This window comes from Neoarius graeffei, chromosome 1 (genome assembly GCF_027579695.1).
Source record: "Neoarius graeffei isolate fNeoGra1 chromosome 1, fNeoGra1.pri, whole genome shotgun sequence".
In the NCBI taxonomy this organism is placed as follows: Eukaryota; Metazoa; Chordata; class Actinopteri; order Siluriformes; family Ariidae; genus Neoarius; species Neoarius graeffei.
Window position 1 is genome coordinate 52608578 of NC_083569.1, and position 60948 is coordinate 52669525.

Consider the following 60948-nt stretch of genomic DNA (forward strand, 5'->3'; position numbering starts at 1 on the left):
CTGATCTGGAACAGTACATGAGGGTTCACATGCCTCGGAGCAACAGGAAATTACATTACTTTTGTGGATCCTGACCCACATGCTGTCTCCATCTCTGTGTAAACCAGAATTGTTCTGTCATATTGTAATGTACACTTTGTTTTCTTCTATTATGCATGTCGTCTGTGTATTTTCTATTTGGCTGAATTTAAAAAAATAAAATAAAATCTGCAGTAATTTTCCTGAATGTATCCATAATGATAAAATGCAGTGAATACTGTACATTATGATTAAAACACAAACACCCCCACAAAAATCAACCATTCACACACACACACACACACACACACACACACACACATGCACACATACACACGTGTTCACAAATAACATATCCAGTTTGTGGGTTTTTTTCTCAACAATTAGATCAATGACATGTCCAATTTTGTGTAACTTCCTAGGCAGAGATATGACCGTACCAATCCGATGTACAGTATGTGGTAATATGGCGGCCAGATCACTTCACTCTCACTGGCCAATGAGCTATCCAGATATTTTATGCAGAGATCAGTGATTTGCTCCGACTAAGTTTATTTAACAGGTCAACAACAATTTGTGTTCATATAGACCCCAATACTTGCCCTGACATAATTTAATCATATGTTTTAATGCTACATGTAGCCTACACAGAACCAGCCAGCCTCTCCTACCATAGCTAGCCTTTGGCATATTAGTAACATATAGGAATAAAATGGGTTGGTTGGTTATTTATTTATTTCTGCCACGCAATACACGGCACGGTGGTGTAGTGGTTAGCACTGTTGCCTCACAGCAAGAACATCCTGGGTTTGAGCCCAGTGGCTGACGGGGGCCTTTCTGTGTGGAGTTTGCATTTTCTCCCCGTGTCTGCGTGGGTTTCCTCCTGGTGCTCTGGTTTCCTCCACAGTCCAAAGACATGCAGGTTAGGTTAACATGGGGTGGCCTTAGGCTGAGGTTGGGCTGAAGTGCCCCTGAGCAAGGCACCTAACTCCCAACTGCTCCCTGGGCGCTGTAGCATAGCAGCCCACTGCTCTGGGTATGTGTGTGTACTCATTGCTCACTTGTGTATGCATGTGTATGTTCACTGCTTCAGATGGGTTAAATGCAGAGGAGAAATTTCACTGTGTGCTTAAGTCTGTGCTTGAATGTACATCGGGCAAATAAAGGCTTCTTCTTCTTCAATATTAATTTCCAAAACATAAATTTGTGTTGTCCAGACATCACACAAGCTATTGCAGTCACCTGAAACTGGATACACTGGAGAAAATGGTGTGTGTGAGCACGTGAGAGAGAGAGAGACTTGGAAGACATATGATCATAGTCTTGTGAGATGGGATGTCATCTGGGATTTCAAATGTTGTACTATAATAATGTAGCTTAGAATCTGTGTCTTTGTGGTCCTAAAGAAGAAATATGTGAGTGAGAAATTATATTTTATTAAACTGATTAATTTTACTAGTGATATTTATGTCAAGTGACACATGCCTCGGTTTCCTGAGACATTATGAGTGTTGAGGGTGGCACGGTGGTGTAGTGGTAAGCACTGTCGCCTCAAGGTTCTGGGTTTGATCCCAGCAGTTGACAGAGGCCTCCCCGTGTCTGTGTGGGTTTCTTCCGCATGCTCTGGTTTCCCCCACAGTCCAAAGACATGCAGGTTAGGTTAACTGGTGGCTCTAAATGGACCGTATGTCATGATCCGCCCCGGACTTCCACTCTGGAGATTTATTATCTCCCAGCTCAGCGCAATCTGGATCCTGGACGGGACTTCCACCTTGCCGGCATTCACTTCCTGGTCTGCTCTGCTGTGTATAAATAGGCCATTCTCAGAAGGGGACTTTGCCAGAATGTCTTGTCTGTTTCTCATGTCATCTCTGTGCCATTTTGCTTCCTGGATTTTTGCTCTCTGTTTTTGTCTATTCTTTGCCACAGTTTTTGCACTCTCGTCTTGCCATTTTTTCATGTTTTTGTGCTACGTTTTTTGCTTACAGTTTTTTTGTCTGCACTATTTTTGTTCACTTATTCTCTTGGACTTAATTTTTTTTAATACTTTATTTATAGTTTACAAGTTTTTACAAAGATAATAACAGGACATACAGGAGAGAAAAAAACAGTAACAAGACCAAAACAAAAAGCAGACAAAAAAAGGGCTGCCAGACAACTCAAAAGATAGCTATTCTATTCAGACAGAGTTGTCGCAATATCAGCATCTCCAGAGCAAGGTAAAATTACATGAATAAGTGAATCCAATCCGACACCATACTACATATTTATATAGCAGTGACGTGCGGTCAGGGGCGGCAGGTGAGGCAGGGCCTCACCGGTCATCATCCAGCCATCATGAGATGTAATGAATGTAAATAATGATAACAATAAAGATTTGTCCAATCATCTGTGCCATATATGCCATTTCTGTATGATTCAAATAATTTCAATCATTTTTGCGATCAAAATCGCCGTATTTGCCAATTTCCTATTCAATTGCAGCGAATATGCAGCGACGTGAGGCAGCACAAAGCCATGCCTCACGTCAGATTGCGCAATCCCTTGTTAACTGGGTTGAGCGCATGCCTTTTGCTTACTCTGTGTATGTTACCAACGTAATGCTGTATTAAAATGTTTTTTATACATTGTAGACGTGTATAATATGTCCTCACTTTCCTTATAATATGTAATGTTTTCTACGTATGTGTATCACTTATTTAGTGTTAACAATTTGACATAAAGCCGCACTGAAAAGACATGAGGTGAGGCAGGCAGTAGCTCTGCCGCAGCGCAGAGGGCGTACGTGAGCTCAGTTATTCTTGTTTGGTGGTTGTTTGTTTGGTGGTGGTCACGTAAAGTTTAATTTGGACTGTTGTTGGCTTGTTCCGATTGACTGCAACAAATTAATGGAGGATGTAATAGCTCAACTGAAAGGTTTCTCAAAGTTGGACTTTCAAGGAAAACGGGACGTGATAAAGAATGGATGGCTGATGCCGGAGCTAAAGGAATTACTTCAAAGGACTGGGCAGAAGATAACCCGATCGTTTCAAAGTGAGTGGTACAACCGAAAAGATTGGCTGTGTGGCTGTGCTACAAGAAACCGCCTTTTCTGTTATCCCTGTCTCTTGTTCTCAACCAGTGACAATGTCTGGACTAACATGGGATTTTGTGACTTAAAAAACCTACCAAGAAGCCTCCTAAAACATGAATGCTCAGCTACTCACATTCAAAGCCAAATTGCTTTAAAAACTTTTGGGACTTCTCGAATAGATGTGGCTTTGAATGAACTGCACTGGCTAAACATTAGCATGCACAACGCTAAGGTGAAGGAAAACCGAGAGATCTTAAAATATCTCATTCATGCAACCTGCTTCTTAGTCAAACAGTAAAGGTAAGACCAGTGTTCGAATCCTGTGTGTTGTGTGTGTGTGTGTGTGTGTGTGTGTGTATGTGTGTGTGAGAGAGAGAGCATCCGCCGTGATGCTGTGCCTTGCGATGGATGTATGTGGCACCGGCCGTGGTGCTATGTGGCCTGTTCTGTCTGTAGCACCGTGGTTTGTGTGTTTGTTCTGTGTATGGTACCCGCTGTGTGGCCTGTGTGGTCCGCCGTGGTGTTTTTTGGAGGTAGGCTACTGAACCGCCATTCATTTTTCATTCTTCCTTGGCCAAATATGTACCTTCAAATGTACCTTATGTAAAGAATGCTGCTGTGAGATATGAAACTAATCAGTATTTGACAAATATTTTGGTGCATATTTGAAAATCTGATTTTGAAAAAGTCAGTGCCTCACTAGCCAAAAACCTCACCGCACGTCACTGTATATAGCCAGACAAGTCAAAGTTCCTGTGGTTATTGGGTGATATGACACTGTACCAAAAAAGGTCTCTATGTTCTCTCAAATCTGCTTCATGTATTGGGTTGGTACAGATGGAGTTTTTCCATCTGTATAATGGACAACATTTCCTTCAGCCAGTGTGTAAAACTAGGTGGAGAAGTGGACTTCCAGGTCAGAAGAATAAGTTTCTTAGCCACCACCATTCCTATCTGCCAAGCCATCTGCACATTGCGTGGTAGCTCAATAGACACTGCAGAGCATCCAAAGATGGCCAAGTCGTGGTTAGGCTGAATGTCTTTAGAATAGGCTAGCGAAAGCCACTCAAAGATTGCAGTCCAGAAACTATGCAGAATTGGGCAGGACCAGAATAGATGAGCTAGTGAACCCTCAGCTGAACAACACTTGTCACATACAGGAGACACCGATGGAAAGATACGGTTTAATTTTGTTTTAGAGTAGTGTAGTCTATGCATCACCTTATATTGAATTAACCTGTAAAGTGAGTTAATAGAACAAGAGTGGACCCGGGACATTGCCTCCTCCCAGAACTCTGGTGATATCTCTGAGTTCAGTTCACGGGCCCAGGCATCCCTAATGTGATCTGAGGAAATAGTAGTAGTAAAGCAGTTCACAAATTTTGATACCAGCTGCTTCGAATCTGGCAGGAGTAGTAGATATTCAAGGAAAGGATGAGTGGTAGGAGTGAATTCAAACTGTGGGTAACTTTCCTTAGTGTAATGTCTGACTTGAAGATATCGAAAGAAATGTGAATTTGGAAGGTTGAACTTAGTCCTTAATTGAATAAAAGATGCAAATTTGCCGTCAATGTACAGATCCAAAAATGTTTTGATACCCCTCTCTCTCCAGACCATAAACACCCCATCTAGCTGTCCAGGCTTGAATGAATGATTCTGACATATAGGAGCATAAAGGGAAACATTGGGAATCTGGCAGGCCACCTTTATCTGACTCAATATTCACAAGGAATGCTTTTAGAGTAAAATTTTGTTTGATTGACTTGTCTACCAGGGCAGAGCCAGAAAACAGAAGGGCAGGAAGTGAAGAATTTTTGACTGCAGAGACTTCTAGTTGTAACCATGAAAGGCTCCTATCAATCAGTTTGCCTCCACTTTTCCAATAGGTAAGAGCCCTGGAGTTAGCCACCCAATAGTAGTGTTTAAAAATAGGCAGACCAAGGCCACCCTTCTTAAGAGGTTTGTGTAGGTGGGCCTTGGATATCCTGTGTGATTTGTATCCCCACACAAAGGGCAATATAATAGAATCAAGCTTCTTAAAAAAGGATGCCTTTAAATACACAAACAGGTTTTGAAAGAGATAAAGAAACTTAGGTAGGCTCACCATTTTAATAGCATTAACCCTTCCAATCATGGATAAGGGCAGTGTCCTCCAGGACTCGATACTCACACTGAGTTTCTCTAATGCTTCTATGAAGTTAAATCTGAAAAGATGCTTTGGGTTACTTGTCAGTTTCAGACCCAGATAAGAGAAACAGTCCTTCACTAATCTGAAAGGCAACTTACTCAGGTAGTCCTCAGTAAATTGATCCACTAAGGGCAGAAATTCTCTCTTTTGCCAATTTATGGCATAACAAGAAATCTTCACAAAGGAATTTATATAATCCAGTAGGATGGGGATAGAGACTGCTGGGTCAGCTAAACAAATAAGGAGATCGTCCGTGTAAAGGGTCACTCGGGTCTCAATGTCACCCAACTTGATGCCTTTAATGTCCGGATGACCCCTAATGCCAAGTGCCAACGGCTCCAATGGGATGTCAAACAGCAAGGGAGACAGTGGATCCCCCTGGCGAATGCCACATTGCAAGGAAAACGGGCTGGATTTATTCCCATTTGTGAGAATGAAGGATTTTGGATCTGTGTATAATAATTTAACCCATTCTATGAATGTGTCTCCAAATCCAAACCTCCTTAATGTCGCAATTAAGTAGGGCCACTCTATCATATCAAATGCTTTATGAGCATCTAAAGATATGGCAGCTCTGTCATCCTTGCCATAAGTGGCATATAAAATATTGAGAATTTTGCAGACATTACAGAAGGAGTACCTGCCTGGGATAAAACCAGTTTGGTCCAGGTGAATGATACTAGCTATATGCTTGCCCAAGCGGTTTGCTAATACTTTTGTGATTATTTTCAACTAGTTTAGGAGAGCAATGGGCCTGTAACTGCCAGGGTCTGTTTCATCTTTATCTTTTTTTAATAAAACACAAATATTTGCTTCACTAAGAGAGGATGGGAGCCTCTTGTTTTTAAATGTATCTTGAATCATTCGGAGCAGAATAGGAGCAAGGAGATCCTAGAAGGCTTTGTAAAACTTGGGCCCAAACCTGTCTGGTCTGGCTACTTTGATGGCCTCCCGTAACTCCAACTGTGTAAAATCCAAGTCTAACTTTTCCCTGAAAACTTCATCCAGCTGTGGGAGCTAAAGTGAATCAAAAAAACTGGTCAAAGTCTTCCTGTGTGGCTGTTGATTTAGAAGTGTAAATTTCAGAGTAGAATTCACTAAATAATTTGTTGATATCCTTTAAGTCAGTCAGCATCCGACCAGATTTAGATTTAATTTTATAGATGGCTCGTTTTGCTTGTTCTCTCTTTAACTGCCTAGCCAATAACTTCTGTGGTTTGTCACCAAGCTCAAAATGTCTCTGTTTAAGTTTTAGAAGTGTGTTGCCAACCTGTTCCCCTAGAATGGAGTTGTATTCATATTTTAACTTAAGGATGTTATTATAATCCGTTTGAAGCAAAGAGGTTTTATAAACCTGTTCTGCAGCTAGCAGTTCCTTCTCAATCATGTCCAACCTGCCTCGCTTAGTCCTTTTCAATGTTGCTTCATAAGAAATAATTTGACCCTTAATATATACTTTGAGTGTCTCCCACAGTACTGAATCATTCACCTCCCCATTGTAAGGGGAGGTGCATTTCGTAGTTCCCCATCTCAAGGAACTGCGAAATGTGCAATGTGATGTATTCCTTAAATGCCTGATCTGTGAGCAAAAAAGGGTTAAATCGCCAACTATAGACCCTTTTCAGTCACGTGACCTTCGTAAACGCGACCACCATTTTGGACATGTAGCGGACTTCGGCTCGAATTGGTTTGAATGCGAGGAAGGCGACAAACGGAGAACATACAAGAAAAAGGAGCGAGATGCAGAAAACACCTTCGCTATCCAGCGACGTAGGGCATTTACAGGGCGAGCAGAGGGAGAAATAACAACAGTAACGACACATTAGCAACGCCGTACAGAAATAACAGTTTATGGCACAGACCCTTTCGGTTCTTGCTCATCTAGCTGCTACAATGACTGCTTAGACTGCAACAATAATACCTAACACACATTTAAGTATCCGTCGTAAAGACGTGAAACTCATCGAGTGACGAGTGTGTTCATTGATAAGCTAACACAATCTAAAAGTAGACATACCATCACACTGCCCTGGCGCTGTGTACAGTTTCCCTTCTATGGTTTGTGCACTCACTATTTGCCATTACTTTCTCCAACCGTTGTTACAGATTACAGGGAACGGCCTGGATTTAAGAGACAAATACATGTTCCTCTTATTTTGAACACTTATTTGTAGGCAGTGCTTAATTTGTAAAGTGGGAGGTCCCGGAGCGCAGAGGATGAGCGGCTCCGGTGCGGAAAAAAAGAGGGGGGCGCGGCGCTGCGCTTCTGGGCATGTTTTGTAATAACACTGCAAATTAAGTTAATCTGCAGATATTTTGTGGATGTCGTTTCATGAGAGAAATCACCAACAAGACAGATATCAAAATCAGACATTAACACTAAATAAACTTGCATTTTTTTATTTAATTATTTGTTGTTGTTTTTTTGTTACATAGTCAAAAGAGGTGTCGGATCACCGGATCCAGTGTAAATAGCTGCCGGAGCCAACGCCTGAGGTTCCGGAGCGCGCTCCGGCTTGCTCCCCCTCAAATTAAGTGCTGTTTGTAGGACACTGCCTCTGATCTGTCCTACAGTCTACCAACAGCAAAGGAACACAACGCTAGCTAATGTCGTTAGCTAATAGCTACTACAGAAGAACAAAGAGGTTACAATGGGTTATTTTAGCCTATTTGCTTACACACTCGCCGCCACAGAATGTTAACAGCAATGTAATGCCTTTTCTGGCTAATTTTATTCGTCTTACCTCCAACAAAGTGGTCACTACACAAGCGTTGGTGTGCCGCTATCCATCTTCTCCGTCGGTCAGCATCTACCGGGATCCGATAAAATGATAACCCTTGCCTTGTTTGTTGATGGTTACTACATCCAGGTGCACAACAATATAGTGGCATGATGGAAGTCTTGCTGAAAATAAACACTTTCTTTGCTGCCGTTCCTCAATGCTGGCTGTGGTAAACTACTGGTAGTACATGTCCAAAATGGCGGCCGCGTTTGTCGTGACATCACGTGAAAAGGGTCTATAGGCCTGCCTAGGAAGAAACAGTTTAAGGGTGACCAGACTGTGGTCTGATATTATTATGCTATGGTATTTAGTGTGGTCAATATTTGAGACTAATCTAGAATCCACTAAGAAGTGATCAATTCATGTGTATGATCTGTGTACATGAGGGTAGAAAGAATAATCGCGATCAGATGGGTGTTGTAATCTCCAAATATCCACCACCTTCTTAGACTTCATCAAATTGTTAAGAGTTTGTACAGCAAGGATTTTGGGTGGGGGAGCGGAGGAGAACCTATCCAGATATGGATCGACATAACAGTTGAAGTCACCCCCAATCAGTATATGACTTGAATCATCATCCGGGATCAGATCAAACACTTTGCGAGAAAAAGCTGGGTCGTCTGTGTTTGGTCTGTAAATATTTACCAGTATAATGGGAAATAAATTGATATGACCAGATAGAATTATAAACCTGCCATTTGGATCAGTTATGGAAGAGTGAAAATGGAAGGGAACAGATTTACAGAAAAGAATGGCAACGCCTCTAGCCTTGAATGTAAAAGGAGACTGGTGGACCTGTGAAATCCAGTTAGCTCTGAGTTTTCTATGCTGAGTGGCTTTAACATGCATTTCCTGCAAGAATATTATGTCAGATTTCAGTGACTTCAAGCATGCAAAAACTTTACCTCGCTTTATTGAGTGGCCTAAACTACGGACGTTCCAAGAAACCAAGGATATAGAATCAAGCGTGTTATTCATTTGTGATACCGTGAGGGAGCAACAAGATTAAACAATAAGCAATAAAAAGTAACATCATTGTAATAAAACATGAAGTCAACATTAAGTTTGGCAGCCAGCAACAAACAAACAAATCAAGTAAACAGTTAACAAATACGTGAACAGAACCCCCAACCAGTGCTTCCCCAAACGAAGCAAAGTTACCCTCATCCACACCAGGGACCACTGGGTGAAGAAAAAAAAAACAACAACACTGGAGAAAAACACCTCCAACTCATAGCCTCTCAGTGGCACGCACATTACAGAACAGATTAAGCATACAAAGAAAAAACGCCACAATTAAAGTTCACTCAGTATACCTTTAGACTCTGCACTATCAAAATATAGCCCTTCAAAGTTTTCGGTAAACAAAGTTCTTAGCTTCTGCCGGGTTGCTGAATACCTTCACTTGATCCTGGTAATGAACATGGAGCCTGGCCGGGAAACGCAGTGAGTGGTGAATCGCCTTCTCCCTGAGCAGCTGAAGCACCTCGCGGAAGCTCCGCCGTTGCTCCATCACCTCCGCAGTGTAGTCGGGAAAGATCAAAATACGCCGACCTCCATAATACATCGACCGCTGTCTCCCGAGCCGCAGAATCTTTTCTTTATCCTGTGCGAGGCGTACCCGTGCAATTATTGTATGGGGTCTGGAGCCATGGGGTCATGGATGCGCTGTTCATGGTCCGCAGTCTGGTTTTCATTGACGGACAGCCTCTCCATGAGTGCTGTCTGGGCGGACAAAAGATTCTGGAAACTCAGCTCAAACTTGTCGAATCTCTCGTTAAAGAATTGCAGCAGCTTGTTTGACATTTTCTGCCAAATAAGTGGAAGCTCGTCTTCCTCCTCGGCTGACGACTTGCCCAAAGGTTTCATACTAGCTTGATCCAGAGTAGTACCAGTTTCTGTTAGCGAGCGAGTAGCCGCTTTTCCGCCTCGTGAAGTTTTAGTCTACATATTCATGTTGCACTTTCGGCAAACTCGAGGATGAACACAAGGCGAAGCCTTTAAGACAAAAAAATGAGAGTCTGGCATGCAAAAATGCACTTTTAATTAGTATAATTCGGTGTGCCACAAGGAGCTCAGAAAAACACATCTATTCTGTCCGCATATCACCATCTTGGACTTTTAATTAAATCTTTTTTTATTCATTGGATTTTCTGGTTTGTGTTTCTGCTTTTGGATCCATACTCACCACATCTCGTCACCCATAACAGTATGTTCTGGCCAACATGGATCCAGCAGAACTGAACCATCTGAGAACGGCTATGCAGCAGCAAGGAGCCCTCCTCGGGATCCACCAACAGAAACTCAGGCAGATCACCCAGAACCTGGCCACCCTGTCCGACTCACTCAACCTCCTAGCCACACAACTTCAGCACTCCCAAGCTGTGCCTACCCCTGCCCAGCCATCTCTTTCTTCACCTCCTGCCACTGCCGCTCTCCACGAACCAAGACTCCCTTTGCCTCAGCCCTACAGTGGAGAACCAGGTACCTGCAGATCTTTTTTGTCACAGTGCTTGCTGATCTTGGAGCTTCAACCTCTGGCTTTCCCCACAGAACACTCCCGGGTAGCCTATACCATCATGCTCCTCACCGGCAAGGCCAGGTAATGGCGGACGGCAGTCTGGGATGCCGATGAGCCCTGTTGTTCCAGCTTCAAGGAATTTTCTGAGGAAATGAGGCGAACATTCGACTGCTCTCTGTCCGGCCAGGAGGCGGCAAGAGAGCTCATGGAGCTGCGGCAGGGGTACCGATCTGCCTTGGATTATGCCATCGAGTTCCAGTGGTTGGCAGCGTCATGCAGTTGGAACGAGAGTGCCCTGGTCGATGCATTCCAACAAGGCTTATCTGATGCCATTAAGGATGAACTCGTTGCGCGGGAACTGCCGTCAGACCTCTCCAGCCTGATGGACCTTGCCAATCGTATTGAGGCATGGGTTCAACAATGGAGGGGAGAGAGGAGCCACTTCAACTTCATCCCCTCTCCACCACCCACCTCGTCCGTCGAACCCATGCAGGTAGATCAGGTACGGGTGTCAGTGGAGGAACGACTGTGCCGACAGAGCACAGGGGCTTGCTTCTACTGCGGTCAGCAGGGACACATCTGCCAAGCCTGCCCGCTAAAAGGATGAGCCCACCAGTGAATCAAGGGGCCCTGGTGAGCCTCCGGGGTATCTGGGCCTCAAGCCTGTCTTCCGTAAGACCCGAGCAGTGTCCCTTCCCCCTTATAGACCTTATGACTGCGGTATCGACCTCCTGCCAGGGACGGCGCCACCCAAGGGACGTCTCTACTCTCTTTCCCCTGCCGAGAGACAGGCCATGGAGAAATACATCACTGAGTCTCTGGCAGCTGGGATTATCCGCCATTCCTCCTCCCCGGCAGGGGTGGGATTCTTCTTCGTGGAGAAGAAAGACAAGTCGCTCCACCCCTGCATTGATTATTGAGGTCTCAACGCCATCACAGTCAAGAACCGCTACCCACTACCGCTTATGACTACAGCCTTCGAACTACTCCAGGGAGGCAAGGTGTTCACTAAACTGGACTTGCGCAATGCCTATCACCTAGTTAGGATCAGGGAAGGGGACGAGTGGAAGACAGCCTTCAACACCACCACAGGCCACTATGAGTACCTCGTAGTCCCTTTCGGCCTGACTAACGCGCCCACAGTATTCCAGGCACTGGTTAATGATGTCTTGAGGGACTTTCTTAACACCTTTGTCTTTGTTTACCTGGACAATATCTTGATTTTCTCTCGCTCCCTGGAGGAACATCGGGGTCATGTCTGGCAGGTTCCTCAATGCCTGCTGGAGAATAAGCTGTTCATTAAGGCAGAGAAGAGCGAGTTCCACCAAAGCTCTGTCTTGTTCCTGGGGTTCATCATTTCACCAGCCAAGATCCAGATGGACCCCCTCAAGCTGGAGGCAGTCACTGACTGGCCCACCCCATCTTTGAGACGAGAGCTCCAGCGCTTCCTGGGGTTCGCCAACTTTTACAGGCGTTTCATCCACAATTTCAGCATGGTGGCCAGACCTCTCTCAGCCCTGACCTCGACCAAGACCAAGTTCAAGTGGGGGAAGGAAGCAGAGAAAGCCTTTTCCAGTCTCAAGCACAGGTTTACCACAGCACCCATTCTCACCATACCCGATCCTACCAAGCAGTTTATCGTCGCGGGTCGACGCCTCCGAGTCAGGGGTCGGAGCCATCCTATCCCAGAGGGCCAATGACAACAAGGAACACCCATGCTCCTTCTTCTCCTGCCGGCTATCCCCAGCCGAACGAAACTACGACTTCAGCGACCGTGAACTACTGGCTGTGAAACTAGCCTTGGAGGAGTGGAGGCATTGGCTCGAGGGGTCTGACCTCCCGTTCCTAGTCTGGAACGACCATATAAACCTGGAGCATCTCAAGTCTGCCAAACGTCTCAACTCCCATCAAGCCCATTGGTCTCTCTTCTTCTCCCGATTCAACTTCACGCTCTCCTACCACCCAGGCTCCAAGAACAGCAAACCCGACGCCCTGTCCAGGATGGTCTCCTCCCACCAAGAGGAGTCCAAGGCACCCGAGACTATCCTTCCTCCACGCTGCCTGGTGGGAGCCACTATTCTAGAGGTTGAGATGCTCGTGCAGAAGGCCCTGGAGCAGGACCCCGGTGAAGGTAACTCCAACAATATTCCTCATAACCATCTGTTTGTCCTCTGTCATGTGCGAACTCAGTTGCTGCAGTGGGGTCACGGTTCCAAGTTGGCCTGTTATCCGGGAGCCGCCCGAACCCTGGCTCTCATCCAGCAGCGCTTTTGGTGGCCATCCATCAAGGAGGATGTCCAGGAGTTCGTGGCAGCCTGCAACATATGCTCCCGGAACAAGACACCCAATCGACCCCCTGCCGGCCTACTAAGACCCCTTCCTACTCCGCATTGACCTTGGTCTCACATCGCCCTGGACTTCATCACAGGACTCCCCAATTTAGGTGGCAATACATGCATCCTCACTGTCATTGACCATTTTTCTAAGACCGTCCATTTCATTCCTCTGCCCAAGCTCCCCTCAGCCAAAGAGACCGTAGAACTACTCATCCACCACATTTTCCACCTACATGGTCTGCCTACCAATATAGTTTCTGACCGGGGTTTTCAGTTCACTGCACAGTTCTGGAGAGCCTTCTGCAAACTCATCGGGGCCACCTGTAGTCTCTCCTCAGGCTTCCACCCACAGACCAACGGCCAGGCAGAACGGGCCAACCAGGCTTTGGAGGTTGCACTCAGGTGCATGGTGTCCAGGGATGCCAGTTCTTGGAGCAAGTACCTTCCTTGGATCGATTATGCACATACGGTAACACTCTCCCTTCCTCTGCCACGGGTCTCTCTCCATTCCAGTGCTCACTAGGGTACCAACCACCACTGTTCCCCAGCCAGGAGGAGGAGGTCGCCGTACCATCAGCCCAGGCCTTTATACACCGCTGCAGGAGGACGTGGGCATTGGCCCAGAGAAGACTCGTTTGCTCCGCACTCGCATCCAAGAAGCAGGCCGACAAACATTGCTCCAAGGCACCCACCTACTGAGTGGGCCAACGAGTTATGCTCTCCATGTATCACCTGCCACTTAGGGCTGTCTCTCGCAAGCTGGCACCCAGGTTCCTTGGACCCTTCCTCATCAAGAAGGTAATCAACCCATGTTCTGTTAGACTGGCATTACCACTCACCATGCGACGTGTTCACCCTACCTTTCATGCATCACAGCTTAAACCTCTGGTTTCCAGTCCTTTGCTCCCACCCTCCAAACCCCCTCCTCCTCTCAGGCTCATCGATGGCGGCGAGGCCTACACGGTCGAGAAACTGCTGAAGGTCTCCAGTACCTGGTGGACTGGGAGGGTTACGGTCCCGAGGAGAGAAGTTGGGTCCCCACCAGGTTCATACTGGATCCAACACTGATCACGGAGTTCCACCGGCAACACCCTGATGCTCTTCCTAAAGAGGTTGTTTTGTTTCCCCAATATGAGTCTGTGCATTCCTCACTGCACTGAATGGCATACACTACGTTGTCCTGTTTGTGTCTGGGTATTCTGTCCTTAGGGTGGACCAGTTTCTGCTTCAGGGTGTTACTGGGTCTGAAATGTACCGGAATGTTATGTTTGTAGAAGATCCTCCTGAGTTTCTCAGATAGACCAGAAATATAGGGAATGACAATGTTCTTGTGTTTGTTCCTGTTATCTTCCTTGTCCATTATGTTCCTTTTTCTGCTCTTGAAGAAAGCCCAGTTGGGATACCTGCAGTTCTGAAGTGCTTTCTTGATGTTATTTTGCTCCTTCTCTTTTCCCTCTGCCGTTGTAGGAATGTTCTGAGCCCTGTGTTAAAGGTCCTAATGACCCCCAATTTGTGTTCCAGTGGGTGGTGTGAGTCGAAGAGTAATTACTGGTCTGTGTGTGGGGGTTTCCGGTAGACATCGATGCTAAGGCTTCTGTCTTGTCTAATGTGTACATCGCAATCCAAGAAGGCTAGATTATTCCTACTGATGTCCTCCTGAGTGACCGATTCACAGAGTACCAACAAACCATTGATCACCCCAACGACTCTCTAGGCTGTTCACACCCAGCCCCCAGTGACCCACACCAACAGGATGACTCAACAACACCTTAGGATTGCTTTTCATCCATGAGAGGATAAATACCTGATACTCCCTATTAGTCAGACAGAACTGAAGAAGTCTTTCGGATGAGAGGTGAAACGTCTTCAAGAATCTTCAAGCAAGTCCAGTTGCTCTCTTTTACCACCCACAACATTGAATTCGCTTTTTGGGTTGTTCTTCTAGAAAATAAAGTTGATATTCTATGTTCCACCCCTTGCCTATGACCTTTAAGTAAAAATTTGACTGGACAACTTTCACTTGTATCGGAGTAACATTTGACCAGTGGGATCTGTACTTTGACTTAAGTAATGAAGTTGGGCACTTTTTCCACCTCTGCTTGTTTGACTAGACCAGGGGTGTCAAACCTGATCCATAAAGGGCCTTGTGGCTGCAGGTTTTCATTCCAACCATGCAGCAGCACACCTGACTTGGCTCATTCAATCAACTGAACTGTCTTCACACAGTCAAATACTTGCAGCCACACCCACCCTTGATTAAAGGGTGGGTGTGTCAGTTGATTGAATAAGCCAAATCAGGGTGCTGCTGCATGGCTGGAATGAAAACCTGCAGCCACACGGCCCTTTATGGATCAGGTTTGACACCCCTGGACTAGACGAATGGATTAATAAGTTAATGTCGAGCCCTGAAGCAGGGGCGTAGCTGGGGGGGGGGATCCTGGGGTGCCCGTGACACCCCCCTTTGTCGGACCATACATTTTTTCAATAGCCGCATAAGAATAGAAAAGCGCCCACTGTAATTTTTCTAACGTTTTTTTTTTTAAACTAGATTGTCACCTCAGCCTCCTTAGGGTTTCTATAACCTTGACTTCCTGTGGTTTGGGCACGAAAACCCAGTTTGTCAGAGTGTGTGCGGGAGAGGTGGCTGTAAGTGCAGATATAATAATATGTTAAATATGATATATTAGATATGTTAAATAATTAGATATGTTAAATAAAATTAAAATTAGATATGTTAAATAATACACAGTGCGATATGAGCATAAAGTGCGTGAAACGCAAACAACAGGCAAACAGTCTGAAACAGCAGGCAAAGTCGTAATCGAGGAAACAGGCAGGAGGTCAATCGAGGCTTGGACAGAATATCAGAGGCAAAACTATACAAGATCAAGGGACAAGAAACAGGAGTCGAAAAACCAGGAGATCAACAGGAACAGGGCCAGGAAACAAGGCTCTGTAAGGCACACTAGATGCGGCGTAATACTTTGCATCGTCCTTGCATGGGCGCAGTCCTTAAATAGCCTAAACATAGTTCATTGATTAAAGACAGGTGTTCTTTGTTAACGGCGCGCGTGCCAGAGCTCGTTAGGCGCGTGCGCAGCCCGAGGTGCGCCTTCAGGTGCACGAGCCAAGGTGTGCAGGACTGAAACAGTTCTGCGCAAGCACAACACGATCGCACTAGAAAGCACGGTCAAGCTGCCAGTGTAGCTGCAGTCTTTTTAGTTGCGAATTACGAGTATTTCCTTTTGTGTTAATAATTCGCCATGTCAAAACAAGCGAAACTTTCCTCCTTCTTTCGACATGAAGAGAGGTACGCAATTTACTGTATAATTTTTTTCCATCAAAGTTAAATTTTGTGGCTTTGAAGCTAAGTTTTAGTGTGCCGTTTCTGGAACACAACATCAAGAAAACGTGGAAGAAACAGCAATAATGGAAGAGCCGGTTTCTAAGCTACCTAAAACTAGCAATGGTAATTATTTTTTTGTTACATAATGTACTCAGGCGGGTGGCACGGTGGTGTAGTGGTTAGCGCTGTCGCCTCACAGCAAGAAGGTCGGGGTTCGAGCCCCGTGGCCGGCGAGGGCCTTTCTGTGTGGAGTTTGCATGTTCTTCCCGTGGGTGTGCTCCGGTTTCCCCCACAGTCCAAAGACATGCAGGTTAGGTTAACTGGTGACTCTAATTTGACTGTAGGTGTGAGTGTGAATGGTTGTCTGCAGGGTGCGATTTATGAAGGTAGGATAGTGCCATATATGGCACTATCCTACCTTCATAGGCGATTTGTCAAAAAACCAGAAGGGGGGATGTTTTTTTTTTTTTTTTTAATCATGAAACGTCACAAAATTAAGGTAACAATAGGCTAACAGCTCAATAACATCCGATGATATCAAATGAATAACACTAAATGAAAATGAACACTAAACCAGAGATAGTAAATTCATCTTCCTATCTCTCTGACTAAATACACAAACACTAACACACAACAAAGTTCGCATTGCTTGTCGCGTTGCTGTGATGTTTCTCTCCCTCCAGATTAAATGGACAGTGACTCAAAAATCACTGAAATACATGAATACTAAATGAACAGTTTGCTCTGATGGTGCAGTTCATGTGGCCTTTTCTGCTTTCCCGTCGGTGCGCTATCCGCTGCGTTTCGCCCTTCTTTAATCCACATTTCTGCGAATTTCTCAGCAGGGAAGGAACGCACGTCTGGCCCATTGACAGCGAGGAAAAGAAGGCTGTTCAGTGTGGATACACATTCATTCTGTTGCGCTCATCAGTAAGGATGTGATTCATGGCGCTAAATCCACATTCACACTCTGATTATCTACAATGTATCTATTTGCTGGGGATGTTCGTAGGGTTGCCAACTTTCTCATATCCAAATGAGGGACACTACGTTCACACTGCAGGCTGAAGTGACTCAAATCCGATCTTTTCGCCCATATGTGACCTGTATCCGATCTTTTATTGACAATATGAACGACACAGATCCGATTTTTTCAAATCCGACCCAGGCCGTTTGGATATGTGGTCCTAATTCCGATTCCTATCCGCTCTTTTCATATGCGACTTCAGTTTGAACCGCCAGGTCGCATTCATCCGACTTACATGTCATCAACAAGCCACAAACGTCACTATTCTGCGCTGAAGTAGGCGGCGGGTCTCTCAAAAAAAGTTACAACAACATGGTGCATAATCACGGGCGCAGATAGAGGGTGGGACTTGTCCCACCCAGATTTAAATTCACCTCGTTCGGTCCCCCCCACTTATAGGGAGGAAAAAACATCTATGCTGTCTTTCTTTGCATAAGGCAAACCTCACGGAAAAATCAAAAGACTAATTACCATTCGGTTTATTGAGGTGTACAGCAGTGTATACATAGTTGCAACAACTCACATAAAACAAAGACTGATATTCGGTTGGTTGAGCTGCGCAGACTGCACAGGTTGCGAGCTCGAGCTTGGTTGCTATAGTAACCCACAACAAGTTTGACAGGCATATCGGGGTTGGGGTTGGTTTGCTGGCAGCTTTGTCCCCCCCAGTTTTTTGTCCCCCCCAGTTCCAAAAACGTATCTGCGCCCCTGCGCATGACATCAATGCGAGGGACGCTTCGGGCTGTGAAGGTTCTGAATCTTCCCAATGGAAGGACGCAGAGGTTAGGGAGCTGATTTCCATTTGGGGGGATGCAGCTATTCAAGCTAGATTGGATGGGTCATACCGCAACCGGGCGGTTTTACTTCCGTAAACACTGGCCATGCTCACTGCGTGTGACGTCGTCGTATCCTACAATGCACATGCGGAACACTTTTAGGTCGCTTTTCGTTCATACTGAGGATCACATACAAGTCGCATATATTTGTTAATGTGAACGACCTCACAAAAAAATCGGATTTCACAAAAAAATCGGAATTGAGCATTAAGCCTTGCAGTGTGAACGTAGCGTTAGTTCCGGGTGCGGACAAGTACCGGTACAGGCCCTGTACACGCACCCCAGCGCCCCAAAATAGTTACAGTACCGAATCGCCTTTAGGTGAGTGTTTCAAATGTAGGCCACTATAAATTCATTTCTAAAATAGAGCTTTTAAAAATTAATAGACCAATTAATGGATATTTTTAAGTAACTTAATGCAAAATAACAAACAATTCTAATATTATTGTCTCATTTTTCTCTTTTAAACTTTGGCCAAATAATTCATCAGGCCATATTTATGAAGGCAATGTCATAAACTGAAAAATGATTTGCTGTAGCTGTAAAACCCTGATATTTGCTTAATTATCCATTTGAAAACCCTAAGAACCTTCTGCAATGCTTCATAGCAGAAGAAGAAGAGAGAAAGACATCACAAAGGCAGGAGTGAGGCAGAAAAGCTCCCCTACTATAGGCTGAGGTCTATCCTGTTTCGGAAGGGTGTTTTTTAAGCTATCTGCTATCCTTATCGAACAGTTAGGCTGTATCCACTGGCTGCACCATCTGCTCTAGTTTAATTTGATGCCTATTTTGTCAGTATAGCTTAAAAATTCAGGATATGGCAACAGTGAATGGTTTTAAATCGCAGATGACCGCGACTCGCGGTAATTGCGCTTCTCACGGCAATTACGCGATTTACACCACAGCATTGGAGTGAGGGGCAGGATCTGTCCCTGACAGGACAAATTAAAATTACCCAAAAAATGGGATGTCCCGCCCAATACGGGACGGTTGGCAACCCTAGACGTTCGTGAACATCAAAGCTGCCACTTCGGGTCATTTTGAAAGTGAGTGCAATGTAGACCATAGAAAACTGTGTCACAACATGCCTGTCATGTCAACTTTTTTTTTTGGTTTGTTTGTTTGTTTTATTGACGGGGTTGTCCCCGAGGATTTTTTTTTCAGCAGAGATAAAAACCAGAGGGGGGGATGATCCCCACCATCCCCCCCAGCAAATCTCACCCAGGTTGTCTGTGTCTATATTACCCCTTTTTCCACCAAATCAGTTCCAGGGCTGGTTCGGGGCCAGTGCTGGTGCTGGTTCACAACTTGTTCAACTTGCGAGCCAGCTGAGAACCAGTTTGCTTTTCCATAGCTCGGGGTGCTAAGGGGAGCCACGTCATTACGTCGCTGTATACATCAGTTACATCGCTGTATACGTCAGTTATGTTGCTGCGTTTGCATAAACTTTGGCGCGAACATCGAAGCAACTACAACACAGAGAAGAAGAAGAAGCAGCAACAACAACAAAAATAATGGATGACTTTGAGTTTGTACAGCTGCTGCTTCTCGTTGCTTAAAAATGGCGACCTTTCGCGGTCTTGTTATTGTTGTTGGTCTTAACAACTCCACCCCCCCCACTGACGTAAGCGGTTCTTTCCTCTGGCCCAGCAAAGAGTTGGTGCTAGCCTGGAACCATTTTTTTGGCCCCAGAGCCAGTTCTTTGTCAGTGGAAACAGAAAACCCGGTTCCGAACCAGCCCTGGAACTGCTTTGGTGGAAAAGGGGCATGTATCAGCCCTGTGATGACCTGGTGACTTATCCAGGGTGTACCCCGCCTTTCGCCCGTAGTCAGCTGGGATAGGCTCCACCTTGCCTGCGACCCTGTAGAACAGGATAAAGTGGCTAGAGATAATGAGATGAGATGAGATAATGAGATGAGATGAGATGAGATGAGATGAGATGAGATGTACTCAGGCTACCAGTCAGTGTGTGACCCCGCCCCCCTTTTGAAAAATCCTAGCTCCACCCCTGTGAAGGAACAACTCTTGAAGTGAACTGAACCTCTTCACCTAGATGTACTGTCTGTCACCATGATTGACATTTCCTTGACCCGCCTCCCTGACGACACACGCAAGGACGTGAATGATGATTGGCTGGAGTCAAACTTGCATACATGTCAACCTATACGGAATGTCCGTATTTTATACGGATTTGATTCAATAAACGTAGTATACGGGCGTACAAATAAAGTTATATGGATTCTTTAAAAAAACTTCAATATTTATTTAGGGCTATAATCAATTCTCACGATGATAAAAGAGCGCATAACATTTACAAACGTACTGTACACCACAGACAGCCAGTAAAGAGTCTTATGAAATCGCGCGTTATCTTGTGGTAGCGAGACTTCGTTCCACTTTTGATCATGCGCACACCGCATTGCGAGAATCCCGCCAACCGTGAAGTCATAGACATATAAACATAGGCCCTGTCCACACGGCAACGGATTCAGGTGAATCTGATAAAATTGTTTATCGTTTCGGCCTGGCGTCCACACGGCACCGGCGTTTTGGGTGCCCCAAAACGAAATCTTTTGAGAACGGGTTCCAGAGTGGAAAGATCTGGCAACGGCGCCGTTGTGAAGTCGTCTGGATGAGTAGAACGGATTTGTTTATGATGATGTCACAACCACATGTGCTTCACGCCGGGTAGAAGTGTAACGAACTCGATGCGAGTTGTCAACAAATCCTATAACTTGGTTCATGAAACGCGCTTACAAAATATTTTCACTGTGAATATTTATTGTGTAATGGTGCAAAAAGAGAGAGAGAGAGAATAGCCCTTAGGGCAGAGTCAATCCCGCCAGCAAAAATAGGGAAAAAAAAAAGGAGCGATCTCACCTCTTCAGATGTTGGTTTAAGTCCTACAATACATTCCTCAAAAAGGGCGTAGAAGAGCAAATTAATCCATCAATGTATAGCATTCAATTTATTCCGGACCATTAAAGACGCCACCTTCCGCATAGAATCATACGTCATCTTCGCCACCATATTGGATGGGTCAAAGCGGAGAATAAAGATGCTTCATTCATGTGCTGCGTTTAACTGTACCAACAGGTTTACCGTCCAAACGAGATCACATGAGATTACCTTTCACAGGTGAGACTGGAAAAATACTTTTCATTGTATTTGGTCATTATAACGTAATTTTACGAACAGATTTTCCTGACTTTGTGGCTAATATGAAGTCTCGCGCATAATAGCCGCTCGGTGAAACCTGTCTCCAAACAACGAAGTATTTCCTTCGTAACTACGCTGATAACACTTTGTGTTTTTGCCAAACATTGGAGCTTTGTATTCATTCTGAAGGTTTATTGTTATTAATATTGAATAAAAAGTAACTGGGATATATCATTGTTAATTATCATTCAAATTTTAGGTAAATTATTTTAATTTGCATCTTATACGGATTTTATAAGGGAAATACGGATTTTGGACGTTGGTTATACAGGTAGGGTGACCACCTGTCCCGCATAGCGCGTGCGCGTACAGCATTTGAAGCCGAATTTATGCGTCCCGCAAATTCAGAACGTGTCCCGCATAATCGATGCTTGCTGAGGGGGCTGTCGCTCTCCCCGGGCCACCCAGGCAGCCAAACGAATATTACGAGTACTTGACATTTCAGCACACCACCGTCGCCACTATAGACTGTAGAACAAAACCACACACCCCTCACAACTGACTGGTTGTTGTCAACTTTTTGTTGTTGCCATGACACCGCACTCACATGCACAGACAGTGACGAGGGACGCAGGTGCAACGCATGCATTGCTTTCATATTAAAAAATGGAGAAAGGTACCGGGGAGATGGCAGGTGAGGCACCGCCACCTCCAGTTAAAAAGAGAAGGTGTATGTACAGGAAAGAGTGGGGAAATGAATATTTGTGGCTGAAAGGGGTTGAGGGGGATACCGAGAGGGCTTTTTGTGACCTTTGCAAAACATCTTTCTCAATCAGACATGGCGGGGAATACGATGTGAAACGACACAGGCTCGCGGAGACTCACAAGAAACGTGTGCAACAGAAAGAAACGTCTAAATCTATGGATGCTTTCCTCCGACCCAAAAACGACTCTCTAGCTGACAAAGTGACTGCGGCAGAGGTGACGAGTGTGTATCACACTGTCCAACACGCAATATCATATCAGGCAGGAGATTGTGGCACAAAGCTGTGGTTGTGAGTTAAGAGACTTTTTTTCTACTGTTTCTGTGGTGCTGAGCCACTACAATTCCTGTTAATCCACTGAAAACTAAATGGAGACTTGTCACTATTCCTGCTGTACTGATGCACTGCAAAGCCTCAGACTCAATATTATATTATGATTGATTTAAAGTGAATAAATTGTAATGGAAAATAAATAAAATTGAGTAGCTTCAGTAAATCATAAGTGGAAGTGTGTCTGTCAAGTCATTGAATGGTCAAAATATTATGAATGTTTATTTAAAAAAAACCACACACATTTGGTGGCCTGTTCATGACCATACATCACCAATAACAGCAGAATAGGGTATTATTGATATACCATGTAAGGTAGTATGTGCTAGAAATGGGTAAACCACTATCTGTGAGTCTTCCAGCGGCTGGCGCGGTGCAGTGGGGGTGGCGTCCCACATTGTCCCTCAAAAACATACCCCTTGTCCCCCCTTGGGCTTATGAGCAGGTGGTCACCCTATATACAGGTTTGATTGACCAAAGGTTGACATGAATGAACTTGTCGTGTTGCCAGTCTCCCAGCCGAGACCGTGTTTATGGCAAGAATTGCTGGCACGGATTGTCTCGTCTGACATGATGACTATTGTAAAAGACACAAAGATCGTATAGTCTGAACGCGCCATAAGATGAAAGAATGAATACTGAGCCTTTTTACTGAGAGGAATAAAAGTGGGTAATAACTCCGCCCGTCGCTAGGTGGCAGTAGGTGAAGTGTGTCTGTGTTAACGCTGCCAGTCGGTCGGCCAGGGAAAATGGCGGCGACTATGCTGAGGTCGCTTAAACAACTCGGACGTCCTTCAGCAGCGATTTTAAACAAAAATGTCTTGACTCCTGCATGCGCCTTGCTTCAGAGGAGGTAAATGATTTTGTGGAGACGATAAAATGAAGTCAAACGCTGATTTTTAAACGTTGTTTGGGCTGAGAAATCAGCGGTTTTCTTAACCCTTTGATGCAAAACATGGGTCAAAAGTGACCCGGCTGAGTTTTTATCTTCTATATCTTTGCAGTAAATTAATTCCATCATTCAGTATTCAAGGTATTCCTCAATTAACTCGTTTTTGATAATCATACATCCTTATTTTATTTTTTCCTTTCGTACTTTTTGAATAAAACCCCTTTTTGTATCACTACCCTTCTAATGCACAACATGGGTCAAAAACGACCTGCATTCATTTTCCAGGTTATTTCATGTATGGCTGAGTGTTTCTATGATATACTTTTGAAATACATTCATTTTGTCATTTACTTTTCCAAATATGCAGTAAATATCTTGTTTCTGTTTAGCACAATTCATCATTTTAATTTTTCCTTTAAGTTATGAACAAGCACAGCTTTTTGAAAGGGAGGTTCAGGGTTTTATTAGGTGGTGCACAGGCAACTTTTTATTGGTCAATGTTAAAAAGACAAAGGAAATGGTGATAGATTTTAGCAAAAAAGGAATACCTATCTCCCCATCCAAGATTAATGGCGAACAGATAGAGCGGGTCTCATCTTACAAGTATTTGGGAATAGAGATAGACGACAGATTGTGTTTTAACCAGTGTGCACAGACCAAATGTAAGAAGCTACAACAGAGGATGTTCTTTCTTAGGAAACTCAAAGATTTTAGATTAGACTGCGGTATTCTCCAATTGTTTTATAAATCACTTTTACAGAGTATTTTATCATTTGGGCTAATCTGCGTCTATGGAAATATGCACGTACAGGACCACAAAAAATTGCAGCATATCATTAAATCAGCCAGCCGGGTTATTGGTGTGGACCAGACATCTGCAGTCGAGCTGTACAATGAGCTTATTTTAAGAAAGATGGATCAAATTTTAACTGACCCAACACATCCTCTGTTCCCAAAGTTTTTAAGAAGCACCAGGTCTAATAACAGATTTCTGCAGAGGCCAATCAGGACAGCGAGGTACCACAAATCATTTGTACCCACAGCAATAAGACTATACAATAACAAACCAAAAACAACTGTTGCACTTTAGTTCACTCATCTGTACAAATTTCCTTTTATGCATTTTATTTATTTTATGTAGCGCACAGTTTTTATCCTTTGTTTTTGTTTTATTGTATTTATCTTACATCACACCTTTTATCACAGATTTATTTTAATGTGGTATGTCTGTCTGTCTGTCTATATGTCTTTGGTATGTTTTGAGATGTGCAATATGGACCACTTGAGTTTCCCCCTGCACTGTAAAAAAAAAAAGAATAGTTGAGAATACTTGAAATTTCAAGGCAACCGTCTGCATTAAGAATTTTATGTTTTGCCAATGATGTGCCCATGATAATCCAAGCTATAACACTGTTATCTTTATTAAGAATTCTTAAGTCAATTTTCAATTCCTCATTCTGCCAACATGGATTTCTCTTTTTGCTGAACAGTGGCATTCACAGTAGTACAAAAAGGCAATTGAGGTTATCACAATTTATCATTAAACTATACATGCCTTTTCTCATTGTTCTACACAATTACAAAACTTCAATAATGTGCAATAAACTTCACACTTTTTTTTTTTTTTTTTTAGATTTTTTTTTGGGGGGGGGCTTTTTTCACCTTTATTGGATAGGACAGTGTAGAGACAGGAAACGAGCGGGAGAGAGAGAGACGGGGAGGGATCGGGAAATGGCCTCGGGTCGGACTCAAACCCATGTCCCTGGGTTTATGGTATGGCGCCTTATCCACCTGAGCCACGATGCCCCCGACTTCACACTTTTTAAAAAACTTTTTCAATAAGCACTTTTGAACAAAATCAAGTATTTGTATAATTACAGCGCATGCCCCCTGAGTTCAATCTATTTTCCGTCTTTTTAAGCATGAATAGGCTACATGGGGTTTCATTTCTTTAATCAAAACATGGCCCTTCAGTACGTGAACTTGGTTTCACAGGCCAAGCTACAGTGCAATAATAAGTGCACTTGTAATTGGGGCGTCTTGTCATTCTAATCTAGCTGCTCTGAAACACAAGCTACATCCATGTCAAAACATTCATGTTTAAGGGGGGGACATGGCCCTTCTAACTGTTAAGATGCAGATTGACCCTGCACAGCCTAAATACACACTGGCTGGTTCAGAACATGGGCCTGCACAACTTCAACCGGAGAGAGAACCACATTGCCCAGCCCTTGCATTTGGGAGAGGAAACCTCGTGTCTTGGTCATTAAGAGCATGCGCTGAATAAACACTTGTGGCAATTATGTATTTCAATTCAGATTATTCACTATTGTGTATTTACACATCATTGAGGTGCACCCTATCAGTTTGATGTGGATTTTTCTGTTCGTTAATAATTATTCATATTTTCTTGTCCATTCAATTGTGAATATGGAATTACTTGAACAAAGCGTAATTCTATTTTTTACAGTGTGGGGGATAATGAAGTTTACCTTGACCTTTTGTAATTCTACATCAAGTTTACACACATGGGTCAGAACCGACCCGCATGCATTTACTCCAGCGTTTGGTGGGAACTGTGAATTGTGCTTGTGTCAGACATTTCACAGCTCAGCACAGCGCCCTTTGCCCATCTCATACATGGAAGTAATGTTTTTCAATTGTTCTAACATTACCTTAGAAAAAAATCGATTGTTTAGGTTCCCTTGAGAGTGAGTAGATTACTTGTCAGAAAGTTACAAGTAATTTACTATTGGCTGCTGAGCTGTTGACACATTCTACTTTAGTTAGCTAATTTTATTGTAGTTGGCTTCGCTAACTACATAGTTAATAAATAAATAACTGGCCCCGTTCACTGCTAAAGTAATTACTTGAAACACATTATTATTATAGTATTAAGACATTTAATTTTAAATCACACTTGGATGACCCATGTGTAGTAATATAAAAAGTGTTTTTGTTCATAAAGTAGGAAAGAAAAAATTAAATTAATGATTTGTGGTAATTAAAAACAAGATATTTAAAGAATACTTGGCATATTCAATCATAAAATAAATTGATTTCAAAAGATAGAGCAAAGAAAAACTCAGTCAGCATGAAATAACCTGGAAAATGAATGCGGGTAATTTTTGACCCATTAGAAGGGGTGTGCATATGTTTTGCATCAAAGGGTTCAAACTGCCTTGATGTGCTTTAGGGTTTAAAGCTTTTATTGAGTGTGTGTTGGTTTAACTACGTGTGTCATGAGATTATGTGGCTGACTAAATATTGTGCCTTTCTGTACTCAGGACTTTTAAATGTCCTCATACACAGTTATGAGGTACAGTATTTGTCTGACTGTTCTCACAGCCCTCATTATTCACCATGTTAATCAAAGGGAACATTTTGTAAATATTAATAGTGGGTGATCATGCCCTAAAATACTAGCTGGCTTGTAATATTTGTAATTTAAAGAAAAAAAGATGAGGCCTTTTTATTTTTTTCTCACACTTGTCTAATTGCTAGTTAGAGTTTTTAGATTAGATAAAACTTTATTGATCCCTTTGGGAGGGTTCCCTCAGGGAAATTAAGATTCCAGCAGCATCATTACAGGAGAAATAGAAAATAGAGAAAAAACTTCTAGAATAATTAAATTAAGTATTTACATATACAAATAAGGGTGGCATGGTGGTGTAGTGGTTAGCGCTGTCACCTCACAGCAAGAAGGTCCTGGGTTCGAGCCCCGTGGCCAACGAGGGCCTTTCTGTGTGGAGTTTGCATGTTCTCCCCGTGTCCGCGTGGGTTTCCTCCGGGTGCTCCGGTTTCCCCCACAGTCCAAAGACATGCAGGTTAGGTTAACTGGTGACTCTAAATTGAGCGTAGGTGTGAATGTGAGTGTGAATGGTTGTCTGTGTCTATGTGTCAGCCCTGTGATGACCTGGCGACTTGTCCAGGGTGTACCCCGCCTTTCGCCCGTAGTCAGCTGGGATAGGCTCCAGCTTGCCTGCGACCCTGTAGAACAGGATAAAGCGGCTACAGATAATGAGATGAATAAGATATGGGGAAGAGAGGAAGGGGGGGGGCAGCAGGAGAGATATTGCACATTGTCCGGTATTGCTTATTGTTAGGCTACTGCTCCTTCCCATCCTCTGTCCTCCTGTTACCACGACAGAAGGTGGAGAAGTTCACGGGCACGTTGGGCACCTATGAAGTGGTCTCTCCTCTGCTCTGCACATTTACTGAGGACTCGTACAAGACCTCTGATTTGTTGAGGAGCGTTGGCTATAAGCCTGTATTGAAAGAGGGTGCAGCACCAACAATTTAAAGGAAATGAAAACTACAAGAAAAGGAAAGTAAGTTCAGTTGCACCAGTTCTCCCGGAGTGTGAGCCGAGGGTTGTTGCTAAAACCCGGGACAGGACGGGATGTGACACGTTATTGCTCGGGCAGTGCCCACATCTGGTGATGTCCCTTGTTTTAGTAATTGCCTGAGTCGAGCAGTAATGGCGGAGTACTCAGTATGGAGAATAAGTGGACCAGCTGTCTGATTTCTCCGCTGGATATGCTTGCCTCAGCAGCAGTATCTTACCCTTGCATGGAAGAAGTGAATAAATGGAGAACTGAACAAACAACTGAAAGTCAGATTGTTTCAAAACAATTGGCCACAAGATCGGCCTTCAAGAAGCGAGAAAACAAACGGGTAAGATGCGACTCTCATTTGGATTAAAAACAAACAAACAAAACAAAATACCCCCACATTGTTTACTTGCATTTAGATTAGTACATGTAACTTGTATTGTGTATTTAAGTTACCAGTATAAGATTATTTAATTTGCTTCAGAATGTGATCCTCAGTTCATCTAATTATTTAATTAGCCTTTTACATTTTATCAGCGAAAATGTGTACATGTACAGTGCTCAGCGTAAATGAGTACACCCCCTTTGAAAAGTAACATTTTAAACAATATCTCAATGAACACAATTTCCAAAATGTTGAAAAGGCAAAGTTTAATATAACATCTGTAACTTATAACGTGAAAGTAAGGTTAATAATATAAACTTAGATTACACATTTTTCAGTTTTACTCAAATTAGGGTGGTGCAAAAATGAGTACACCCTACAACAAAAACTACTACATCTAGTACTTTGTATGGCCTCCATGATTTTTAATGACAGCACCAAGTCTTCTAGGCATGGAATGAACAAGTTGACGACATTTTGCAACATCAATCTTTTTCCATTCTTCAACAATGACCTCTTTTAGTGACTGGATGCTGGATGGAGAGTGATGCTCAACTTGTCTCTTCAGAATTCCCCAAAGACTAGATAGAACTCGACGCCAACGGTGTCAATGGGGATGCCTCCGCCCAGTAGACTACATGCCTTATTAAGTTGTGATTTGGGGATGGACATTTGACCTCACAGTAATCTTGACCTGGTGAAATTACTTGTCTCAGCCTTGGAGACATTGTGTTCACAAGGTTTTCGGACAGACATTTGACCTCACAGTGACCTTGACCTTAGACCTTTTGATCTCAAAATCTAATCAGTTTATCTTTGTCTCCAAATGCACAAATGGTGAAAGTTTGGTGAAATTCTTTTCATCTGCCTTGGAGATATTGTGTTCACAAAGTTTGCGGACAGACATTTGACCTCACAGTGAACTTGACCTTAGACCTTTTGATCTCAAAATCTAATCAGTTCATGTTTGTCCCAAAGCTCACAAATGGTGAAAGTTTGGTGAAATTCCTTTCATTAGCCTTTGAGATATCACGTTCACAAGGTTTCGGGATGGACGCATGGACAGACGGACAACCCGAAAACATAATGCCTCCTGCACCTTACGGTGGCGGAGGCATAAAAATAATTTCTTTCCACCACAAAGGTGAAGGCTACAAGAAGATCAGCAAAGCTTTACTTATCAGTCAGAATACTGTAGCAAAAGTGGTACAAAAATCTAAGAAAGATGCAACTGCAACCATCTCACAGAGGCGTCCAGGTCGTCTATGGAAGTTAACACCTCGACAGGAGCATCTTCTGATGAGGAGGGTTGAAGAAAATCGGCATGCAAGTTCACTGCAGTTATCTAAAGAAATAGAAAGCCAAACTGGGGTGACTATTTCCCGTGACACAATACGGCGTACACTGCAGAGGAATGGCATGCGTGGATGCCATCCACGAAAGAAGCCTCTCCTAAAGCCCAGGCACACACAAAAAAGCCCGCCTAGAGTTTACCAGGGCCCATGCTGACAAAGATAAAGACTACTGGGACTCTATACTCTGAAGTGATGAGACCAAGATAAATGTTTTTGGAACTGATGGCTTCAAAACTGTATGGCGTTGCAAAGGTGAGGAATACAAAGAAAAATGCATGGTGCCTACAGTGAAACATGGTGGTGGCAGTGTCCTTATGTGGGGCTGCATGAGTGCTGCTGGTGTCGGGGAGCGGCATTTCATTGATAGCATCATGAATTCACAGATGTATTGCTCTGTACTGAACGAGAAGATGCTACCGTCACTCCGTGCCCTTGGTCGTCGTGCACTTTTCCAACATGACAATGATCCTAAACACACATCTAAGGCCACTGTTAGATTTCTGAAGAAGAACAGAGTGAAAGTGATTCAGTGGCCAAGTATGTCTCCTGATCTGAACCCAATCGAACACCTATGGGGAATTCTGAAGAGACAAGTTGAGCATCACTCTCCATCCTAGTCACTAAAAGAGGTCATTGTTGAAGAATGGAACTAGATAGAACTTGACGACGTTGATGGGGATGCCTTCGCCTGGTAGACTAGACGCCGTATAAAGTTGTGATTTGGGGATGGACATTTGACCTCACAGTAATCTTGACCTGGTGAAATTACTTGTAGTAGCCTTAGAGATATTGTGTTCACAAGGTTTTCAGACAGACATCTGACCTCACAATGACCTTGGCCTTAGACCTTTTGATCTCAAAATCTAATCAGTTCATGTTTGTCCCAAAGTGCACAAATGGTGAAAGTTTGGTGAAATTCCTTTCATTAGCCTTTGAGATCGCGTTCACAAGGTTTCGGGATGGACAGACGGACATCTCTTGGCTGGCCTGTATTCCCTCAGAAGAGCTGGTGGAGATGGCTGGGGAGAGGGAAGTCTGGGCTGCTCTGCTTAGGCCGCTACCCCTGCGACCCGGATAAGCGGTAGAAAATGGATGGATGACTGGAGTGATGCAGATTAGTGGCTTAGCATTGGCTACATGTTGGAATATACCTTCTTTTTCCCTGAAGAGATAAGAGCCTTTTATTATCCCACAAGGGGAAATTTACATTGTTACACAGCAAAATGTATATAAAGAGAAAAAGATAAGGCAGTGAAGGAGTAGTGCAAAGGTACTAAGTATACAAAAATGTATGTAAATAATATAAAAGAAAGAAACTACAAATTTAGAGAAAAAAATTAACAAATTGACAGGTTTGCAGATATATAGTTAACAAGTGTATTACAAAGGTGGTATTGCACAGGTATTATTACCAGTATTACCCAGATAGTATTGCACAAGTAAGTCGGTATATTGCACAAGAGCCATTTTAACCATGTGTAGCTAGCAGTTCGCTGTAAAGTACTGATGCTGATAGTCAGTGCACACAGTATACGTTCAGAGGGGTTACTATGGATGTAGAAGTGATCTGGACAGTATTGCTCATTATTGTGAGGAGTGTCTGGTGCTGTGCTGGTTGTACAGCCTTACAGCAGTAGGGAGGAAGGAGCTGCTGTATCTCTCCTTAACGCACCGCAGATGGAGGAGCTGGTCACTGAAGGAGCTGCCCAGTGCTGCTACTGTCTCCTGCAGTGGATGGGAGGTGTTCGCCATTAAGGATGACAACTTGGCTAACATCCTCCTCTCCCCCACTACATCCACTGAGGACAGAGCCTGCTTTCCTAATCAGTTTGTTCAGTTTTTTCCTCTCTGCTGTTGTGATACTGCTTCCCCAACAGACAACTCCATAGAGTATGGCTGATGCCACCACAGAGTCATAAAGAGTTCAGAAGTGGACCCTGTACTCCAAAGGCCCTGAGCCTCCTCAGCAGGTGGAGTCTGCTCTGGCCTTTCTTGTACAGGGTGTGTGTGTGATCAGTCCAGTCCATTGTTCAGATGAACACCCAGGTACTTGTAATGATCTCAATGTCCTTTCCCTGAATGTTCACTGGGGTAGGTGAAGAGAACCTCGTCCTGCGGAAATCCACCACCAGTTCCTTGGTTTTACTTGTATTGATCTGGAGGGAGTTCCGTTGGCACCAGTCCACAAAGTTCCTTGTCAGTTCACTGTACTTGCCATCTAGGATCTAGCCCACAATAGCAGAGTCATCAGAGAACTTCTGCAGATGACAGGTAGTTGTATTGTATCTAAAGTCCGTAGTGTAAAGTGTGAACAGAAATGGGGCCAGGACTGTCCCCTGTGGAGCTCCTGTGCTGCAAAGAATGGTGTCTGAGACACAGTTCTTTAGTCTCACATACTGTGGTCTGTTTGTGAGATGGTCCACCCCTGCGCTCTCCATCTTACTCCTCAGAAGAGTCGGCTGGATGGTGTTGCAGGCACTGGATAGATCAAAGAACATGATTCTAACAGTGCTTCCTGCCTTTTCAAAATGAGGGAGAGATCTATGAAGCAGGTAGATGACTACATCTTCCACCCCAATGCCTGGCTGGTAGGTAAACTGCAGGGGATCCATAGCTGGCCCCACCAGTGTGCGGAGATGTGCCAGAACAGGTCTTTCCAGACCCTTCATGAGGTGAGAGGTCAGCGCCACTGGTCTATATCCGTTTAACTCAGTGGGGTGTGCAGTTTTTGGTATCGGAACTACACACGACATCTTCCAAAGGACCAGCACTCTTTCCTGTTCCAGGGTCAAGTTGAAACTGTCCCGCACTATTCCACACAGCTGGTCAGCACAATGCCTCAGGAGCCCAGGGTTGATGCCATCAGGACTTGCAGCCTTTCTCGCCTTCATCTTACTCCGTACCCTCTTGACTTGTCCTCTGTCGAAGGACAAAGAAGAGCACAGCTGAGTGCTCGGTGTTACGCATGGAGGTGTGAAGCACTGAGCTGGAGGTATGATGGTTGAGGGATGCTGAGAGGGTGAGAAGGAGGTCTGTGGGCTGGGTAACGATGACCAGGAAGAGACCGTAGCAGTAACAGTGAGCTGATCTGGGGGGAGGGCCGGTGCCTGATCAAATCTGTTAAATAAATTGTTCAGGTTGTTTGCCCATTGCAACTCCCCTCCAAGCTGCCTATTGGACTCCTTAAGCCCTGAGATGGTTTTAAGGCCCTTCCAGACTCCACTCACGTTGCTCTGCTGCAGCTGGTCCTCCATCCTTCTCCTGTAGCGGTCTTTGCCTTTCCTGAACTTTCTTCTCAGCTCCTTCTGTACCCTCCTCAATTCCTCTGTTTCCTGATCTGAATACTCTCTTCTTTGCATTCAGGAGAGCCTTCAGCTCAGGAGTGACCCAGGGTTTGTTGTTTGAGAAGCACCGTACTGTTTTAGTGGGCACAGTGTTCTCCACACACAAGTTTATGTAGTCCGTGATGCAAGTCGTGAGGCTGTCTACGTCCTCATGGGGCTCACAAAGAACGTCCCAGTCTGTAGTGCCAAAGCAGTCCTTTAAAGCCTCCATAAGCCTCATCAGTCCAACTTTTCACCTGTTGTGTATTGACTGGATGTCTGTGAACAATAGGTCTGTAGACTGGCAGGAGATGCACCAAGTTGTGATCAGATTTGCCTGGGGGGGAGGGGTGATGTACAATATTCTTCCCTGGTGTTGGCATAAAACAGATCCAGTGTCTTATTGTCTCTTGTGCTGCATGTTATGTACTGTTTGAAGTTGGGGAGAGTGGAGGACAGGGAAGCATGGTTGAAATCCCCAGAGATCAGGATGAGAGCCTGTGGATGCTGTGTCTGCAGTCCGCTTGTGACTGAGTGGATGACGTCACATGCTGCGTTCGCATCAGCAGAGGGAGGAAATGTACGCAGTTATCACGATAACATGCGAGAATTCCCTTGGTAAATAATACGGCCTCATGCTAACGGCTAACTGTTCAATATCCTTACTGCAGATTTTATCTTTAATAGTGATGCGTCCCGGGTTACACCATCTATTGTTGATAAACACAGCCAGTCCCCCTCCTTTCCTCTTACTGCTCTCCTTTGTCCTGTCTGCACGCCGAATTTGGAAACCATCAAGCGTGATGTTAGCATCCGAAGTTAGCTCGGTTAGCCATGTCTCTGTAAACAGCATCAGACTACACTGCCGGTATTCCTGCTGGTGCCGAGTCAGCGCCGCTAACTAATCCATTTTATTGGGAAGAGATCTTACATTCCCCATGATAATGGATGGAAGGATGGGTTTGTAGCGTCTCTTTCTGGCATGACGTTCAGCACTGTCACGTTTTCCCCTTCTCCTCCTCCTTAATTCCGATGGTATGTCCAGAATCTCCTCGGGGATCACAGTGGTGTTACTGAGTGCCAGCAGCTGTTTCCTGGTGTAAACAATAGCCCCATGGCTGTGTGCCGGCTCCCCCGATGTGAGCGCAAACAAAAGTCCACAAACAAGCAGGAAAAACACAAGTGTTCCGAACATAGTTCGTGTAGTAAAATAAAGTCGTTAAAAGAAACTAAGTAAACTGTGAAAAACTTAAAGAACTTTTTTAAAAAAAGGTAAAAAAGTAAGAATGAAAAGTAAGAGAGGAGCTGCTGTAATTAGCTGCCATTCTCGAGGGGCGCCAGAAGAGTCCTGACAAAGAACCGTTTTTAAAAATAAATAAATAAGCCCAACTATAAAAGCAAGAAAGACTCTCTCTCTCTCACACACACACACACACACACCAGCTTTTGGGAACAGAATGTTGCGAAAGCCAAAGCATTTACTCTCAAAGGACTCTGACCTGAACTGTGGGCTGGATGGTATTCCAGCCCTCCATGTCTCAGCAACCCTAAGGACATCTAGTTATAGAGCTATTTGCACTCTGTCATTTATACAGTGATGTTTATTGTTAAAACAATATCTGAAGTGTTATTTGTAAAATAACAAAATATCTTACTCTAGACTTTCAGTGTTGTAAGATTTAATTTTACCTAATAGTGGATGGTACAATAATTACAAACGCTAACCGAATCAGCACATTCCAGTTGTGACTATAATCATTCTTGTAATAATAAAAGCTATTGATAAGTACATTCAGTGAATGGAAAGACATGCTTTTGTGTTTTCAAATAGTAAACCACACCATCTACAGTACGGTAAATGTATCATTTACATAGTGAATTATCCTATAGATAAATATATCTTACCCCATTTATCATTTGACTTTGGCCCGTCATGCATGTGAAGATGAGGAGGAAAGGTTGTTTAATTTCCTCCTAAATGCAATGGCAAACTGAATGATAAGACAGTACTGGAGTACAGACTCATTTTAGAATTCATCTTTGCAATATTGCTAGTCATTGTTCTAGGCAAAACTGTTTGTGTCCTAAACTCTATATAAATAGACGTATTATGTACTAGTACCGTATGTAAGTCTTACATGTATAATATCGATTTATGTTTCATTTTTTCAGGGCTTGTCTTGTTCTTCTGTTGCAGAAATAAATGTTAAAAAAAAAAAAACCATACTTTTGTTTAAATAACTCAGTTATACCCCTAGAAAACATCTGTGTTGCCTTGAACTGTGGACTTGAAAACTTGCCAAAATACCATGGAATTTTAGGGGAAAAGGAAATTCAAAGGGGGGCAAAAAATGAGGCCTGTCAGATCCTTACACTTGCCCATTTTTCCTGCTTCCAACGCATCAACTTTTGAGAACTGACTGTTCACTTGCTGCCGAAATACTGTATATCGCACCCCTTGACAAAGTCAAAGACAAACTTTGTCATTCAGACCATACAACAAGCAGTGCACAGCTGAAAGAAATTACATTTCCCCACACTCCAGTGTGCTATAAACATGTTACAGTAAGTGCACACATGACAACAATAGGTAAACATACTAGACAGCAAGACATGGATATTGTACTATATACACAGACGTAGATACCGCGAGTTGGCCTAGTGGTTAGCATGTCCGCCTCTCGATCGGGAGATCGCGAGTTCTACTCACGGTCGGGTCATACTAAAGACCATCATAAAAATGGTACCTACTATCGTCTAGCAAGGCACGCTGCAATACAGATGCGAGTGGGGAGTCAAACTCTCGCGGTTACCAGAGGACCAGCCCCCCACTGTAACCCTAGCTATGTAATAGGCAAGAGGCCAAGGGCTACAGAAACGGAGATTGGCGCCGCCCTATGCGCCATATGGTGTGGGAAGGACTTTGATTTGACACAGACGTAGACCAATAGACAGTGACAGTAGGGCATTGCACAAAACGAACATTGCACAAAAATAGATAAGAACCATAACACTGGTGGGTGGTGATAAAGTGCACAGTGATGGCATTGAATTATTGCACAGGATGACCGCATATTATACCGGATAGCAGCATTTCAGCAATCTGTATGTGGGTTAAGGGGGTCATCAGCTGTAACAGTCTGTGTATGTTAATGCATGCCAGGTGACCTGTGTATGACCGGTGCTGCTATAAAGATATAATCACAGTTGTTCACCTCACCTGTCGGTGTTTTTTATACGTATTATGGCTGACTGATTGTATGATCACTACTACAATGGTTCTATTTGTACAGACTCGTTGTACGTTTTCAGCAGGTGTGCACTGATCCACTGCTGTGTATTTTTGCTAATACAGCCTTTAAAAGCTATATTGGTGTTGGACTTGGGGATGACCTTTCCTGATCTGATCCAGTGAAGTTGACTGCCATGACAGATTGAATTGAACGGAAATATTGCGCACCTCGTCTTGCTGCACAATGCCATTACACCTCTGATATTTTGCATGACTTGGCAAAATAAACTTTCCCAAAGGTGGCATGGTTATTAAAAGAAGTTGGTATTATGTGTATCATACAAGTGGGCCATCAAAAGCATCAGTGCGTGTTTATATTCCGTTTTTTACGTCTGGGTTATTAAAACCTTTCCAAAGACACAAACGGATGTTTTTGTTTTGTTTTTTTTCCCTTGTAGGCAGAAGCAGTGGCAGCCTGATGTGGAGTGGGCTGAGCAGTATGCGGGTGCAGTGATGTACCCTAGCGCCATCACCAAGAATTGGATTCCACCACCATGGAACGGTTCATATACTTTTCCTTTCTTTCTCTTTTACGCTTCATTTATAATGATGAATACATCTGAATGCGATATTTGTTCACAAATAATGGTGCTTTTAATTTGATTGTGAACATTTAAAATATGCATCCTTTTAATGTTCTTGCTGTGTTAAATATCTTTTAGTAACCAAGCATATGAGAACTTATTTATTTTTATTTTTTAAAGTGCATGTACTCTTGGGGAACTAAAATAGTTAATATGAGCATCCTAAAATGTTTACCCAGTAGTTGAAAAACTAAGGTTTATTTCAGGTAAAGAAAGCCTCCATGTGTCTTCACAGACAAAGACCCTCCAGCAGAGAAGGAGGTGTCAAACCTCACTATAAACTTCGGACCTCAGCACCCTGCAGCCCACGGCGTGCTGCGTCTGGTGATGGAATTGAGTGGCGAGTCTGTGAAGAAGTGTGACCCTCATGTAGGTCTGCTGCACCGTGGCACCGAGAAGCTCATCGAGTACAAGACCTACCTGCAGGTATGACTGGTCACATGCATACATGAAAATCCCTCACCTTTCGGTGAAATTCGCCGTTTTGAAACCAAAATGGGTGACCTACGTGACTCGTGTAGATCTGATGAGAAAAAAAAATTGGGGGGTGTTTGATATTGACCCAAAGGGCAAGGAGGTCGCTTCGCACCCATAGACAGTTTGTGCCGGCTTGCGCTTCCTCCTCCTGCTTTGATGTTGACGCCATAGCGACGAGTACATCTCGCTGCGAAGGGCAAGCAGCATCATTTCGCGCCTCTTCTGCTGGCCAGAGTGTGCACACATCAGTCAGAGTGCAGACCAGACCACCAGAAGCTGGAAGCTGGATTGAGTCATCGGACTGAATTTCCTATTTTTTTCAAACTTTCCTGATTGCTATCAAAACAAACAAAACTTCTGGCTTGATTACATCAGCATTCGAAAGAGGGCGCGCGCGTCTTTTGACAACCCCTGTGTCCGAAATTGCTCGCTACTCACTATATAGGGCACTGTATAGTGGAGACGCCATTTTATAGTACTGTCCGTGCTGAAAGAAATCAAATTAAAAGTCTCAAATTTGATTTAATAAAAGACAGCAGCAAAGAAGAAAGTATTCAGCCTTGATTTAAAAAGAACTGAAAGCTGCAAGTACTTCCATATCTTGGCAGGCTGAGTGGTATGCTGGGGCACCTCTTGCCAGCAGACCAGGATATCCAGAGGGAACTTGTGCGGTTCAGTGTTGACCTGACCATCCCCAGCTTCAAGGAGGGAGAGAGCATCGTGGAGTGGTGGGGTCATGTCTTCGACAAACCAGACAAGTACCCCTCCCTGGGTGCACTGGTTAAGTGTTGCCTCTCCATCTTTCATGGACCTAGAGTCGAGTCCTCATTTAGTCTGATGAATGATATAATTGATCAAAGGAGTGGCAACATGAATGTGGAAACATTTAATGCAATACAGACGGTCAAGTACACGCTGATGTCCAGGGGGAAGACAGCTATGCAGCTCTTTAGAAGGGAGGACGTGAAGTTTGGGGAAGCGGACAGAACATTGTGCAAGAACATTAACTCTGCAGCAGCCACATACAAACACCAGCAGAGGGTGAACAAGGAGGAAAAGCAGCAGCAGCAGCAGAGCAAGTATGGCTCTCAAGCAACTTGCAGTGCTCAGCAGGCCAAGAAACAGACTGCTGAAGGGGAGAAGCGGGCAAGGCTGAAACATGTGGCAACTCGGCGAAACCGGGCCATGGAGACACTGGTGGTCCAGGCAAATAAAAGGAAAAAATTATCACTATTCCTTGGGTGTTCTCCACTTTCTTCGTTCTATTATTCGCATTTTTTTCCAGGGCATAATTTCACTATAACTACATGTATTTGAATTTGTTTTTGTACTGTATGTCCTTGTGCAAATGTCAATACAGTATACAGTGGTGCTTGAAAGTTTGTGAACTCTTTATAATTTTCTATATTTCTGCATAAATATGACCTAAAACATCAGATTTTCACACAAGTCCTAAAAGTAGATAAAGAGAACCCAGTTAAACAAATGAGGCAAAAATATTATACTTGGTCATTTATTTATTTGAGGAAAATGATCCAATATTACATATCTGTGAGTGGCAAAAGTATGTGAACCTCTAGGATTAGCAATTAATTTGAAGATGAAATTTGAGTCAGGTGTTTTTAATCAGTGGGTTGACAATCAGGTGTGAGTGGGCACCCTGTTTTATTTAAAGAACAGGGATCTATCAAAGTCTGATCTTCACAGCACATGTTTATCACAAGTGTATCATGGCACGAACAAAGGAGATTTCTGAGGACCTCAGAAAAAGCGTTGTTGATGCTCATCAGACTGGAAAAGGTTACAAAACCATCTCTAAAGAGTTTGGACTCCACCAATCCACAGTCAGACAGATTGTGTACAAATAGAGGAAATTTAAGGCCATTGTTACCCTCCCCAGGAGTGATCGACCAACAAAGATCACTCCAAGAGCAAGGCATGTAATAGTCGTCGAGGTCACAAAGGACCCCAGGGTAACTTCTAAGCAACTGAAGGCCTCTCTCACATTGGCTAATGTTAATGTTCATGAGTTCACCATCAGGAGAACACTGAACAACAATAGTGTGCATGGCAGGATTGCAAGGAGAAAGCTACTGCTCTCCCAAAAGAACATTGCTGCTCATCTGCAGTTTGCTAAAGATCATGTGGACAAGCCAGAAGGCTATTGGAAAAATGTTCTGTGGACGGATGAGACCAAAATAGAACTTTTTGATTTCAATGAGAAGCGTTGTGTTTGGAGAAAGGAAAACACTGCATTCCAGCATAAGAACCTTATCCCATCTGTGAAACATGGTTTGGGCCTGTTTTGCTGTATCTGGGCCAGGACAGTTTGCCATCATTGATGGAACAATGAATTCTGAATTATACCAGTGAATTCTAAAGGAAAATGTCAGGACATCTGTCCATGAACTGAATCTCAAGAGAAGGTGGGTCATGCAGCAAGACAATGACCCTAAGCACACAAGCCATTCCACCAAAGAATGGTTAAGAAGAATAAAGTTAATGTTTTGGAATGGCCAAGTCAAAGTCCTGACCTTAATCCAATCAAAATGTTGTGGAAGGCAGTTCATGTGAGGAAACCCACCAACATCCCAGAGTTGAAGCTGTTCTGTATGGAGGAATGGGCTAAAATTCCTCCAAGCCGGTGTGCAGGACTGATCAACAGTTACTGGAAACATTTAGTTGCAGTTATTGCTGCACAAGGGGGTCACACCAGATACTGAAAGCAAAGGTTCACATACTTTTGCCACTCGCAGATATGTAATATTGGATCATTTTCCTCAATAAATAAATGTCCAAATATAATATAATATTTTTGTCTCATTTGTTTAACTGGGTTCTCTTTATCTACTTTTAGGACTTTTGTGAAAATCTGTTGATGTTTTAGGTCATATTTATGCAGAAATATAGAAAAATCTTAAGGGTTCACAAACTTTCAAGCACCACTGTACTTAGTAAGGAGGCTATAATATTTATTCTGGGGGAGGACCCCCCAAACAAAATAAAACAACACCAGAAGCCACGTCACCACTCGTGCACCCTTCTCACCTTTTTCACCCCGACCCGTTTTCATGCCTGGTCACATGTTTAAACAAATGTCAAAGAGAGAGATTACAGCTACATACATGGATTATGATTACAGCATTATTATTTCTATGATTCACAATGATAATTAAATACTTTAAAAGTAGACAGCCTTTCAATTTCATAAAATCAGTGAAATTTAGTTCCCTCTGAAATTTGGTCATTGTGATATGTTTATTTTTGTAATATCTTAAGTGTCATTCTGTGGCTGGGAAGTTATTTAATTTGAGGGGATTCCCGTAGCAAATAATGTGCATGAAATAACTCGCTTTGTGCAGTCAAGCAGACAGAGGAAGTCTGTGTGCGCATGCGCAGGTTTACCTTTGACCCTGCACTGACAGTTACATTATTCTGTGACTAAACGAACAGCTGATCACACCGAGGTGCTCGCTGACCGCCGATATTTATTAGTTTGGTCCTGCATTTCCTTTCCTTCGCAACATAACTTCTTTTCTTCTCGCTTTCCGTTACTGTAGTCGGTCTTTCACGTTTCATTTGCACACTCGCGTCCACCATTTTTCTCTCCTGTTTCAAATTTGTATCCCACAATGCCTTGCACGAATGGGGAAAACCCACCACGTGATGCATGACATAGTATCTTGTATTGCGTCATGGTGAAGCAGGAAAAAATAGCAGATAATTTAGGGTCACATGGCCTTAATTCATGAATTGTTCAATTTTTAAAAAAATAAAACAAAATTGGAAGCCTGTGATTTTAAATCGGTAGCTTTCGGTCCACTAAACGAAAATAATTGTGTCGGGGAAATTCTTTTTATGACCTAAACTTGAAAAATCTGAAAGGCAGTACAGCTTTGTTATTCCACAAAATCGAGTCGTACAAGAGCTGAGAGCTGATGAGGCACATAACACCGAGTTGGCTATAAGCCATGTATGACGGGATTAAGTGGAATAATTGTGGATAGAATAAAACATTCACTGGATTTTGAGAAACAGAACATTTTTTATTTTTTGCAAATTCGCTAAATAAAAACTTTTTACAAAACATCAGATGGAATAATTTTTCTCTACTCATAGTATATGAGCTGATATCCTAGTAGTAGAGTAGCCAATCAGAGCGCATGATTGCTCATATCCAGTGAATGTGGATAGATTAAAAGACATTACCCTAGCATCAGGCCTCGAAATTAATGGTGTCCCGATGGCCACTGGCCACTAAAATTTAGGCCAGGACAACTAAAAAAAAATCACTTTAGGACATTTTTGGGACAGTAGAAAAATAATCAACATCAGAATGTCAGCCCTTCATACGTTTGTCAGGCGCGCGACCCAGCTTTCGGCTCCCAAAAAGCCCCCCAAATTTGATCTGTGCTCTGCAATTACAGCCCGCGTGGGAGCCAGAGATGTGCTGATTCGTGACCCCGCCCATCACCTTTGATCTGTATTCAGCACTATTACAGCGCGCGTACGAATCACTTTCCCGCCAGTTCGCCGACATTCTATCCATGTAAACAACATTCAACCAATCACAGCTTCCAGCCAATCAGGGCATCCACCAAATATGACAAACTGCAACTGTTTAACGTTCGGATATTTCCGGAATACGTTCGGTGTTCCCTAGCATGAATCATCCTGAATCACGCTTTCTGGACGATCTTCGTAAAGAATCGTGAGCTCGGTGATGTTTGGGAGATCAGCTGACAATGCCAAATATGGTAAACCGGCAAAGCTCGGGAATGTATGGTATAGTTCGAGCTACCTCGTGAGTTTCAGTAAACTTCGCTAAGTTTCCCGCAAAATGACGAATGGAATTGCCAAAAACAGAAATATCAGTATGTTGTGATGTTGGGTCATGGCGCAGAGGACAATTCTCAAAGAAAGAAAATGGTTTTTTTTTTTTTTTTTTATTTAAACAATTTGTCTTTGGTAAACATTTGTATATTGTATTATGAGTACTGCAGAGTCCACATAGATTACAGGGACCACTTGCTGTATCCTCTGTAACAAGTGGAAAGTCTAGGCCAGAGTTTCTAGACTAGTGTAATGTATGTTTCTTTACAAATGTTTACCTAAGACAAGTAGTAGATTCAGCATATATCTTATGTAACAAGTGGGAAGAAAGTTTGGAAAGAAAGTATGTTTGGTTTGTCTTTGGTAAATTTGTAGACACAAGTCTAATAATAAACCGGACAAGACAAGTTTGAATTTGAGTTGATTTGAGTTTATTTCAATTGACAATTAGCTTACACAGCAATACTGTACTCTGACTCAGCTTTATTGTTTTTGTAATACATACTTCCTGAAAACCAGGTTGGGACAGTCCATCCTCACTTTGGGACAGTTGGAATTTATTTTTTGGGACAGTTCTGGGACAATAGGGGGAAAAAGTTAATTTCGAGGCCTGTAGCATTAAAGACGAGGCTGTCTGTTTTAATATGATGGAGAGGATGTTGTTATTCTGTCCCCTCCATAGGCGCTCCCGTACTTTGACAGGCTGGACTACGTGTCTATGATGTGCAATGAACAAGCATATGCTTTGGCAGTGGAAAAGCTGCTGAATATCCAGGCTCCACCTCGTGCTCAGTGGATCAGAGGTAAGAGGCACCTAATGCTTTTAATGCAGTTATCAAAGTTGTATTACTGGTAAGCCACCTAAATGAGTCTGCCTTACATGGGCTCGTTTTAGTTTAGTATGTCGCGTAATCTACTTCAAGCTTCGTGGATACAAAATATCAGAAAATACAATACTCTTTAGAGTTATGTATTTTTCATCTCAAGCCTTTTTTTTTTTAAATAACTGTGAATGGTGGTTAAATATTATTGTTTATACAACGAACAACGCCATCTTATCTGTGCCCACAGTGCTGTACGGAGAGATGACTCGTATCCTGAATCACATCATGGGTATCACTACACACGCCTTGGATATTGGTGCCATGACACCCTTCTTCTGGATGTTTGAGGAGAGGGAGAAGGTGAGAGGAAGATTTCATTTGTTCATGCAAACAACTTCAACATGGAAATCTGTGATTTTCGTGATATTTTTGTGGTTCACTGAGACAGCAGTGATTTTACAAACAATGCAGATGTTCAAAGTCTACTTTGTCAATACTGCAATATGTACAGGACATACAGAAGATTGAAATTGTGTTACTCTTAAACCTATGGTGCAACAATAAACATTAATAAACACCAAGCGTAAAATATAGGACTAATACACACTAATCGTAAAGATATAAAGGTCCCTGATATTGACATCAGAACGATAAAGTGACATAGGCACCTAACAGATTAAAGTCTGTGGGTATGGCTAGTGCAAATTGGATGAGCTTATAGACTGCCTAAAGTGGTGTGTGTGCGCACGCGCGCAACCAGTTCTTGATTATTGCAAAGTCCGGTATTGATGGGGGGTGTCAAATGCAGAGGCTCCAACTTGGGAAATTGCAGAGAGGGAGAATCTCCCTCTCTGCGAGTAGCTCGGAGGGAGACAAGTTTGAGCGCCGAAGGCAAGTTTTATTAAATAAAATATGATTCACCACATTTCGTGTCAATTAAATCTTATTAATAGTAATGGATCTAGATAAATCCAGTGACTATAGACCAAACTTTAATATGCCTAAAGTTAAGGTCAATATTGACTATTATAAATTGCCAATGGTAGACCCTCTGATGATGTTCTTCTAATAATATTCTATTTCTAAGTCTAAGTTAGTAAAAGTCAGACAAGTTCATTAGAATCTAACGTCTGGTCTGGTGATCTAACCTTGTCAGATATAGGGCTGTCTTGCTGCCGTCCAAAATAGTCCGCCATTCGTCCCTGGCGACCATCGCGACGGGCGATCCAAACTTTATCTTGGTGATTTTCTGATATTTTTTTCTTCGTAGTTTGGCTTTCGCTATTTCCACCAACTGAACTTCGTTTCATTATCTCATTCAAGAGAACATAAAGTTAAAGACGAGCAGGTGATAAATGCAGACGCAAAAAAAACAAACAAAATGGTTGAGTGTCGTGGGTTTTCTCGTTCTCTCGCGCGTATCATTAATAGTGCCATCTGTATGCTTTATCAGTAACTGGTAAGACATTGGGTGGCTCAAGTGTGTACCCCGCGGCGTACCGAATTCTGCTCGATTCATATGCGTGCTTGATCTGCGCGCACATTCCTCCGGCATTCACTCCAATCCCTCCGTTACGCCGATCGGTGTACCGACCGGGGAATCGGCATATACCGCGGGGCACACACTTGAGTCCACCCATACAATGTCAGACACACGAAAAGCGGAAAGTCGACTATTAATTTTCGTCAACATAAACGTATCAAGTTCAGGGCCGTAGCCAGCATTTTAAAATCACCGAGGTCCGTGATGCACGAAGCGCACGCAGAAAAATTTTCAACATATTTAAATGAGAGGGGTGAATTACACGTCACACAATCTATTCCTGAAATTACTTTTAATGGCGTTTGAACTGAATATCATCAGGTTTGAAAACAAAAAATCATGTATGTGGCAAGAGTAAGAATAATTTAAGCTTCTTTAATGGTTTGATCTGGCCCAAGCAATGAGGACAAAACTGCGCTGATTCGAAAATGTAAATTTAACAGCTTCATGAAAGTGCGCTGATGGTGACCATTAAAAAAAAAACTTGTCTACTGCACTGCGTTCCTCCCCCGAGTCGTGCGCTCATTCGCTTTTGTGTTCTTGGTCTCAGAGCCGCACGCAACAGACACAGAAAACAGAATCAACGTTTAACATAATTAACAATGCACTTTTTACGGAAACGTTTTAATGTTATTCTTTATTTTTTATTTTTTTAATCCAGTTGAATATTTAGCGTACAAATGCATTTACAGCTCTTAAAAATGGCCGAGGTCCGGACCTCGGTGGCCTCATAGCTGGCTACGGCCATGATCAAGTTTTTTATATATATATGTAATTTTTTTTTAATTAATTGTGTAGTAAGGGCGGGTGGGAGATTTTTATGTTGTCAGTGGGAGGTCGGGAGGATTTTCTAAATGTTCTCTAAAGCGGGAGATCTCCCACCCACAGCGGGAGAGTTGGAGCCTCTGCAAATGTTGTTTTTATTGGAAAACTACAGAGGCCACTGATATCTTTTGAAAACCCCTTTATAGCTGTGAATTGAAAGAGTAGGTGTTTTGACTCTTCCAACTGATTTATTGCTGGTTTGTTTTTCATTAGCTCTGCCAGTTTTGTTGAAGGCTATGTTTTCGCCTCCATTTGTTTTGTCTGTTCCCAGTGTAACTCAAAATATAGTGAGTGGATTTTGATGATATTTTGAGGAAAGGTGAGTCATGGGCCAGGGAGCAATTGGTTAGATTTTGATGCAAGTCTGTGTATGCATGCAGATCCAGGATTTTTTTTTTTTTTTGTCACTTCCCAGTGTAACTCAAATAGTAGTGAATGGGTTTTAATGAAATTTGGTGTACAGCTTTAGTATTATCCCAGGTTCAAGTGATTTGATGTTATGTGGCTTGGCGGAGGTATACATGCTACCAAGTGCCCTTCTAGTTAAGGGGGGTACATGATCCGTTTGAGCATGTAGTCTTCATGGCTAAATGTGCACAACATGGTGACCATAAGTCATGCAGCACCCAAGGGTCAAGAGGCATAAATTAGGGAATCACATTTGCTAACATGTAATAGCTGAAATAACATGTCTGACCAGATTGGAGTAGATATAGTACTTCCTACTTGGGCAGTAAGAACATTTATGCGTGCTTAGTGGCACACTAGTAATGAATTTGCAGGTTGCATTTCCACAAAATGATTTAGGAACAGAAAATGTAAAATTACATGTGTCTATTAGTTTATACTGTGTATTTGATATTTTGTGTAACTTGGTAACAGCAGCTTCAGCTCTGAGGGTGTTGGATATGTAAAGTTCAAGTTCGAAGTGTTTATCATATGCACAGTAAGGACATGTCCTCTTGCACAATTAAATTCTTAGTTTGCTGTCCACCATGAATGCCAAATACAAATAAATAAATGGGCGGAAGAAATGATACAAAGTCAAGGCAATGTAGTGCAAAATAAAAGCAAAAAAAATCCCCAGTGTAGTACAAAATAAAGGTAAATGTAGTGCAAAATAGGCAGTATAATACAAAAATAAGGCAATGATCGGACGTAGCAGCAAAAAAAGGCAATAATGTGAAAATATGTGCAAACAAATGTAAAGTCAAGGACAGTTTACAGAGAGGTAATCCATGGTTATAGACTCCTGTCAGCTGTTCAGGAGTCTGATGGCGGTGGGAAAGAAAGAGTTCTTTAGTCTGACAGTCTTGCATTTCACACTTCTGTACCTCCGGCCTGAGGGTAGGAGTGTGAACAGTCCGTGCTGGGGGTGGGTGGGGTCTTTGAGGATGGAGGCAGCTCTACTGTGGACTCTGTGGAGAAGGCAGTGGAGTTTTGGTGATCCTCTCAGCAGTCTTCACCACCCTCTGCAGGCGTTTGTAGTCCATAGCTGTAGCGCTGCCGTACCACACAGTGATGCAGTTGGTCAGGATGCTCTCAATCACGCAGCTGTAGAAGTTGCTGAGGATCTTGGGCGACATACCAAACTTCCTCAGCCTCCTCAGAAAGTACAGCTGCTGTTGAGCCTTCCTAACCAGCTGTGTGGTGTTAGGTGTCCATGTGAGGTCCTCACTGATGTGAACACCCAGGTATTTGAAGCTGCTCACCCTTTCCACCTCAAGCTCCCGGATGAACAGTGGCTGATGAGGTCTCCTCTCCTTCATGTCCACTATCGTCTCCTTCGTCTTGTCCGTGTTAAGGGTGAGGATATTGTCCTCACACCATGACACCAGGCTGGTCACCTCCCTCCTGTAGGCCATAAAGGGGGGAAAAGCTGGATCATTGGCTCGCTAATGAAAACTGAGACTGATTCTAACATTTCCTGCCTGTTCCTCTTGCAGATGTTTGAGTTCTATGAGCGAGTGTCTGGAGCCAGAATGCATGCTGCTTATGTCCGACCTGGAGGAGTTCATCAGGTCCGTGCAGTGGAATATAAAAACCTTTCCATCTCTTATTGAAAACCAAACTGAGTGGATATCTGGAAAGCTGAACTGAATCCAGGTTACTCTCGTGTGTGTGTGTGTGTGTGTGTTGTAGGATTTGCCATTGGGACTTATGGATGATATTTATGAGTGGTGCAAGAACTTCTCAGTACGCATCGATGAGGTGGAGGAGGTATGAATTGGCTGTAGGCTTCAGATGTTGATTTCCTGTACAGCTGTCATGGTACGAACATTGGAGACTGTTTATTAAGAATGCTGTTATTGATGAAACATTTGCAGATGCTAACGAACAACCGCATCTGGAAGAACAGAACTGTTAATATTGGGGTAATTGGAGCAGAAGATGCACTCAACTATGGCTTCAGGTACTGCATACAGACAGTGTTTAGGCTTTTTAAAAAAAATATTTTTATTTATAAATATATAATTGTAGGTTCATCATTTATAGTATGTCATGTATATCGTCCTCTCCCTTTCTCAGTGGAGTGATGTTGAGGGGCTCTGGTATTAAGTGGGATTTGAGGAAATCTCAGCCCTATGATAAATACGATGAGGTGGAGTTTGATGTGCCTGTTGGAAGTAACGGGGACTGCTATGACAGGTAAGCACTTGGGAGCGAATGCATAAAATGAAGGATGGGAATGTTTAAAGTGCTAACCTGGATCTTAATTTGACTTAAGCTGTGATAGATTTATCCCACATTCAGGGCAATTTAGTAATGCAAGCACATGCATCTGTCAGTGTAGTTTTAAATTACAGCTTTAGGAGAATATGAACATTTTATAACATTTTGTGTTCACACAGGTATTTGTGTCGAGTGGAGGAGATGAGGCAGTCTTTAAGAATCATGCTTCAGTCTCTCAACAAGATGCCTGAAGGAGAGATCAAGGTGGATGATGCTAAAGTCGCACCACCAAAGAGATCTGAGATGAAGGTGTGTGCGTGTATGTGATATCACAGTAGTATAAAATATGATGGTATTATGTGAGACATGTACATCTAATTTCAGTCAAACAGGAAATGTTCTCTCTCTCTTGTGATTTTTTTTTTTTTTAAATATATCATAATCTCATCAATCTACCATTGATTAGCCATGTATCTCGTGACATTAAAAAAATTGATGTGGTGTGAGTCAATTGTGGTATATCCTGGATATACCATGAACTGACATCACAATTTCAAACTAGACGCTCGACTCAGGTGGTTGGTTGGGTTTTTTTTTTTTTAATATATATAAACAATAAAGACCAGACAAAATGGTCATTAATACAACTGAAATAAAAACATTAACATTTCAGCCAGGGGGATTTTCAACTGAGCACATTAACCACACAAATCAATAGTTTTAACGGCTTTCTGATTTTGTGAAACAGTAATTTTTACGTACTGCTTGGTCTTTTTATTTATTTATTTTTTCCCCTTCCCCCTCCAAATACCAAAAATAACAGTTTAGTAACCAACTCGAGTTACAGCTGTGGCTCTGCGAGCATTTCTGTGTGTAGATCTGCGTATCATGATTATGCCTGGCGAGGCAGGCGATAGCATGGTTAAAAAAAAATAATAAATGGTTTAAAAAAAAAAAAAAGAGAGAAAAGAAAAGCGGTACCATGGTACACTGCACATGCGCAAATTGAAGGTCACGCTGGCGTAAACAAAAAACCTGGCTGCCTCCAGTGAGGTTATGCCAAGATTCAATCTCCTAGATGAAAGTTAACACTTTTTTTTTTTTTTTTATATGAGGGATATAAATCAAATATACCATGCACTGAGAGGCACTGTTACTTATGGATTCTCTTCGGTGACCGGCGTAGTACTATTTTCTTCAGGGCTGTGCCCCTCACCTCAGAGAATCCATAATTTCAACTGGAGACTCTCAGTGCATGATATATTTTGATTAATATTTCTGGAGATATTTGTGCAGTTCTATATTAGATTAGTGCATTATTTGTAGACAATGGGTTTAATTATTCAGAATAGACATTATGATTTGGGTCATTTTGACACTGTTGATGTATTTGTTAGATATGTGTGTTTCTGTAGGCAGTGTGCATGTGCCATAGCAATGTTTGTGCTAAATGCTTGTGAATGGTGCCTTTTTTTTTTTTTTTAAATAAATTATTCTTATGGTGTTTTTCTATGTAGATGTCTATGGAATCCCTAATCCATCATTTCAAGCTCTACACAGAAGGCTACCAGGTTCCCCCAGGAGCCACATATACAGCTGTTGAAGCACCAAAGGTGAGTTCCTGTACTGATGGACACAGAAAAAAAATTTTTTTGAACCTCAGTGCAGGCAGTTCCTTTAGGCCACACCAATTTAATTAGTTGGTTCTCGGATTTTTTCAGGAAAAATATGAAGCGAGCGAAATAAAAATAAAATTAAAAAAATGCTCTGATGGTAAAATTAGCGGTGGAAATAGAGGACTTTCATAATGGAGAAACAAAACAGACAGTACGTTATTGTTACACATTTCATATGGCTCTTTTAATAGCTTATCTTATTTCCACCCATATGCATTAAGGATAATTGAAAATAAGTCTGAAACAACAGTCTTCATTTTTTCCTTTTATTTGTGTAAACAAGCCCCCAAGGGGAACTCAAACAACTGTGCCTGATAAGTCAGAATGCCATCTCTCTGCACGTCTTTTATCAGGCAAACCAGTAAACAGATAGGCTAAATAAATGATTGAATTACAATTAATTGAACATCTACAATGCACAGAAAAAAAGATTTGACCAGGAGTAGGCAACTTCTGATGGCTAAATACTTCGAATGATTTTTTGTTTGCCCCTCACATCAATCAATGAAATATATAAATCAAACCCACCTCCACAGAGCTGTAGTCCAAGTTGGCACATCGCAGGGTAACAAGCTCACGGCATCTTGAGTACAACTGTGCAAAGTTTTCCCCCTCTTGAATTTTGACACACCTGTCAAAGATTTTACACTTCTGTTCGCTGAATATCCTAACAATCTCAAACACAGGCTTTACAGGATTCCCCTCCACAGGCATGTTTCTTCCACAAGTCTTTATCTAAAGTGAAAGGGGTGATTTGATTGGTTTTCGACGTCACGCGACCTCAACCTGCAGTCTTCAGTATTTTGAACCATCAGCCACGATGTTTTTCTGTTGGTGGGAGTTTGATTTTGATTTTTTTTTTTCATTTTGCATTTTCTTCAAGCAGCGATTCCGAGAACCAACTAATCGAATTGGTGTGGCCTTAGCTTATGTTTCCTCTTCCTTTTATTTGGCAGAAGAGCTGACAACATGGACTTTGTGCCTAAAAACATTCAACGTTAGATATTTAGAATGGCTAGATTTTACACAATGGACAAATTTTTTTTTTATATATATATATATATATATATATATATATATATAAACATGACATATGTTTAACAATGAAAAAAGCATCCCAAAGAGTGTGCTGAAATTCATTTTACACAGGAAGTGCACATGAATAGCACTACAGCCAGAAACAGCTCTGAAGTAAACAAAGGCATTTGAAAAGAGCATTACTTTTATAAGAAAATAACTAAGCTCTGGAAAGGCATGACTGATGCTGTAACATCGTACCATCAATTTTTTTTTTTTTTTTTTTTACTATTTTCGCGCATTGCGTGCTGAAAATATTTTGACATCATTTTTAGTAATTTTTTTAACCAATTATAAATATATCGAGCAATAAAAACAATAGAAATTACATAATCATGTGCAAGTATAAAGTAGTGCTGTATCTAAAAAGTCAAAAGTTTTCTCCAACATTCTGAATAAATAAAGATAAAAATAGTTCATGAATTTTTTTTATATGCATGAAAAATGGGAAACAATATGTAATATCAATCTATTTGCACAAGAGTATGGGCAGCAGAGAACTTTTAAAATCTCAAACAGTGAAACAATAATGATCTAGAACAATCAAAATATCAAAAATATGACATATATGTATCTGTCTAAATTAAGCTATTGATACATATCGAAAAAGCTAGAATATGTCAATTCAGCAATATATCAATTAAAATAAAACAAGATATCAATATATAATATAACCACATAAAATAGTTTGTAGTATGTCTTTACATATATTAATAATAGGTCCAATAGTATAATTAGTATAAGTCATTCAACAACACAATTAGTTATTACTCTTAGAATTGAATCATTTTCTACAGAGAAATTTGTGTGCAAGATATTTTCTAGCAACAAATACATACCGTAAAACTTATTTTCAAAGTTATGATATACATGTGTACATTAAAATAATTTTATCAGAATTTTTGGCAACAGTCTGTTTCTTGCAAAATAAAGGAAGTATATTTTACGACATTCAGACATCAGAGACTCAGACACGGTTTACGGTAACCGCTAGACGCATTTCATGTTCACTTCATGTTATGAAGCGACTGAACAACAAATTGAAATATATATGCCAAAAAATGACATTTAACAATAATTTAAAAATATTTTGGGTTCTCCACCCTTATGAAACAGGATTTTTTCTTCTAATTTGGGCGATTTTCGTATGTTCTATTTTGGGCCTTTTGACGAGCCCGTAATTTGGGCGCCGTTATACGGTATGTAATTGGGGCTGTATTTGCCCTTGAATATGGGGTTTTTTTTTTAGTCTGGTTAACACCAGACCATATCACAAGTGAGATATGGTCTGGAATCCGCCTATTGAATTTCTCGTAGGGGAGGTGTGGTTTACGGTTGTCAACGGCCATTTATTGGACGTTGCGAATGTCTATCATTTGGCGTATATGTAGCCCATGGCCAATCATGGCAGTTGTACCCGGTGACGTAGTTAGAGCGACGAAGAGGCGAAGAAGAGAAGGAAAGAGAAGGCAAAACAAAAATAGGAAAACAATGGCACCGAACGATTACTGCCGTTTGTGCAAGACAAAGCTTGATCGAAAGTTCGGTTCGTATCGCTCGCCGCCATGTTAAATGTGATCCGTAAACAGTCCCAAATAAACTACAAGCTTCCGTTTGTCGAGTAGTACGCGTCACTGTCTTTCCACCCCTCCCCACTCTCTGATTGGCTCCCTAACTCAGGCGAGCCTTTAGACCATAGTTTCCATGCTGTCTTTTCAGATCGGAACGATTGTGCAAAGCAGCATGGGATTTCCCAGGCTAGGTTTTTTTTGCATGACTGCTGAAAATGATCGATCCTCATTACAACTTTGCAATATCATCTTTTCTCAGCTGTACACAGATTGTAAAACCAGCTTAGCTCATTTGTTCAGTATTTAAACATTTACATACCTGTATAACACACACTCTCCTGTCAATCACCTTTCCATTTATTGCACTTTTTAAGTTCTGAAGACATTAGCAGAGGCGATGTAAATTTTTTTTTTTTCCAAGCATTTTTAAAATAATGCTATTCATGCTTTTCTTTTTAGACATAATTGTCTACATTTCAGGAAGTCCACTGTTGCTGTGTTCAGTAACTTGTAAACATTAACATGAAAAATAATCCTGATAATATCTTAATGGGTTCTGTTTGTGCACTGGCTTTTGCTTTGGTGGGTTTTTTTGTTGTTGTTGTTTTTTTTTTAATATAAATAATATTGGTCCCACTGAAGTTGTTTTTGTTTCTCCTCTCCACAGGGAGAGTTTGGGGTGTATTTGGTCTCTGATGGCTCCAGCAGACCCTACCGCTGCAAGATCAAAGCTCCAGGCTTTGCACACCTGGTAAACAGATTCTCTTATTCAAGACTCTGAACATGTAGTGCAAGATGAGTGGCACAGTGGTGTAGTGGTTAGCACTGTCACCTTACAGCAAGAAGGTTTTGGGTTCGAGCCCAGTGGCCAATGGGGGCCTTTCTGTGTGGAGTTTGCATGTTCTCCCCGTGTCTGTGTGGGTTTCTGTCACAGTCCAAAGACGTGGTTAGGTTAACATGGGGCAGCCATGGCCTGAGGTTGGCCTGAAGTGCCCTTGAGCAAGGCACCTAACCCCCAACTACTCCCTGGGCGCTTTGGCATAGCTGCCCACTTCTCTGGGTATGTGTGTGTGCTCATTGCTCACTTGTGTGTGCATGTGTGTTTTTACTGCTTCAGATGGGAGGAATCTCATTGTGCTTGAGTGAACGTGTGACAAAGGCTTCTTCTCTTGAATACAGTGATGATGGAGAATAATACAACCCCGATTCCAGAAAAGCTGGGACACTGTGTAAAATGTAAATAAAAGCAGAATGCAATGATTTGCAAATCCTTTCGATCTATATGCAATTGAATACAATATAAAAACAAGATATTTAATGTTCAAACTGAAACTTTTGTTGTAAATATACTCATTTGAAGCCTGTAGCACGTTCCAAAAAAGTTGGGACAGGAGCAGCAAAAGACTGGGAAAGTTGAGGAATGCTCAAAAAACACCTGGAGGGTATTTCAGAAAGGAGGTTTAACAAACTGAGCCTAACCATGAACTCTGAGTTGACGAGCCCTGAGATGTTCTCGGTTCCAGAGCAGCTAATCTGATCTGGTTCAGTCGTATGTTCATGATGAGTTTAGCATCATAAATGGAGCTCGAGACTACGGTTTACCATGGCAACCAGCAGGGGGGAGGTTGCCCAGTTTCCAGGTTTTCCAAAGTGTGGTGCCTGCACCCCTGAAGGTGCATGGACTGCCTCTAGGGGGTGCATACGACAAATTCTCCTGATAGAAATAAAATAAAAATTTTAAAAAATCTAAAACAAACTGTTTTGAAGTAACATTCAATATATGGTAGTCTAATCATTAGACTACATTAAATTGAAACTTTGATATTGGACTGTAAAGATTATATAGCACATCTAATCGGGATCTCTCAATTCTCTCCCGATGTAAATGTGGGTTAAGTCGGCTCTGACATCAGTCGTGTTAACAAGGAAAGGACACTCCATGTCCGACAGCTGTTTGTTAAAGAAAACCTGCCAGTGAGCAGGTTTGGTTCACAGTCTGGTTATCCTGGCAACTGGCCCAGAGTTTGAGTGACCTCTTTTTCTGGAACGTAAAATCCAGTGTTTCCCTTATCTCGGGGTTTCACTAAACCTGGTTTCTGGAATACCTCCCAGTTTGGAACATATTCTCCAGGTTAACTGGTAAATGGAAAGGCTCTGTCATTCACAAACAAGGATGGTAGTGAGGTTTACCACTTTGTGAAAAGCTGCAAATAGTCCTGCAGTTTAAGAATAACGTTTCTTAACATACAGTTGCAAGGAATTTTGGGATTTCACCACTGAAAATCGATATCATCAAAAGATTTGAAGTATCCAGACAAATCTCTGCACATAAGAAGCAAGACCAAAAACCAAGATTGACCTTCAATTCCTCAGACAGCACTGCATTAAAAACCCAACATGATTGTGTAAAGTGTATTATTACTACTTGGGCTCGGGAACACTTCAGAAAAACCGTTGTCAGTAAACCTAGTATGTCGCTGCATTTACGAGGCAAAGCTAAATATCAGAAACATCACTGAATTCTCTGGATCTGAGCTCATCTGAGATGGACTGATGCAGAGTGGAAAAGTGAGCTGTGGTCTGACGAGTCCACATTTTGAATTGTTTATGGAATCATGGATGTTATGTCCTCTGGGTTAAAGAGGAAAAGGACCATCCAGATTGTAACCAGCACAAAGTTCAAAAGCCAGCAACTATGATGGTATGGGGGTGTGTTGGTGCCCATGGCATGGGTAACCTGCACATCTGTGAAAGCTCCATTAACACCGAAGGGTACATGCAGGTTTTGGAGCAACATGTGCTTCCATCTGGATGACGTCTTTTTCAGGGACATCACTACGTATTCCAGCAAGACGATGCCAAGCGTGGGTGCTAAACTGGCCTGTCTGCCTTCCACTGAAAACGTGTGGTGCATTTATGAGTGTGAAGTATGACAGTGGTGACCCCGGACTGTTGAGAAACTAGTATGAACGGGAAAGCATCTCACTTTCCAAACAGTGTCCACAGTTCCCAGATGCTTACTGAGTTGTTAAAAGAAAAGGTGATGTAACATAGTGGTAAATATGCCCCGTCCCAATTTTATTGGAACATGTTACAGGTATCAGAATGAGCGTATATTTAAAAAAAAAAAAAACAATAGTTTCAGTTTGAACATTAAATATCTTGTCTTTGTATTGTATTCAATTGAATATAGGTTGAAAAGAATTTGCAAATCATTGCTTTCTGTTTTTATTTGTTTAATACAGTGTCCCAGCTTTCTTAGAATCAGGGTTGTAGGTTTAAAAAAAAAAAAAAAAAAAAGGAAATTTGTCCTAATTTACAATATGGAGCATTTAGCTTTAGGGCATGCCACTAGATTGGGGGTGGTGTTATATAATGGAAAATTCACTACATTATTGCTACAGCTTTATTGAAACCTTAATATATGTATATTTAAAGAAATATGTGCATAAAATATACAAATAACTCCTATATTCCTTAGTCATATTTAATCAACAGTCTGTTTTTCTCTAATGCACATTTTTTTTTTTATTATAGGCTGGTTTGGACAAAATGGCAAAAGGACACATGCTTGCTGATGTGGTGGCCATCATTGGTAAAATGATTTCTCTGCATATCCAAACTAACTAATGTTTTAAAGGGTACGTTTTCTAGATCAGAGGTTCTAGAGGACATGTCAAACTCAAGGGTTGTGGCCCGAATACAACCTGCTGCCTCATTTCTTTCACCCCGCACAAACTTGCAAAAAGGTACACTACCGTTCAAAAGTTTGGGGTCACCCAGACAATTTTGTGTTCCATGAAAAGTCACACTTTTGTTTACCACCATAAGTTGTAAAATGAATAGAAAATATAGTCAAGACATTTTTCTGGCCATTTTGAGCATTTAATCGACCCCACAAATGTGATGCTCCAGAAACTCAATCTGCTCAAAGGAAGGTCAGTTTTATAGCTTCTCTAAAGAGCTCAACTGTTTTCAGCTGTGCTAACATGATTGTACAAGGGTTTTCTAATCATCCATTAGCCTTCTGAGGCAATGAGCAAACACATTGTACCATTAGAACACTGGAGTGAGAGTTGCTGGAAATGGGCCTCTATACACCTATGGAGATATTGCACCAAAAACCAGACATTTGCAGCTAGAATAGTCATTTACCACATTAGCAATGTATAGAGTGGATTTCTGATTAGTTTAAAGTGATCTTCATTGAAAAGAACAGTGCTTTTCTTTCAAACATAAGGACATTTCAAAGTGACCCCAAACTTTTGAACGGTAGTGTATATTGAAACAGCTTGTTATAAGCACTGCTCAACATTTTCACGCCAACAGTACAGTACGAGTTTCTACAAATTGCCCCCATGTCCGCACAGACCAGATTTTTAAAATTACAAATGTGGAAACAATATTTACAAATGTTTGCACTCATCAGTTATGTGGTGAAAAACCCACTTTGATACCAGACCGACCGTGAACACGCCACTGAACAGCTTGTGTGCGCTCGCATTGAAAAAAACACACCCTCCATCCACTTTATTAGGTACACCTGTGTGTGTTATTTTTATTTATTTCTTGTTTGTAGTTCTTCAATCAGCCAGTCGTTAGCTGGCAGCAGTGCAGTTCATAAAATCATGCAGATGCAGGCCAAGAGCTTCAGTTAATGTTCACATCAAACATCAGGGGGTTGATCTCTGTGACTTTAACCATGGCATAGTTGTTGGTACCAAATGGACTGGTTTGTGCATTTCAGAATCTGTTGTATTCTTATAATATAAAATGCACTAAAACGAATAGCTTTAGATCATGGCCATTAAAAGGCTCATGAAAATGCTGACATCTCCCCAGCAGTTTGAGGTCTAACAAGGGCTTTGGCTGAGAGCAAAGGACTCAGGCTTCCTGTTTGGCAAATATTTAGCATGTAGCATTATGAAAAATGGTAGAAATTACAGTAAATGTTATTTTAGGAGCATTTACAGTTGTCAGAAGTTTACATACAGTGACATGAATGTCGTCTTGGATATGAATGTCATGGCAATATTTGGGCTTTCAGTAATTTCTCTGAACTGTTCTTGTTCTGTAGCAGAATGTACAGCATACATCTTTAATAAAAAAAACACTAGATTTTGGTACACAAGTTAATTTTCTTTGGGTTTTCTGAAAATCAACACAGGGTCAAAAATATACATACAGCACACCTAATATTTGGGTAAAATGTCTCTTTGCAAGATTCACCTTGACCAAACATTTTTGTTTACCATGAACAAGCTTCTGGCAGAATTCCGGTTGGATGTTTCATGACTCTTGATGGTAGAATTGGTAGAGTTTTTTTTTTTTTTCCCCCCCTTGGCATGGACTCGACTTATAAGCACGGTCCATATATTTTCAATAGGGTTGAAGTCAGGACTTGTTTTAAGCTTTAATGTTAGCCTGCTTTATCCTCCAAACCCAGCTCTGATGCGTGTTTGGGTTCATTGTCATGTTGTAAGTCCCAAGTCGTGTTCAAGTTTCTGATGGTTTATGCTGAAGAATTCTGAGGTAGTCCTCCTTCATTATTCCATCCACTTTGTGCAATGAACCAGTTCCACTGGCAGCAAAACAGCCCCAGTGCTTGATGATCCTACCACCGCCACCAGCTGGTACAGTGTCCCTCTGTACATGGTGGTCATTGTGGCCAAACAACTCTATCTTTGTCTCATCTGACCATACAGCTATCCTCCAGAAGGCTTTTTCTTTTTTCTTTGTCCGTGTGGTCAGTTTCAAACTTTAGTTAAGCTTGAAGGTGTCAATTTTGGAGCAGGGGGTTATTTCTTGTTTAGCAGCCTCTTAGTCCATGATGATCTGAACTGTAGACGATGATCCATCAGCTTCCAGTTCATGGCAGGGCTGTGCCATGTTGGTTCCCAGGTTGTTCCTGACCATCCAAACCAGTTTCCTTTCAGCTGAGGGTGACAGTTTGGGTTTTCTTGAGGCAAAGTGGCTTGGCAAAGTGACTACACCTCACAGTAACTTGGATACGATTGTTTGAGCGGATCTTGGAATTTGTAGTTGTTAAAGGGATAGTTCGGGATTTTTGACATGAATCTATATGGTATCCCCGTCAGCAGTGTCGTGCATCCACACTGACTTACCCCCGACAGTGTTCTGTGAGCCTAGATATTGTACAGTGTTGGTCAGTGCACAAGTAGTTCCGGCAGGTTTCCTGGGGTCTGCAAAGTAACACGTTTTTCTTCTCAAAACAGCTCGTGTTCGAATGAGTGATTTATTAGCATAACAAAACCCTTGTAGTCCAAAAAGTCACACCTTGTAATTGCTTGGGGCTACTTTCTCTCAATAGCGATCAGTGCGCGCTGTCACTGTTAACAGTTGTGTGCGAGCTAGCCAACAACTTTCATTAGTTGTTCGACAGTGTTTAGCAGCAGCAAATTGCTTTCCTCCTCAGTATACAAGTGCGCTTCCATGGCAGGGAAAAAGAAACTACCATTGCTGCCTATGTAGTGCCCTATTTATACAAATAGGAGTCATTCAGGATTCAGCCATGACACGGAGCAAAAACATGGCTGAATCCTGAATGACTCCTATTTGTATAAATAGGGCACTACATAGGCAGCAGTGGTAGTTTCTTTTTCCCTGCCATGGAAGCGCACTTGTATACTGAGGAGGAAAGCAATTTGCTGCTGCTAAACACTGTCGAACAACTAATGAAAGTTGTTGGCTAGCTCGCACACAACTGTTAACAGTGACAGCGCGCACTGATCGCTATTGAGAGAAAGTAGCCCCAAGCAATTACAAGGTGTGACTTTTTGGACTACAAGGGTTTTGTTATGCTAATAAATCACTCATTCGAACACGAGCTGTTTTGAGAAGAAAAACGTGTTACTTTGCAGACCCCAGGAAACCTGCCGGAACTACTTGTACACTGACCAACACTGTACAATATCTAGGCTCACAGAACACTGTCGGGGGTAAGTCAGTGTGGATGCACGACACTGCTGACGGGGATACCATATAGATTCATGTCAAAAATCCCGAACTATCCCTTTAAGAAATGGCTCCAAGAGACATTCTGGAGTTGTATACATCTGTGATTCTCAGATCTGCACTGAGCTCCTTGGACTTTCCTGTTGTCTTGTGTTGGTCAATCCAGTGAGTGCTGTAAACAAACCCTTTTTTTATGAAGGCACAGAGAAGCTACCAGCTGTAGTCAATCATGATCACTAACAGGAAGTTAAGAGACCTCGGCCTTGGCAAGACACATTTTGGAAGTTTCAGCACCTCTGAATTAATAATCTAAGTGAGCGTATGTAAATTTTTGACCATGTATGTATAATTTTGACCCTGTGTTTGATTTCAGAAAACCCCAAAGAAAATTTAAAACTTGTGCACCAAATTCTATTTTTTTAATTAGAGATGTACGCTGTACAATCATTCTGCCACAGAAAAAGAACAGTTCAAAGAAATTACCGAAAGCCCAAATATTGCCATGACATTCATATCCAAGATGGCATTCATGTCACTGTATGTAAACTTCTGACCACAACTGTATACAAGTTTGAATTAAGTGTTTTTTTTTTTTTTTTTTAATTTAACTATCTGAATTTGCACACTTTTTCCATATAACACTGGTTGAATTAAAATTTTTGTTGCATTTCCTTTTTAGGAACTCAAGACATTGTGTTTGGTGAGGTGGACCGTTAAAGAACCGCAATGCCCGTTTTGTGTACATCTGTTTTGGTCTTTCAAATTCACTCTACTATGATGGACAACTTCAGTCAAACCTCTCCATGTAAAATCCTATTATACAGAATAAATATTTTATGTCTGTGCCTGTTGCTTTTTCTTCATGTATCGTTGGGTCATTTAGAGTAAATGTTCTGAAAAGCATGTTTTACTGATGCTTGAAGTCCATACTCGGCTGAAATTTAGGAAGGTCCAATTAATTTCTTGCTTACGAAGGTCCAGAGGCGGCACGGTGGTGTAGTGGTTAGCGCTGTCGCCTCACAGCAAGAAGGTCCTGGGTTCAAGCCCCGGGGCCGGCGAGGGCCTTTCTGTGTGGAGTTTGCATGTTCTCCCCGTGTCCGCGTGGGTTTCCTCCGGGTGCTCCGGTTTCCCCCACAGTCCAAAGACATGCAGGTTAGGTTAACTGGTGACTCTAAATTGACTGTAGGTGTGAATGTGAGTGTGAATGGTTGTCTGTGTCTATGTGTCAGCCCTGTGATGACCTGGCGACTTGTCCAGGGTGTACCCCGCCTTTCGCCCATAGTCAGCTGGGATAGACTCCAGCTTGCCTGCGACCCTGTAGAACAGGATAAAGCGGCTAGAGATAATGAGATGAGATGAGACAAAGGTCCAGATAAGCATGGTGCAGCAAGAAAACTGTAGTGACAGTTATCTTGTGATTAACCATGAGTTGTTGGTCCTTTTATTATGGAGAAGATTCTGTGCCAGATACAACGATAATCACGATTGAGGGGAAACTTGAAAGGTACGACGCATGCAGTCCTGTTTTTTTTTTTTTAACATGACAGCCAAACTGAAAAGCAAAACGTTCATTTCAATATTCATGCTATTTGATCAGTAGGGTGCTGCATGCAAGTCAGAAGTGAATATTGTCCACCATCACAAGCAACATGTCACATTCTGTTTATGTGAAAGACAATACACAGCTTGTAATGCTTTTCAGTAGTGACCTAGCAGTAAACATGCCACATTGAAAAGGAAAAGCTTCATTACATGGCTCTTGTGTCATTTTAAATCTTCAGTGGAAAACACTTGGTGGGTGATTTTTTTGTTGAGTTAAATGTGAACTTTTTGATAGAAGTGAATGCAAGTCCCTGGTGTACTGCATTTCATTTTGATCATGCACATTTCATTAGTGCCGCACCGAAGTATGATCAAACACAGCCAT

The 60948-nt window shown here is 42.3% G+C and overlaps 1 protein-coding gene across 1 annotated transcript; it reads left to right on the forward strand.

Moving 5' to 3' along the window:
- Window positions 1-23097: 23097 nt before the first annotated feature.
- ndufs2 (NADH:ubiquinone oxidoreductase core subunit S2) lies at window positions 23098-59866 on the forward strand. Its single transcript, XM_060923676.1, has 14 exons — window positions 23098-23235; window positions 36362-36465; window positions 36783-36973; window positions 42540-42660; window positions 42929-43041; window positions 46996-47070; window positions 47192-47269; window positions 47377-47462; window positions 47579-47698; window positions 47902-48031; window positions 49240-49335; window positions 52714-52797; window positions 55584-55641; window positions 59701-59866. Exons 1-14 carry the CDS (start codon window positions 23132-23134, stop codon window positions 59736-59738), a joined length of 1398 nt encoding a protein of 465 aa, XP_060779659.1. The 5' UTR covers window positions 23098-23131; the 3' UTR covers window positions 59739-59866.
- Window positions 59867-60948: the final 1082 nt, after the last annotated feature.

Coding starts and splice junctions, on each gene's coding strand:
- ndufs2 (XM_060923676.1), top strand. CDS start 23,132: ATGGCGGCGACTATGCTGAGGTCGCTTAAACAACTCGGACGTCCTTCA. Junction 36,466..36,782: donor GATTCCACCACCATGGAACG/GTTCATATACTT, acceptor GTGTCTTCACAG/ACAAAGACCCTCCAGCAGAG. Junction 43,042..46,995: donor TGTTTGAGGAGAGGGAGAAG/GTGAGAGGAAGA, acceptor TTCCTCTTGCAG/ATGTTTGAGTTCTATGAGCG.